General features: G+C 40.5%; 1 protein-coding gene across 3 annotated transcripts; it reads left to right on the forward strand.

The window, feature by feature from the left end:
- The first annotated feature begins 24,645 nt into the window (after window positions 1-24,645).
- Window positions 24,646-57,599, forward strand: NREP (neuronal regeneration related protein). 3 transcript variants are annotated; one of them, XM_070796819.1, is made up of 5 exons: window positions 24,646-24,754; window positions 25,125-25,166; window positions 26,459-26,527; window positions 50,818-50,895; window positions 55,849-57,599. In XM_070796819.1, the coding sequence occupies exons 3-5, from the start codon at window positions 26,525-26,527 to the stop codon at window positions 55,972-55,974; spliced, it is 207 nt and encodes a 68-aa protein (XP_070652920.1). In that variant the 5' UTR covers window positions 24,646-24,754; window positions 25,125-25,166; window positions 26,459-26,524; the 3' UTR covers window positions 55,975-57,599. The 3 variants fall into 3 exon arrangements, with proteins under 3 accessions (XP_070652920.1, XP_070652919.1, XP_019823577.1); XM_070796818.1 differs by lacking the exon at window positions 24,646-24,754 and adding an exon at window positions 24,785-24,929; XM_019968018.2 differs by lacking the exon at window positions 24,646-24,754 and having other exon boundaries at window positions 25,045-25,166.
- Window positions 57,600-72,089: the final 14,490 nt, after the last annotated feature.

The following is a 72,089-nucleotide window of genomic DNA, read 5'->3' on the forward strand; positions in this document are numbered from 1 at the left end:
GAAATAACATCCAAAAAAGATGTTCTTTTCATTATAGGGGACTGGAATGCAAAAGTAGGAAGTCAAGAGATACCTGGAGTAACAGGCAAATTTGGCCTTGGAGTACAGAATGAAGCAGGGCAAAGGCTAACAGAGTTTTGCCAAGAGAACACACTGGTCATAGCAAACACCCTCTTCTAAGAACACAAGAGACGACTCTACACATGGACATCACCAGATGGTCAACACTGAAATCAGATTGACTATATTCTTTGCAGCCAAAGATGGAGAAGTTCTATACAGTCAGCAAAAACAAGACTGGGAGCTGACTGTGGCTCAGACCTTGAATTCCTTATTGCCAAATTCAGATTGAAATTGAATAAAGTAGGGAAAACCACTAGACCATTCAGGTATGACCTAAATCAAATCCCTTATACAGTGGAAGTGACAAATAGATTTAAGGGATAAGATCTGATAGAGTGACTGAAGAACTATGGACAGAAGTTTGTGACATTGAGCAGGAGGCAGAGATCAAGACCATCCCCGAGAAAAAGAAATGCAAAAAGGCAAAATAGTGTCTGAAGAGACCTTACAAATAGCTGAGAAAAGAAGAGAAACTAAAGGCAAAGGAGAAAAGGAAAGACACACCCATCTGAATGCAGAGTTCCAAAGAATAGCAAGGAAAGATAAGATAGCCTTCCTCAGCGATCAATACAAAGAAATAATGGAAAACAATAGAATGGGAAAGTCTAGAGATATCTTCAAGAAAATTAGAGATACCAAGGAAACATTTCATGCAAAGATGGACTCAATAAAGGACAGAAATAGTAGGGACATAACAGAAGCAGAAGATATTAAGAAGAGGTGGCAAGAATATACAGAAGATCTATACAAAAAAGATCTTCATGACCCAGATAACCACAACGGTGTGATCACTCACCTAGAGCTGCACAGCCTGGAATGCGAAGTCAAGTGGGCCTTAGGAAGCATCACTATGGACAAAGCTAGCGGAGGTGACGGAAATCCCGTTGAGCTATTTCAAATCCTGAAAGATGCTGCTGTGAAAGTGCTGCACTCAATATGCCAGCAAATTTGGAAAACTCAGCTGTGGCCACAAGACTGGAAAAGGTCAATTTTCATTCCAACCCCAAAGAAAGGCAATGCCAAAGAATGTTCATACTACTGCACAACTGCACTCATCTCACACGCTAGCATAGTAATTCTCAAAATTCTTCAAGCCAGACTTCAACAGTATGTGAACTGTGAACTTCCAGATGTTCAAGCTGGATTTAGAAAAGGCATAGGAACCACAGATCAAAGTGCCAACATCTGCTGGATCATCGAAAAAGCAAGAGAGTTCCAGAAAAGCATCTGTTTCTGCTTTATTGACTATGCCAAAGCCTTTGACTGTGTGGATCACAACAAGCTGTGTAAAATTCTTGAAGAGATTGGAATACCAGACCACCTGACTTGCCTCCTGAGAAATCTGTATGCAGGTAAAGAAGCAACAGTTAGAACCGGACATGGAACAACAGACTGGTTCCAAATAGGGAAAGGAATACGTCAAGGCTGTATATTGTCACCCTGCTTATTTAACTTATATGCAGAGTACATCATGTGAAATGCCAGGCTGGATGAAGCACAAGCTGGAATCAAGATTGCCAGGAGAAATATCAATAACCTCAGATATGCAGATAACACCACCCTTATGACAGAAAGAGAAGAAGAACTAAAGAGCCTCTTGATGAAAGTGAAAGAGGAGAATGAAAAAGTTGACTTAAAACTCAACATTCAGAAAACTAAGATCATGGCATCGGGTCCCATCCCTTCATGGCAAATAGATGGGGAAACAATGGAAACAGTGACAGACTTTATTTTCTTGGGCTCCGAAATCACTGCAGATGGTGATTGCAGCCATGAAATTAAAAGATGCTTGCTCCTTGGAAGGAAAGTTATGACCAACCTAGATAGCATATTAAAAAGCAGAGATATTACTTTGCCAACAAAGGTCCATCTAGTCAAAGCTATAGTTTGTCCAGTAGTCATGTATGGATGTGAGAGTTGGACTATAAAGAAAGCTGAGCATAGAAGAATTGATGCTTTTGAACTGTGGTGTTGGAGAAGACTCTTGAGAGTCTCTTGGACTAAGAAGATCCAACCAGTCAATCCTAAAGGAGATCAGTCCTGAGTGTTCATTGAAAGGACTGATATTGAAGCTGAAACTCCACTACTTTAGCCACCTAATGTTAAAAACTGACACATTGGAAAAGACCCTGATGCTGGGAAGGATTGAAGGTGGGAGGAGAAGGAATGAAATGGTTGGATGGCATCACCGGCTCTATGGACATGAATTTGAGTAAGGTCCAGGAGTTGCTGATGGACAGGGAAGCCTGGTGTACTTCAGTCCGTGGGTTTGCAAAGAGTCGGACATGAATGAGCGACTGAAGTGAACTGAACTGACCCTTTAAATTTCCCAGCAAAGTAATCATATTTCTGGACCTCCCTTAATTTGTCTCAGTCATCAAACTATTTCATGTCAGACATTACACAGGGAATCAGGTGTCAGTTGGACTAGATGGAAAAAAGTGACCCAACCAGATGGCAGAATATTTTTGGAGACTTGCCATACTTTAACTATGCCCCTGAAAGTTTTGGAACTTTGACAGTCTTAAAATCACACAGCTTGCCCTCAGTATGTTTACTTTTTCTTTTTTTAGATTAGTCAGAGCAATACAATCAGCATTTGAACTTAAAAACTGAGCCCAAAACATTTTTTGTTGCTAAATACCACTAACATACGTATCTCGGTTAACATGCAACTATAGTGAAGCATCGTTGCATTTACTCCCGAGTGTCCCCACCTCTCTTACATTTCTACTGTCCCCTTTAAAGAGAAATGTGTGTGTTGACATGATATAGTATACAATTCAAATTGTACAACAGGTCATAAAATTAAAAGTGGGCTGCCCACCTCCCTCTCAGAGATAATCAGTTAGTTTCTTGTGTAAAATATACACTTAAACACACAAGATAGCATACATAAATATTCTCAGCCAAATTTCCTGGAGAGAATTAACCTCTCTAAGGCATCAGCTGTGTGTAATAAATTAACTTTTCTCCTAGGCATCAGGAAGGGTATTATGTACCATCCTTGGGAGAATTGAAGAAATAATTACAAATAATTTCTGTGTGCTGTATTTCAGATAAGGAACTCTAGCTGAGAAATGCTTTAACAATCTAGTTTGCAGATTATATACATGGATACAATAGAGCTGCTGTCTTCCTCCTACCCATTCTCATCCATTTCCACACTCTTCCTCTTGTACTTTCTTCATTTTGTACTGAGTTATAAGCTGTATACAGTGCACCTATCTTAAGTATACAGCATGAAGAGTCTTGTATTTGTGTATACCAGGTAACCACCATTCAGAGGATGATATAGAGCATTTTTATCATCTTCACACCCTCAGAGTCAGCCTCTGGCTCTGTCACTACAATTCATCCTGCCTGTTTTGAAACTTTATATAAACAAGACCATATTTATATTTTCCTTCTTTCCCTCAACATATCAGGGAGATTTTCCATGTTGCTGAGCATATCAGTGATTGTTTTTATTGCTGAGTATTATTTCATTATGTTAATGGATTCACCTGTTGATGGACATTTGGATTGTTTCCAATGTGCAGCTATTTCGAATAAAGCTGCTAGGAACAGATTTCCACGTGTCTTTTGATGGTTATGGGGGAAACACCTGGGAGCAGACTGGATCATAAATAGGCCTGTGTCTAGCATTAGTGAACTTTACCCAACAGTTTTCCTAAATGGTTGTTCCAACTTTGTTTATTCTTTTTAACAGAAGAATAGTTCTTGCCTGGAGAATCCCATGGACGGAGAAGCCTGGTAGGCTGCACTCCATGGGGTCGCACAGAGTGGGACACAAATGAAGTGACTTAGCAGCAGCAGTATTATATGATTTTTCCATGATTTCTTTAAACTACCCCACTTTTAGTAGAAATATAAGTTGTTTCCAAACATTTGCTATTACAGCATGTTTCAGATATTGTCCTTTTACATAAATCATTTTCACATATACAAGTTTAACTATAGGAAAAATTATAAGAAGAATATTTGCTGGATCCAAGGATATATGCATTTTTAATTTTAGTAAATATGAACTAATTGTCCCTAAAGTGTTTCAACTAGTCAACTGGCAATATTGCACATTGTCTCACCTCACACTCACAGATATAGTATATTATAAACTGTTTTGAACTTCTCTGTCCAATGCGTATAAATTATAAATTATTTGTGCCTTTCATTTTAGTGTTCCTTATGATAAGTGGTATTGAGTGCACTTGTATAAGTTTAGAAAGCATTAGTAGTTCCTTTTCTGTGACTTCTTTTAAAATATACTAATTATTCTTTTGAGTTGCTGGTCTTTTATTGATTTAGGGGAACTCTTTTTATACATTAAAGAGTCTTTTCTCTGTGATGTGCATTACAAACATCTCCCCTCAGGTTGTTGCTTGTCTGCCATCACGGTTAATAACTGAAAGAGCATTTGAAATAGCCTTTATATCAGTTTCCAAAGCATATTACAAAACTTAAGCCTACCCTTTCTTTCACCTCCCACAAGACGGGTCTTGATATTATTAGTGAATAAAAAGTTTATTCTCATCTATGCTTTCAGTGCATTCTATGGATTTTTAAAAATAATCATTCCCTAATGCATACTCCAGAGAACTGAAAGGAAGCCTGTATACAAAAAAGCAATTAGCAGACACATAGAACATGAGCATGGCTGCTATCTTAACAATTTTAGGACAAGTTGCAATCTAGAAAGATTCTGTGTTAGGGTTACTTGTTCAGCTTTGAAAACTGTTTATATGTGGCAATCAGATGCCTTATGCTTCCTTTGCTATGCTATGCTAAGTCGCTTCAGTCGTGTCCAACTCTGTGTGACCCCATAGACGGCAGCCCACCAGGCTCTACCGTCCCTGGGATTCTCCAGGCAAAAATACTGGAGTGGGTTGCCATTTCCTTCTCCAATGCATGAAAGAGAAAAGTGAAAGTGAAGTCGCTCAGTCGTGTCCGACTTAGCGACCCCATGGACTGCAGCCCACCAGGCTCCTCTGTCCATGGATTTTCCAGGCAAGAGTACTGGAGTGGGGTGCCATTGCCTTCTCCGTATGCTTCCTTTAGAGCAGCCCAAAGTAAGAGAGAAACTGATGGTCACAGCACACTGCTCCCAAATCCTTGGTCAATTTAGAGTATCTCATAAAATGCCCTCAAAATAAGGCATTATTCTCAATAGTTGTATCAGTGAGATGCTTCAGAACGATTAGTCTCATTCCTCAGGATGATTTCTCATCCCCCACTGACCTCTTCCATTAAAATCAAAGCATCGTAAGCTTACAGTGCACTCACTTTCTTCTCCATTAGCTTCTTTGTGGCCAAGTACCATTTATTATTTGTATCAGTTTCCTATTGCTGCCATAACAAATTGCCACAGATTTAGCAGTTAAAAAAATACCCATTTTTAAAAAAAAATCCTATAGTCCTGCAGGCTAAAAGTCCAGGTCACCATAGTTTGGCTGATTTCTCTGCTTTAAGTATTGTAAGAGAGAAATCAGGGTGCAGCAGGGCTATGATTTTTCTGGAGCCTTTGGAGGTGAATCAGTTTCCAAGCTCATTCAGGTGGCTGGCAGAATTCAGTTCCTAGAGAGTGCAGAGGTTGCTGTTTCCTCTCTGGCTATCAGTGAGGAGCTCCTCGCAATTCCTTCAGGCCACCTGCTTTCCTGTTTGATTGCCACCCCCCATCTTCAGACCCACAGCAGGGACTGACTCCTCATATTTTGAATCTCTCTGAGTTTCCCCTTCTGTGATACCTTGTTGCAGCTAAAAGAGGTTCTCTGCTTTTAAAGGCCTATGTGATTAGGTGGACACAACTGGATAATATAAAATCATCTTCCCTTTTAAAGTCTGTAACTCTAATTATGCCTGCAAAATCCCTTTTGCCATGTAAGGTCACATATTCAGAGGTTGTAGGGAGAGGACACAGACATCTTTGAGGGACCATTAATATGCTTACCTTACATATTGTGCTTTTTCCTCCTCTCTCCCTCCTCCCCTTTATTTCTCTCTTTCCTTCTCTTTATTTTCTATTCACAGCATCTAGCACAATGCTGGGTTCATAATGTAAGAAAGTGAATATTGACTAGTTGACTGATCTTTTTAGAATTCTTCATCTTGAGGCTTTAGTCTAAATTCTCAGAATATATATTGAATCCAGAATTTGTCAGCTGGTTTATAAACTGCAAGAATATCAGAGTAGAAAAAACACAAGGGGCTTCTCATTATCTTTCTCCTGCAACCAGGGATGGAGGCCTGCCTGATCCAGGAGGGTGGCTTTGTGTTTCTTGATCTAAGCAAACACTTAGGGTTGTCTGTGCTATGTGGGGTTCTGGGGACAGAATAGATAGAACTCTGCAATAACACAAGCCAAATTTGGACTCACCAGGGTTTTTAGAAAAACAGAGAAGAATATTAGGCACTCGATAGAAAGCACTTTATTTTGGAACAAAGAAATACAGTGGCAGAGGGAAAACTTTAGGTCATTGTTACCTTATCTTTGGTTATGGGGTCTTCTTGGCAGAGAGCAGAGATATCTTTGCATGAGAATTTGATCACAATCTACTCAGAGGCAACTGAGAAAGACAAATTCTCACCGTTCCCCAGCAAATTTCAGTAAAGATAAATCCTTATGGTTAAATATTCTCAGTGAAATAAATAAGCATCTCCAAATTTCTTGAGCAAAGTGATTTTGACTAATACTTTAGCTCCCACTTCTTGGTTGGTATAAAGTAAAAGCATTATATCATTATTGCTTTTTTTTTTTTTTTCAATGGTAAAAGACTAATTTCAGTTCAGTTCAGTTCAGTTGCTCAGTCGTGTCCAACTCTTTGCAACCCTGTGGACTGCAGCATGCCAGGCTTCCCTGCCCATCACCGACTCCCGGAGCTTACTCAGACTCATATCCATTGAATCAGTGATGCCATCCAACCATCTCATCCTCTGTCGTCCCCTTCTCCTTCTGTCTTCAATCTTTCCCAGCAACAGGGTCTTTTCCAATGAGTCAGTTCTTCACATCAGGTAGCCAAGGTATTGGAGCTTCAGCTTCAGCATCAGTCCTTCCAATGAATATTCAGGACTGGATTGACTTGTTTGATCTCCTTGTAGCCCTTTAGTTACCTTAAAATACTATTTATATTTATTTTAGAGAATTAGATATTTACTAGAGTTTTTATGTATGTTTACAACACAGTCTTCCCCTGGGCTGCACCTTCCTTGAGCAAAGGATTCATCTTTAACCCAAGAATATAGTACAGTATTGGGCATATAATAGTTTCTTTTTTTTTTTTAAATAAAGGCTCAGAGAGTCAACTGAAAGTTATTTGCGCTGTAACTTGCACACACTACTGTCTGTTGGGTCCCATAACCAGAGACATATGGATGATGTATAAACATAAATGATAGTTGAAAGAAAATGTGCTTCTGTGTGGTAAAATTCTGGAATTATCAACACTATGTTGACTTTAGTTGAATACAGATAAACATGGAACCTAAAACAGATCATCTGAATATCATTTCTCTGCTATTGATGAGAAAATAAGCAGCAGTAACCATTAGTAACAAGGTAACATTACCTAATCCAAAACTGCTATGTAATGAAACTCAACATCATTGTGTCCTACCTCGATGATTAATATCAGGAAATGGCAACCGACTCCAGTATTCTTGCCTAGAGAATCCCAGGGATGGGGGCCTGGTGGGCTTCCGTCTGTGGGGTCGCACAGAGTCGGACACGACTGAAGCAACTTGGCAGCAGTAGCAGCAGCAAGAAAGATTCATGAAAAGGGACATTTTAGGAAAGTAACATCTTTCAAGTTCTGAGTCAAAAGTTATTCCAGTTAGGGTCTTCTTGGGAATCATAGCAACCCCCTGCTCAGAGGGTGTGATTATAATTTCCATTAAGAACCAGGGGCATCCATGTCAGTGTTTAGTGAGAAACTGTATGAGGTGACTTGGTTTTGCAGCTCTCTGTGTGGGACCAGACTAAGTATGCTCACCAAGTACATAAAGAAGTTCTCCCAAACCGAATGATGATTTGCTTATGGCCGCTGAACTTCCAGACTTTCAGAACTAAGAATATTTCTTAAGCAGAGATTGTCCTTTTAAATAAAGCTTTGCATATTAATGATGGGGCATCTCAGAATCATTTCTAAAATTCAGTGAAACAAGCACTGACAAAAATGACAAAGGAATAGTATTTGAAACTACTGAAAAATTAAAAAATAAAAAACCCTCCATCCTGTTATCTCTGGTTGCTTATCAGGAGTGCAGAAGTGAGGAAATGACCAAATAGTGTGATTGAGATAATAATTTTACAAATCATCACAGTTAGAAGGCAAAAAAAGTATTTCATTTAAACAGAAGACTCCACTTATAGATTTTCTTGTAATAATTACAGTCTAAGCTTTAAAGCCCAAGGACCTTAGAGTGTTGGAACTAGAAGGGATTTGGAGTACTTTCCAGTCCAAATCCCTTGTGTTATAGGTCATGGAATTCCTGAAGTGAAGTGAAAGTTGCTCAGTCTTCTCTGACTCTTTGTGACCCCATGGAATTCTCCAGGCCAGAATACTGGAGTGGGCAGCCTATCCCTTCTCCAGGGAATCTTCCTGACCCAGGAATCGAACCAGGGTCTCCTGCATTGCAGGCAGATTCTTTACCAACTGAGCTGTCAGGCCTCTAAAACTTTTTATAATGACAGTATTTTATAGTGGCATTTATAACAACATATAAATTAAACTATTTTAACAGCTGATAATTTATTTTTAAATTATTCTGTAATCATGATTCTTTTGCTTTAATTTTTTAGCTAAAACTGGTCATGAAGAATGTTTTTAGATATTTTGACATAATTTTGATTCATATAAGAAGGATAGGGAAATACTAAATATTGATGGCACAGTAAAATCCTGCCTCTAACATGTCCAACTGCTTTAAATATGTATGTATTACATATACACGTAAAAGAGTATGAAGCCTCCAGTCAGACAGTCCTGCTTTCAAATGCTGTCATGTAGTAACTGTGTGATCCCAGCAAATTATTTACTCAGTAATCCCACATCTGTTAAAATGAGTTAAAAATGCCTGACTCAAAGAATTTTGTGAAGTTTAAGGGGAATTATGCAGGAGAATGGACCTAGCACAGTACCTCTCAAAACACATAGCTGAATAGCTGCTTCTTTCATTCCTTCCCTCCACAATCATTTATCTGTCTTTACCTACTATTTAAGTACATTCTGCATCATTTTGTGATTTCTAAATGGATTAGTCCTATTCTCCTAATAGCTATGCCTTCTAACAGTCATGTCTGACTCTTTGCAACCCCATGGACTGTAGCCTTCCAGGCGCCTCTGTCCGTGGAATTCTCCAGGCCAGAATACTGGAGTGGGTAGCCATTCCCTTCTCCAGGGGATCTTCCCAACCCAGGGATCAAACCCAGGTATTCTGCATTGCAGGTGGATTCTTTACCATCTGAGCTGCAAGGGAAGTTCCCTAATAGCTATAGGAAACACATTTTTTTTTTTAACATTTGTCAGACTTTATTTTTTTGGGCTCCAAAATCACTGCAAATGGTGACTGCAGCCATGAAATTAAAAGACGCTTACTCCTTGGAAGGAAAGTTATGACCAACCTAGATAGCATATTCAAAAGCAGAGACATTACTTTGCCAACAAAGGTCCGTCTAGTCAAGGCTATGGCTTTTCCTGTGGTCATGTATGGATGTGAGTGTTGGACTGTGAAGAAAGCTGAGCACCAAATTGATGCTTTTGAACTGTGGTGTTGGAGAAGACTCTTGAGAGTCCCTTGGACTGCAAAGAGATCCTACCAGTCCATTCTGAAGGAGATCAGCCCTGGGATTTCTTTGGAAGGAATGATGCTAAAGCTGAAACTCCAGTACTTTGTCCACCTCATGCGAAGAGTTGACTCATTGGAAAAGACTCTGATGCTGGGAGGGATTGGGGGCAGGAGGAGAAGGGGACGACAGAGGATGAGATGGCTGGATGGCATCACTGACTCGATGGACGTGAGTCTGAGTGAACTCCAGGAGTTGGTGATGGACAGGGAGGCCTGACGTGCTGCGATTCATGGGGTCGCAAAGAGTCGGACACGACTGAGCGACTGAACTGAATTGAACTGGATAAGAAAAATAAATTTAAATACTTTTGTTCTTTAGGTGAAAACAGATTTTTCTATATTAAATATTTCTTTCCTGGCAGAAGAAAAAGTTGCCATGTATGAGTTTTGGAGAATACTTTGAAAGTAGTCATTCAAGTCACGTTATAGGACTTTTTTCTGTTGCTTTCCCAGGGAGAGGGGATAATTGCGAATAATTCATTATTTTTCCTTCCTGAAGTCTAGGCAAATTAACATCAACTTCATTTCAACTTTGGCACTAAATCAAACTTGAGCTTGCTATGGTTAAGGAGTAAGAAAAATAATTTTAACACCTCAAATGAATTATAAAGCTAACAGCTGCCTTTAGAGCCTAAAGAAAGAAACTAGTTTGCGTTTATAACTCTCCACAGGTTCTGTGCATATTTGAAGTTGAATATTGGTAATTTATTAAACATTTAGTAAAACTTCATTCTCTTGAACCAGTTGACCACTTAAAACTCTATTTTTGAAGAAAACGTGTGCTATTTTGTATTTATACATTAAGCAGATATTTTACCTTCTTTTTATGGTTTTATGTCAGACATCAGGGATCCAAAAATCAAAAGTAATAACCCTCAGTCTGGTGATAAGACAAGCAGACATGGTGGTCTTACAATACAACATAGCATGTACTAAATTAGAACAATCCTGCCGTTCTGGTCTCATCTTTATTACTCTTTCCTCTACCTCACTACCCTCTAGTTATCTCAATCACACTTTTCCTCTCCTTGAACACACCCACTGATCTATGCCTCAGTACTTTTGCACTTGCCTCCCACCCCCCATAGGGATGTGTATTCTCCATGTCTTTCACTTGCTGGCTCTATTTCATTATTCAGGTCTTAGCTCAAGTGTCAACTTTGTCCCCAATCTTTACCACATCGTTTTTTAAGTCTTTATCTAAAAATGCCTTGCTTACTAATTTTTTATTTATATCTTGAATATGTCATTGTAATTGTAGAATTAAATTCCATAAGACAGTTCCTGGTCTATCTTGTTCATGGCTCTATCTCCAGTGCCTAGCCCTCTGCCTTGCTCATAGTAAGCAGATACTCAATAAATATTTATTGAATCAAATGAAGGGTGCCATGAGGAGTAACTGGGGCCATCAGGCAAACTTCACAGAGAGGGTAATGCTTGAGGCTTGAAAGACCATATTTAAAATATGGGATTAACACCAAAATTGGGGATTGTTTAGAAGAGGGATTTCTGGAAGTGTGACCATTTGCATAAACAGAACAGAAGATGGTCCCATACTTCCAAGATAATAACTTCAGTTTTGGATAAGGTGAGTTTATGATGCCTATGAGTCATTCAGGTAGGGATGTGCCGTGGACACTTAGACAAAGGAGAAAAGATCTGTCTTGGAGACAGAGGTTTCTGCTACTTTTTTACCTTGTAAAGCTACTCAGGACAGTTGCCAGTGAACTACTCCTAAGCATAAATCTTTCAGGGACTGCTTTAATAATTTTTCTATAATTAGCAGCACATTTTGTGAAAATTACTGAAAATAGGGTGAAGCCAAACTGAAATATAAAGCTAGAGTTTTAAAAGCTTAGCTTTTGTTTATCTCATTAACTTGTCTTATAAGAATATATTCATATATTTTTAGCCTAACTAAAGTTTATTAGTATATTTTCATTTATTTTGTATTCATATATTTTAAGCCTAACTCAGGTTGAAGCATCAAAATTCCTGACTGCATTCCATTTAAACATAATCAATTTAGACTTTGTTCACGTGTGTCCTTGAATCCCTGGGGGTAGGGGAGAAGTTTAAAGTATATTGAAACTTATGAAAATTTGACAAAAAGAATTCAGGACATTTTAAACTACAAAACTATAAAAAGTAAATTTGTTGACAGAAGGAACAAAGAAGTTTCTGAACTTAGCAACCAATGAAGAATTACCATTTGTATGATTTGTGACAGAAAGAAATTTTCTTCCCTTGTCCAGCTCTTTGAAGGAAAAAGCCCTTCCCCACCCATTTTCTGGACCTTCAGCTCTTCTCTCCCACCCGGAAGGACGCCTGACTCCTTGGAGGAGAAGTCAGTAGACTGCTCATCTGAACTTGAGGTTGTGAAGAGGGAGCACCAGAACTCCAAGGGGGATGAGAGGAGGAGGAGCAAGAGAGGCCAAGAGTTTAGAGTGCCTCCTAGACGAGGGAAGCAGGGGAGACCCAAGCAGAGAGGCTTTCAGATGTCCGTCGAGGTGGATTCGTGTGTAGGAGGCAACTGAAGATACACAGCAGAGAACCACCTTGCGCAACCCTCTGCACTTGTGATCTTGATTATCTAAACCTAAGAATTCTCTCTCTGAAATTGAAAGTGAAGTCGCTCAGTTGTGTTCGACTCTTTGCGACCCCATGGGCAGTAGCCTGCACCAGGATCCTCCGTCCATAGGATTTTCTAGGCAAGAGTACTGGAGTGGGTTGCCATTTCCTTCTCCAGGGAATCTTCTCGACCCAGGAATCGAGCTGAGGTCTCCCGCATTGTAGACAGACGCTTTACCATCTGAGCCACCAGGGAAGTCCCTGGTGAGTGTTTAATTGAGTGTTTAACACTTTCAGCCCTTCAGGGCATAGTTAAGGGATTACAGCTGGATGCTTTAAGGCTCTGATCTTTTGGTGCAAAATGAGGCAAGGATGCAAATGAAGACCTGGCAGTTTTTCTTGAACTCTTCATATTTCAGCTTCCTAATATGCACATGCTCAGAAGTCTCAGGAAAGTCTCACAGGACTTCCCAATCACATAGTCAAATTTTCACTGTTTTATTATGATGCCTTCCAGAATCAGCAAAAATAAAACTTTACACTTTTAAAAAATGATTAGAACATATTTTTAAACTCTAACAAGGTGTTTAATTTAGAATGAAAGAACAAAAACACATACTGCCAAAACCAAGATGAACCCGAGGTTATGAAATCTGTGTACTTTTACAACAATAGGCATGTAAATGAGTATATGTGTGTGGTATGGGTGGAGAGCTGGGGAAGAGAACCTTAGTTTTTCAGTTCTGTTTTCTGACAATATGTTATTACCAGTATTTGGTGGAGTAACTGGTACATGATGTCATTCAAAACCATTTGCAAAATAAGTTAATCATTTCAGAGAATCTCACACTGTTTTAGGGCCAGTTTACATGTCTTTTTTACAAGTTGTTCTGCCTGTAGAACCATGTCATTTCTGTAAATTGCCAGAATTTACAGGATAGAAGAAAGAAGATGAGTTGGTGTAAAGATCAAAAGAAGCCAGAAAGTTGGGCTAAGAAATTAAGGGGAGTCAAGAAGTGAAGGACTAACCGGTGTCTGTTGAGTCTGGAAATTTCTAGGCCTCTGTGCCCAGCAGAGGAAGTACAAGAGCATGATGATTAAGAGACAGAACTCTAGAGTCAGACTTCTTGAGTTCAAATCCCAGCTCTACTCTTTACAGTACGTTAAGTAGTTGGCTGACTTTCTCTCCACCTCAGGTTTTCATCTGTGAAGTGAGGATACTGTTGCTCCAGCACTCACACAAGGTCTCTGTAAGCTGACTCCCTGCCCGTGGGGAATGCTTGCTTCCAAGTGCTGGTCTCTGAGTAATGGAGGGTTTTTGGTGAAAAGTAACGCAGTCCAGTCATGATTTAGATAGTCCAGTGCTACTAAGGGACTTCTTTCAATATTTTTGCCTTCTTTCTCATGTTAAATAGGAATAACACAATCTGTTTCTTGAACCTTATAGGATATATTTTGGAAGATTTTCACAAGATGATAAAGAACAGCAAAACATGTGACAGTGTTATTTTTAAGTTCAAACACTTTCATCATGCTCTGCCTGTGTATTCCCATGTATTCCAGGGCACCACAGCATCTGATGCCTGAAAATTGTGGCAAGAGTTTACCTTCTTGAGTATCTCCACAAGGAGAGGAAGTAAATCACTCCAATTTTTTAAAAAGAAGAACCTCATACTAAAGACAAAAAGCCTTTGGGCTTCCAGTCAGCTGTTTCTCTCTTTGGTCAGCCTCGTCCTTCCATCTCCACTCTCCGTGACTGGTCAGGTGAGAAGGGCGATGAGGCGAGGAAGGTGCCCCAAACTACAACCCTGGGCATCTCAGGTGCGGTTGAATCCTGAGGTCTGAGGGTGACCACCCACCATGAGATGACAGAGCTTGGTTTAGCTATCAAGGCATTTAATTTCAAAACTAGATTTAGTATGTATGGAATTTGGTTTTAACCATGGCACAATAGCAAGGGATATTTAAGTCTGGAGACCTTTTCTTGTTACTCCATGTCTTAAATAAGGTGAGTGCTACCTTCATATGGTAGTATATGTTCTGTCAGCTTTTTAGAGCAGATTTCTGCATTTTCCCAGTGTTAGAGAGAGTATCCATTGATAAATCAATGTTAAAATTCACAATTTCCCATGGGAAAAAAAAAAAACAAAAACCATTCTTCTTTGTTAAGGTTAATTAGCTAACATACACACATGCTCACTGGGATCTTTAAAATAAATTCCCTATACTTGTTTTGGAACAGCATTTACCACTCATATTATTTTTAAGGTTTTACACCACCATTCAGATAAGTTTGAAGGCAAGCAGAAGGCTAATTTTAAAATATGTTTTATATGGGTCTGTTTTGCATAGCAGGATAATCTGAATAAATCTTCCTTTGAGACATTCCTTCCATTTATCTCTCTTGTTTCTACAACAGCCAGCTTGTTCTTCACCTACAGGAGGGATAACAGCATTTCCAGATGTTGGACAAAATACAAGATTGAGAGAACCATGGTCTTCAAAAGTTATTCATCTCTTACATTTGTCTTTTATCTCTCAAATGCTATGTTCATCATTATGTTTGATAGAGTGATGTAAATTAGAAGTTATCCTATATCCACTTTACATTCAGATTTCACATCTTCCTAAATGTAAATCTATTTTTCTTCCTTTCATTGCCAATGTCCCCAACATCGATCGCTCGGTTCTTATCTTGTGTTCCTTCCTGAGACTTACTGAGTTCTCAAATGTGAAGGCACTTTTCTGAACTTACTTTCAGTGTAGGTTTGTCGGTGGTGGAGTGAAGGATCCTCATCTGTGCTGCCTTCAGCAGCTGTGTAAATACAGCTGCAAACTTGCAAGTGGACAGTGTTGATTGTAAGTTGGCTTCCTTACGTGTTTTGGAATGCTGCTCTGAGAACCACGAACCCTCGATTTCAGAGGAGCCTTCACGGCTGCAACTTTCATATACATATTTAGTGTAACTTTCTGGGTTTGGACAAACCCTTGCCCTTAGTAGACATGTTATTCATTAGGCCTAGGCTTCTTCTTGGATTTTCTATTGATATTTTACAATATCCTGAAACTGATAACAAATAGAAATCTTACAAATCCTTTACTATCCTGGATGCTTAGTATCATGTGGGTGTATTAATCTGTTAGGGCTGCAATAACAAAATACCACAGACGGGGTGGCTTAAACAACAGCAGTTTATTTTCTCACAAATCTGGCGATCAAGGTGTCAGCAGAGTTGGTTTCTTTCAAGATGATCTCCTTGACTCATAGATGGAGCACCTTCTCCCAGCATCTGTACACGGTCTTTATTTTGTGTGTGCACCTGGGTCTGAGGGCTTCCCTGGTGGCTCAGACAGTAAAGCGTCCGCCTGTAATGCGGGAAACCTAGGTTCAATCCCTGGGTCGGGAAGATCCCCAGGAGAAGAAAATGGCAACCCATTCTAGTACTCTTGCCTGGGAAATTCCATGGACGGAAGAGCCTGATAGGCCACAGTCCATGGGGTCGCAAAGAGTCGGACACGACTGAGCTAGTTCACTGGTTCACTGGTTCACAGGTCTTAATTTCCTTCTTATAAGGACGCAAGTCACACTGGATTAGGGCCTACTCTTGTGAGAGGTATTTTATCATACATGCTCAGGCACTAAGTCATGACCGACTTTTTGCAACCCCATGGACTGTAGTCCACCAGGATCCTCTGTCCATGGGATTTCCCAGGCAAGAATACTGGAGTGGGTTGCCATTTCCTTCTCCAGGGGATCTTCCCGATCCAGGAATTGAAGCCATATCTCCTGTGTCTCATGCATTGGCAGGCAGATTCTATACCAGTGAGCCACCAGGGAAGCCCCATTTCACCTTAATCATCTCTTTAAAGACCCTGTCACCAAATATAGTACCATTATGAGACACCAGGGGTCAGGACTTCAATGTCTGAATTTTGGAGGGGACACAATCATAGGACATAGCACGTCATAGGAGGGATGCATGAGGGAAAGGGAGGTTGTGGTAGGAAAATTATTCAAAGCTTGCTGTTGGGCTACTGAATGTATGAGTTCTATGCTCAACAGGTACAAAGATGAGCTCATTTCACTTCCTTCTCTTCCCAGATCCACTTTTCTTGTATTTCCTATTTCAGGAGGAACCATCATCATCTAAGCAGTCATAGAGCTAGAAACCTGGAATCATCTTGGATTCTTTTCTCCAGCTAATCCCCATTACTCTGTTAAACCCCTCATGAATTGTGTGATTCTGCCTTGGAGAAGGCAATGGCACCCCACTCCAGTACTCTTGCCTGGAAAATCCCATGGATGGAGGAGCCTGGTAGGCTACAGTCCATGGGGTCGATAAGAGTCAGACACGACTGAGCGACTTCACTTTCACTTTTCACTTTCATGCATTGGAGAAGGAAATGGCAACCCACTCCAGTGTTCTTGCCTGGAGAATCCCAGGGATGGGGGAGCCTGGTGGGCTGCCGTCTAATAGGGTCGCACAGAGTCGGACACGACTGAAGTGACTTAGCAGCAGCAGCAGCCTTGGAATGTAATTTGACTTCCACCCTCAACTCCTTTCCCATGGTCTCTATCTTAATTGGGGATATTTATAATTAGTCACCTGGAATACTAAATCCCCTCATTTATCTTATTTCCCCAATTCTGCCCTTTCTCCCTACTAAAATTTATCCTCCAAACTGCTCTAATACTTTAACCAACAAAGGTCCATATAGTCAAAGCTATGGATGTGAGAGTTGGCCCATAAAGAAAGCTGAGCACTGAAAAATTGATGCTTTTGAACTGTGGTGTTGGAAAAGACTCTTGAGAGTCCATTGGACTACAAGGAGATCCAAGCCTAAAGGAAATCGGTCCTGAATATTCATTGGAAGGCTGATGCTGAAGCTGAAGCTCCAATACTTTGGCCACCATATGCAAGAACTGACTTATTGGAAGAGACCTTGGTGCTGGAAAAGATTGAAGACAGGAGGAGAAGGGGACAACAGAGGATGAGATGGTTGGATGGCATCACCAACTCGATGGACATGAGTCTGAGCAAACTCTGGGAGTTGGTAATGGACAGGGAAGACTGGTGTGCTGCAGTCCATGGGGTCACAAAGAGTTGGACACTTCTGAACTGAATTGAACTAAGGGAAAAAATCTGGTCATGTCAATTTTAGATTAAATTTCATCAATAGTTCTATATTGCCTTAAGCATGGAATTCAAATTTCTTAGTTCTAACATGCAATATAATTACTTCCCTTCAGTCTGTTGGTCACATGCTCACATCTGGGTGAGCATTATTATATCCAGGCAATTCAATACACCGATTGGCTAAAATAATTAGTATCTACTCTTTAGGGTCACCTTCCCTGGAATCTGAGCGACTGAACTCCCTGGAATCATGGGCTGTATGGGAGAAGAATGGGGACCATGACAAAATCAGGGTTTCATTAAGAATGTGGAAAAGGAAAGAGACAATGGTGTCAGGCAGGTAATCAAAAATGTCTTTAGTCTGTCCCTTCATAGAATTTGCAGCCTAGTGGTGAAGACAGAAAAATAAAGTAAAAGTTACAGGGCAGTATGATAAGAACATTTATAGAGTTTTGTACAGGGTGCATATTGAGCAGGAAGGTTCCTTTCTAAATTAAACCAGGGCTTCAGAGAAGATTTCCTAAAGGAGGAGATACACAACCCAAATTTGTGAAAAATGAGCAGGAGTTAACACACTAAAGAAGAGGGAAGAGGCACTGTGGCAGCAGGAGCCACAAATGAAAAGACTAGAGTCATGCAGGACTCACTGGGGAGCACCATTTGGGTGGACCAGAGAGGAACTAGAGATGAGGCCAGAAGCAAAGGTGGGACAAGCCACCATATGTCATGTAAGTTTTACTCTATAAAGTTCCCTGGAGTACTTCTATTATAGCCTATGAAGCTACTGTGTATGTAATGCTAACTAAATGCTAAACATGGTATGCAGTTCTACCTAATACAGCACACTGGGTTTAGAATGTAAACCCCAACTTAAAGATGAAGAAACTCAGACTAAAGGGTTAAACAATTTATCCAGGGTCATATTGCTTGGCTGGAACTGCGTTTATACACAACTTTTCACTTAGAATTCAAACTCACCTAACTTATTACATAAAGCAATGAGGGGCTTAAAAATAGTTTTCTTGCAGGAATATATATTTGAATATATGAAGATACATTCAATAACTATATATCTAAGAGAGATTGAAGGAAAACCTATATATAAAGCACATCTTCTCCTTTGACCAAGTCCTCTGATGGGCTCTTCTTTTGCGTACATGTTAGAAATACAATACAGCAATCAGGTTCTTATGCACGATTCTTCTGTCAGTGACTGTCAACAGTCATTGATCAAATATTGTAGAGAGCAATATTGAACAGGCACCCGGAATGTTATGTCCATGAATCAAGGCAAACTGGAAGTGGTCAAACAGGAGGTGGCAAGTGTGAATACTGACATTTTAGGAATCAGTGAACTAAAATGGACTGGAATGGGTGAATTTAACTCAGATGACCATTATATCTACTACTGTGGGCAAGAATCCCTTAGAAGACACAGAGTAGCCATCATGGTCAACAATAGAGTCTGAAATGCAGTACTTGGATGCAATCTCAAAAACGACAGAATGATCTCTGTTCATTTCCAAGGCAAACCATTCAATATCACGGTAATCCAAGTCTATGCCCCAACAAGTAAAACTGAAGAAGCTGAAGTTGAACAGTTCTATGAAGACCTACAAGAACTTCTAGAACTAACATCCAAAAAAGATGTCCTTTATATTACAAGGGACTGGAATGCAAAAGGAGTAAGTCAAGAGATACCTGGAGTAACAGGCAAATTTGGTCTTGGAGTATGAAACAAAACAAGCCGAAGGTTAACAGAGTTTTTCTAAGAGAATGCACTGGTCATAGCAAACACCCTCTTCCAACAACACAACAGAAGACTCTACACATGGACATCACCAGATGGTCAACACCAAAATCAGATTGATTATATTCTTTGCAGCCAAAGATGGAGAAGCTCTATACAGTCAGCAAAAACAAGACTGGGAGCTGACTGTGGCTCAGACCATGAACTCCTTATTGCCAAATTCAGACTTAAATTGAAGAAAGTAGGGAAAACCACTAAACCATTCAGTTATGACCTAAATCAAATCCCTTATGATTATACAGTGGAAGTGACAGATAGAGTCAAGGGATTAGATCTGATAGAGTGCCTGAAGAACTATGGATGGAGGTTTGTGACGTTATACAGGAGGCAGGGATCAAGACCATCGCCAAGAAAAAGAAATGAAAAAAGGCAAAACGGTGTCTGAGGAGGCCTTACAAATAGAGAAGAGAAACTAAAGGCAAAGGAGAAAAGAAAAGATATACCCATCTGAATGCAGAGTTCCAAAGAATAGCAAGGAGAGATAAGAAAGCCTTCCTCAGCGATCAATGCAAAGAAATAGAGGAAAACAGTAGAATGGGAAAGACTAGAGATCTCTTCAAGAAAATTAGAGATACCAAGGAAACATTTCATGCAAAGATGGGCACAATAAAGGACAGAAATGTTATGGACCTAACAGAAGCAGAAGATATTAAGAAGAGGTAGCAAGAATATACAGAAGAACTATACAAAAAAGATCTTCATGACCCAGATAACCATGATGGTGTAATCACTCACCTAGAGCCAGACCTCCTGGAATGCGAAGTCAAGTGGGCTTTAGGAAGCATCACTATGAACAGAGCTAATGGAGGTGATGGAAATCCCATTGAGCTATTTCAAATCCTGAAAGATAATGCTGTGAAAGTGCTGCACTCAATATGCCAGCAAATTTGGAAAACTCAGCCGTGGCCACAGGACTGGAAAAGGTCAATTTTCATTCCAACCCCAAAGAAAGGCAATGCCAAAGAATGTTCAAACTACTGCACAACTGCACGCATCTCACACGCTAGCATAGTAATTCTCAAAATTCTTCAAGCCAGGCTTCCACAGTATGTGACCTGTGAACTTCCAGATTTCAAGCTGGATTTAGAAAAGGCATAGGAACCAGAGATCAAAGTGCCAACATCTGCTGGATCATCGAAAAAGCAAGAGAGTTCCAGAAAAGCATCTACTTCTGCTTTATAGACTATGCCAAAGCCTTTGACTGTGTGGATCACAACAAACTGTGTAAAATTCTTGAAGAGATTGGAATACCAGATCACTTGACCTGCCTCCTGAGAAATCTGTATGCAGGTAAAGAAGCAACAGTTAGAACCGGACATGGAAAAACAGACTGGTTCCAAATAGGAAAAGGAGTACATCAAGGCTGTATATTGTCACTCTGCTTATTTAACTTCTATGCAGAGTACATCATGCAAAATGCTGGGCTGGATGAAGCACAAGCTGGAATCAAGACTGCTGGGAGAAATATCAATAACCTCAGATACACAGATGACACCATCCTTATGGCAGAAAGCAAAGAAGAATTAAAGAACCTCTTGATGAAAGTGAAAGAGGAGAGTGAAAAAGTTGGCTTAAACCTCCACATTCAGAAAACCAAGATCATGGCATTTGGTCCAATCACTTCATGGGAAATATATGTGGAAATAATGGAAACAGTGACAGATTTTATTTTGGGGAGCTCCAAAATCACTGCAGATGGTGACTGCAGCTGTGAAATTAAAAGACACTTGCTCCTTTGAAGAAAAGCTATGACCAACCTAGACAGCATATTAAAAAGCAGAGATATTACTTTGCCCAGTCAGCCTAGTCAAAGCTATGGTTTTTCCAGTAGTCATGTGTGGATGCGAGAGTTGGACTATAAAGAAAGCTGAGCACTGAAGTATTGATTCTTTTGAACTGTGGTGTTGGAGAAGACTCATGAGAGTCCCTTGGACTTCAAAGAGATCCATCCAGTCCATCCTAAAGGAAATCAGTCCTGAATATTCATTGAAAGGACTGATGCTGAAGCTGAAACTCCAAAATTTGATGACCTAATAGGAAGAAGTGACTCATTGGAAAAGACCCTGATCCTGGGAAAGATTGAAGGCGGGAGGAAAAGGGGATGACAGAAGATAAGATGGTTGGATGGCATCACCGACTCAATGGACATGAGTTTCAGTAAGTTCCAGGAGTTGGTGAATGGACAGGGAAGCCTGGCATGCTGCAGTCCATGGGGGTACAGAGTCAGACACAACTGAGGAGCTGAACTGAACTGAACTGATAGATCAAATGTTTTAGTTCATGCTCTCTTCCCAGTGAACTGTATGGCCTGCTATATCTTCCTCATTGGTTCCCTTGGCCCCATCGAAGAGTCATCTGACCCCAGATGTCAGAATATCCCTGAAATTGAGGCATTTCGGTTTGTCAGTGTTTGTATGAGTTTGTTTCCTAACTGTTAGTGGTGGCGGGATGAATATATGCCCTAAGTAATGAACCATACAGAAGCAAAGGACATAAACCATGATTGGGAAAGAGGTGGGGTGATAAAACTAGAATGTTAGATTGCAGTCACGTTGTGGCAAGTTTTAAGTAGAAGAATAAGTATGTATGGGCTTTGTACTATAATGGAGCAGGGATTAAAAAGTATTTCAGGAGAGCAGATCTACCATGTCACCCACAGGATAGATGGGAGCGGTACTGAGCATGATAGCCAGGAGCAAGTGAAACAGCTGTTGCTACATTTCTTGGGTGAGGTGACATGGTGGGTGCCCCTATGCATGTCCCTAGTGGCTAGTGTAGTCTCCTACACTCAGAGGACTCAAGAATGTTTCCTATAGTTGGTTTGCAATGGTTTTCTGGAGCACAGTAAGTAGATTATGATTCTGACCCATTGTTCTTATTTCTTGAAAAAATCCGTGTCACCTAGATGTCTGTGATTAGACATGAAGAAAAATTAGCATATTATAATTTCCAAGTTTCCCTGTGTTTTGAAAGAATGTCATCTTAGGTAAATTTTGCATAAACACTAAAGTCAATGTGTGTCCGAGGAAACCAGAATTGAAAGAGACACGTGTACCCCAATGTTCATTGCACCTCTGTTTACAATAGCCAGGACATGGAAGCAACCTAGATGTCCATCGGCAGACGAATGTTTAAGAAAGCTGTGGTACATATACACAATGGAATATTACTCAGCTATTAAAAAGAATGCATTTGAATCAGCTTTAATGAGGTGTATGAAACTGGAGCCTATTATACAGAGCGAAGTAAGTCAGAAAGAAAAACACCAATACAGTATATTAATGCATATATATGGAATTTAGAAAGATGGTAACAATGATCCTACATGCAAGACAGCAAGAGACACAAATGTAAAGAACAGACTTTTGGACTCTGTGGGAGAAGGCGAGGGTGGGATGATCTGAGAGAATAGCACTGAAACATGTATATTATCATATGTGAAACAGATCGCCAGTCCAGGTTCTATGCATGAGACAGGGTGCTCAGGGCTGGTGCGCTGGGATGACCCTGAGGGATGGGATGGGGAGGGAGGTGGGAGTGGGGTTCAGCATGGGGAACACATGTACCCCTTTGGCTGATTCATGTCAATGTATGGCAAAAACCACCACAATATTGTAAAGTAATTAGCCTCCAATTTAAATAAATTTAAAAAAATAAAGTCAATGTGTGTGTGGGTATGTTTGTAGAAATGCTTTCTTGTAGACATAACTTTTGAACATATTTTCCTGGGATAGATTTTTGGTCCATGTGGCAGTGCCCTCTTGGGTTTCAAATCTGATTCTGAGGTTACCTACGATCTCAGTGTTGGGGTGCCCTTTCAGACCTACAGAGGCAGCCCCCAGGCTTCTGCCCTATGCCACTGCTCCATTTACTCCCCAGACCTGCCTTCCATCATTTTCCGGGCGGGTGAACCCTGACCCTGAAGGCATTAGGGACATTCACTGAGACTTGTTTTTTCCCTTTGTTCCTAGTTATGGTTCCAAAGTAAGTTTTCTTGTTGTCCTTAGGAAAATATCTGTGATGTTTTAGATTGATTCAGGGAAGCTCCAAGTGGGCCCCTTCAACTTTACACCCGCTAGCAGTCTAATCAGTATTTGCTGCTACTTTTGTAGTGAAATGTTTAAGAACTTAGTTTTTGTAAGTCCATCCGCCCTTTCTTTTGATTGTTATAATGGAAAACATTGCTTTCAGTGATCAGAAGTAAAAATGTTGATGGCAAATTTAAAAGACATTATGATCCTTCATATCTTTTTTTCTTGGCAAAGCAATTTAATTAGGAAATAGCCCTGCCCTCTAACATCTGACAATTACCATAAAATTATATCCTGTTTGGTTGGCAACAAAATCAGCTTGTTCTAATTTGTAGCAAAATTTTGAGCTTTTAAATTACTGTAAAAAAGACAGTCGTATTTTAAGCAAGAAAGATGAGGTTTTTAAAAAATCAGAAATGCAAAGAACCTCTTTTAAAATGCAATCTCGTTTTCAAAAGTACGATTTCAGTGGGGCTGAGAGTGGGAACCTACTAAATCTTGGGGAGGTTGTCTTGTGCTGATCATACCAGATCTCAGCCTCTTGCTGTCTGTGCACGTGCGTGTGTGTGTGTGTGTGTGTGTGTGTGTGTGTGTGTGTGTGTGTACGCGCGCGCGCGCGCGCGCGCGCAGCCACAGGGCCCCGGGGGTGCTCGGGCTGCGGGCTTCTTCGCTGCCGGGAGCGGGGCGCGCGTACCCGGCGGGGCCGACCCGGGCCGTGTGCAAACGCGGGCAAGGCCGGCTCTTTGTGTGTCAGTGCGGCTCCGCGCCGCCGCGGGCACCATTTTCTGCTCCGCTCCGGACAGGCACATAAAAGGGAAGGCGGCTGCCGCCGGTCGCCGTCCTCTTTCCCTCAGATGCCCTCTGCTGCAGGTTTATTATTACAGTACGGGCCGCGCCGCCTCTCCCCGGGGCCCTGGCCAGCCGCCGGGCTGTGCAGCGCCCTGGCCGCCTTCACGCCTGGCGCGCCCCCAAACCGCCTCCTCCGCCTCCTTATTTGTCTGAAAAGCAACCGCACGTCGAGGCGGAGAAGCCCGCCAAGGGGGAGAGGCCGGGCCGGGTGTGTGCGCGCCGCGCTCCGGGGGCGGGGCCGGGGCGGCGCGCGGAGCCGCGGGCCCCTTTGTCCCCGGGCCCGGCAGGCGCAGGGGGGCGGCGCGGCGCTCGGGGTTCCCGGGTGCGGGGGGCCGGGGCGCGCGCGCGTTGGCCGCTCGCCGACCGGGCCCCGAGTCGCCGATTCCTGCCGAGTAAGCAGTCTGGCTCCGCCGCGGCCGCACAGTGGCAGCGAGGCTGGGGTGCTGGCGTGGCGCCAGCCCATCAGAATTAGCTCATTGTTCACTAGCACACTAGCAGCAGAGAGGGAGAGAGAGAGAAACTGACTCTTAGAGAAAGAGACACACACTCTTGGAGAGAGAGCGCGAGGCAGGGAGACCTTCCCCCTCCTTTTTCCAAGGCTGCACTTCTTGGAAGTGAAGCCGGTTTGGGTTTTGTTTCCCTTCCCCCTCCTCCCTCCTTTTCCTCCACCCCTTTTCCCTCCCCCCGCCCCCTCCCCCCACCCCCCCTTCCCCAGCTGTCTTTCTAGCATGATACCCTTTTTCATCCACATTTGTGTTTCAGGTGTAGAGAGGAGAGAGTGAACAGGGAACGGGGCTTTTGTCTGTAAGTATATGCCATTCCCATCCCCGGCCGGGAGCGCTGCTTTCTCTTTTGTGTCGATTTCTTGCCGTTGCTCTTTGCTGGACTCCAACCCTGCAGAGTTCATGCTTCTTCCCTCTAAATTTTAAAGAACGGAAGCCTGTACTTAGAGAAATTCTGGCATTTTGGTCCCGCTGCATTAAGGCTGGAATTTGACTTGGGTGTTTTTTTTTTCCTAATGCACAAGTTCAGAGGGAGAAATCTGTTGGGAAGGGGTGGGGTTTTTCGCTTGTTGGTGTGATTTTTGTTCTTCTTGCTAATAAAGCATTGTTAGGAACTGTTTTGTTTCTTTGCATTAAATGCACTTCGGTGCATGGACACCCCCCCCCCTCCCCTTTTATAAAGTGGATTTGTGTTCCTCCATCCTTAGTCTTTATTACTCTTTCAAAGCTGCTGCGCCTCCAAGGGTCTTTTCAGGCATTCGATCTTGCAACACTTTCCCCCTGCATTTTCTTATAAAGCAGCTGAACTTTGGGGGAGGGATGGCTTAAAAATAAGTGACTGCTTTTTGCTTGATGATGATAATAATCTGATTTGCATTTCTGTGTGTCTGTAATGCCATTATAGGAAAACTCGAAGAGCTTATAATACCCTGTTAGAGAACTTTGTTTCTCCATTCATCTTAATTTTTGTCATAACTTATGTTAACAAAAGAACTGTATTCTGACACAAAGGTTGAGAGGAAAATCACCGCAGCACGTATATTAATGTTTATTTGGTTTAGGGAGAAGGGCATAATGGTGTATATTCCTGACTTTTCCCCCTTAGTGTAGTGTTTTTTTTTTTTTTTTAAACACGGAAGGTTATGTAATGCAGTGCCATTTCCAAAAATATCCACTCTGAGGCATTACACTACACGGTGCAAGGCTGATTCGTATTCTGCTGTCTTGATTGCAAATATACTGCCAGTAGTATGTCTGGGAACAAAGAGCGGCCAGAAAACAATCTATTTTTATCACTTGATTCTACTTTTAAGTTATTAAGCCTTTTAAACTCCTGCAATTTAAAGATGAACCCAACACTAAGAATAGCCCAGGACTCTGCAAAGCCAGGTACCAGGGATTCCTTTGTCCCCTATTTAAGCCTGCAGACTGTTTGAAAAGCTCTTTCAGAAGCTCCAGTGGTTACAATAATTTGCATGTAACTGAGCTTAACCACAGAAAATGATTATTTGTCTGTAACCTCTAAACAAGCATTTCTCATTTGCTGACCTATGGTGAGGCAATTTGTCTACTGTATTTAAACATATTTTGCAGGTTGGTTGGTCTCCTTGGACTGAAGAGAGGGAGGGTGCAAGGCCAAGACTGTTAAGGATTCTCAAAATGGTAAGAATTGGTCATCAGAGGAGATTCTCAATTGCTTCTTACCAGTCTTTATTCCATATAAATATCAACCACCCACCTTCATCTCCTCTGAACCCTTCATTGTTTCTACCCTATATGACCTTTCAGAGGTTCCTATCCAGCCTGGCAAGCTTCTGCAGTACAGCAATTTATATTAATTGGATGTGATGAATTAGGAATAAGATCTTTTGATTTTCAATCACTTTGAGTAGAAAACTGAAATTCCTTTCAGAAGTGAAAAATTTTTAACTTGAACAACAGAAACTGTTCTGTTCTTTAAGAAGAGTGATAAATTGTGACATGCGTGGAAGAGGTGGCAAGCAATGGGGCTCAAACAAAGCAATGGGTCTTTTAGTAGAGAGAGCCAGAACTTATCCCAAAAGTAGGAGTCTGTGTCCAGCTAATCCAACAGCTATAGTATATGCTAAAGCGGTATATATGTAGAGCATGGACTTTTATGGTAATACACTCTATTGTCTCCCAAATACTGTTTTATTGTTGTCGTTGATTTATAACTTCATTTATGAGAGACATCTGCTCAGTTTTAGAAGATAAGCGTGTTATCCTCTAAATGAAGGTGTAACTATTTCTGACAAGCATTATGATTCACAGAGGAGGCAGCTTAGTGTTCGATGATGGATTAAAGAAATAGATGAAATACACATTAAAAACAGTTGAATACATGTATTACTCTTTTTTGAAAAATTTCCTCTATGGAAATGAACTGAAAAAAAGAACAGAAATGTCATGAAACTTTTTAGTTAAGTACAGCATGTCCTACTGCAGATGTTTATGCTCTTTAAAACACCTCTTTGCCACTTAAGAGTGTGTGGTTTCCAAATTTAGTTTTCGTTTTTTCTTTTAAACGAGGGAGGAATTTAATGAATCAAAATTGAATCCGATATACTTGATGTTTTCTTTGAGAGCAATCCAAGTATAAGCTTCCAAGGAGAAAAGTGAGTCAGAAGCAGTTAAATGAATTCTGTTTGAATTCTGTTAATAAGTAAGCTGTTTATTTTTTGTGTATGCCTCACTTATCATTTCAACAGGTGGGTGTCAAAGCATCAAATAAAATAGATTTTGCTTGGGCATAGGTTGATAATGACCAAATTAAGTAACTTAAGGTAGAAGGCAAAAGGGATAAACAGGAAATTAATCAGTAGGTTTTGTGCAAATGGTTCCTAAATGGATATTAAATTCCTGACTAGCCATTGTCATAGGGTTCTAGGATGGTAATAAAATAACCTACTGCAAAGTGTTTTTGTTTATTTTGTTACCTTTTACTGTGATTGGCCACGCCACCTTGTCCTGTAGCTCTTTATCCCAGAACCTTACCCTGGAATAAAGAGGGTGTGAAGAGTCATGTGTGTTTTAATGTCAGGTGACCAGTTTGGTTAAACATCAGTCTGACCACTGATTCTGCCAAAATTAGTCCTATAGATCAAGCTCAAAGAATAAATATCGTGTTTCCATAGCAGTGAGTGGAGTAAGTTTTGTGGAAGTAAAGCATGTGTGCCAAAGCCCAGAATGAAAGTTGGAACAGTTCGAGTGCAGAAGAGCAAATTCAAATTATTGTTACATGTTGTCAATTTCTTACAGTTGTCGTCTATTTATGGTGGCAGAATGAGAAATCAGTTTGTTGCTCTTGGAAGGATTTTTAGTCATGGAAAAATTCTCACAACTTTTTGGTGATCCTTTCATCAAGATGTCAGTCCCTTTTGGCACAAGCCCATTGCCTGAAATGAAACCACCGACAGTTATTGTCTGTGGGTGATTCCAAGTAACTTTCTAGCAATTTTCTTATTCCGGGAGGTCTGAGCTCTTCAAAGTCTTTTCACATACTAATGTAAAAAAAAATAAATTTTGATTGTCTTTTTTTTTTTTTAACTGAAATTAGAGGTGTCTTATACCTCCTTTTCTCCTTTTTGGAAAAATGAAGTTATTTTCTTTCCTTGATTAAAACAGGAATTACTTTGCTGATCTTTAAGTCTTTACTTAAAGACTTATCTCTTATATGATAGAAACTAGCTCTGGGGAAGCAGTGCACTTAACACCTAGTCACCTTTAGAACATATATAAACTTTTATATATTTTCTGTGAGACATATCTTTCCATTTATATAGAAACATGGATTTCCATATTTCAAAACACTAAAAAGGGTCTAATTTCAGTGTTTTTGACCTGTTTAGTAAAGGGCTTATTCCAAATACAAATTTATAATCAACTCATTCCAGAGTAAGAAATTAACTAGTAGACTCTAGGATCCAAAACAGAATGGTTCAATATTTAGGCATTCGACATACCCTAAAATGATGTTTCACAATGATAACTTTTTGCATTATGAAAAAATACAACTGCGTTGTTAATCTATGAGGCGCTAATCACATTGTGTTCCATATACGGGACCCTTTGGGCACAACCCCAGGGGGCATTATTTACATAGGCTACAGTGCATCTGGGGTTGTGCATTTTAGGAGTACTGTTACAAGTTTTAATTTTGAGTGTGGTTTGCCTTTTCTTCATTTTCTAGAATGTTCTTTTTAATAACATCCCCCAGTTTTTTTGGTTTTCTAGTAAGCATAACCTTTTCCTAGCACCCCACCCCCGACATGTCTTTGCAATTAACAAGATATTGTGAGTCTGCAGAAATCCTCAGCATTTCTTTAATTTATATTTGGCTTTTTGTTAAATTTAATTTCTAAGATTATATTTAATATTGGTCCTTGGGATTTACTTAGTTGTTTTATTTTAAAGGCATTTGCTTTGGATACATCACTGAGAAGAAAATATTTCAAAAATAAGCAGATGGTCTTAGTGAATAGTTTGAAAAAATAAATTATTTCATTCAGTGTCAAAGTTAAGTCCTGATTTTCAACATGACTTCCCTTTGTGCTGTAAACTTACCTCCTGGTACGAATGTGCCATGGATTCACAGTGGAAAAGCTTGGGCTCATTATGTTTTAACAGAGACCTAGGAATTGGAACAATTTTAGATTCTCTCTAAGTCTGATGCTGAGCTTTTCAAAATGATGAGTTGACTCCATTGTACTGCTCATAGAGCTTTGCTTTCTGTACAGTCTGTGAAGTGGCATTCATGAACTTACAAGGAGACTCTTTCAATAATCTCTCCAGTAACATAAGGTTTTCTTGTTTAAAGAAAAAGAGAAAGATTGCAAAGGGATGAGGTACTGTTGGTAGCTGTGCCGTTGGGTTTTGGAATGTAAATTTACAAGTTACTCAGTGATTTTTTGATTGTGGGGATGCTGAAAAGTACCTAGGAGAGTAATTTTAGATGGTACTGTCTTCTCTTTTACCAGTGCTTCTAGCTCATTGTGAGGGGAGAATTGGGAATTGTTTGGGGAATTAGGACAGTAGGGATGGTCTATCTGGGTTTAGCCCCAGTCCCTCTTCCTCTTGAGCTAAATAGATAGGTCAGGCAGAAGAAGGTATTTGAGCAGAAATCTTGGAATAAACAGGTATTTAAAATATCATTCTATTTTTTTTATTTGTTCTGTTTTAAACTGATGCAATTCTTAAAACTGGCATGTAAATCAGGTCATCATAAATACACTGAAAGAATTCTCTTTATTTTAAACCCTAAGATGAATGGTTTTCCCGCGTGGTGCAGTGGTAAAGAATCTGCCTGCCAATGCAGGAGATGCAGGAGACACGGGTTCAATCCTTGGGTCAGGAAGATCCCCTGAAGTAGGATATGGCAACCCACTCCAGTATTCTTGCCTGGAAAATTCCATGGATAGAGGAACCTGGCTGTCTAGAGTCCATGGGATTGCAAAGAGTCAGACATGACTGAGCACACACACAGTCTAAGATGAATACTTTAAAATAGGAAAATATACTTCTGAAATGTGAACACTTTACTAATCCAAATGAATAACCTCCAGATGATGAGTTTTATACATTGTGCTCACTTACACTAGACTGACCAGGAGCCTTAGAGTGAGGTACTGTGGCTTCCCTGCTCTTGCACATATGTTTTTAAATGCTGTTTTTGGCTGGTAAGTCTTTTAGGACCTTATCCTCACAACCAAAGTGAAATGGACGGTTGAGATAATTATCTGAATAATTATGCTTAACACAAAATAACTTGATTTTGTCTGATTCATCTTGCTTTATTCAAAATGTTGCTGGAGTGAGGCAGGAGTGGAAGGGATTTGCCTGAATTATCTGAATAATTCCTTTGTTATATGGGAAAAAGACTAGCAATAAGGAAATCTTACCAGTGAATCCAATTTGAATGTACCAGAAGAAAATGTAATGGATGTAGCTGGATTGTATCATCTTAGTTGATCAAGATATATTTTAAAAATTCTGGCTTTAAACCACTCCTTTGCTTTATATTGGAAAATTAACCATAAGTCTCATTCCACATCTGTAGAAATTATGGTTCCTAAAAATCCTATTTCTTGGATCTAAATCTATCTGAAACGAGTACTTCTGGACATGTTTTGCACCTATGGACAGCTTCAAGAATCTCTCATCTCAGTAGTTTAAAAAACAGCAGTGATCCTGAAATTGATCTGTTAGTGCATGACAGTATTAGCAGCTCTAATGGTTTGGGATTTAAACATTAGCATGGCTCTCAACTAAATTCTAAATATCAATTCAGTTATTAGTAGCAATGACATGGTATTAACCTGGTGTAACACTAGATTATACTCTCCTGCATTATTTCTTAGTTGGATCACATGCATTTCTTTCACTGACCAGCTAGATTATAGACTTCCAGAAAGTTTAAAAACTTCATATGCAGTGTTTAATGAAATATTAAATATATGTTAGAAGCTCAGTAAATATTTGGTGCATACATGCTAATACCTGTTAAGTTGGACTTTTAAAAATTCATCCTTAGTGACTTAATCTTGTTTAGTTTTCATGGACTAGAAGTAATTTTTATCCTTCCATTCTTCTAAAGAGCTAGGAAGTTGAAGTGAATGTAATGTTGGCTTCCACAGCAAATTATTTTCCATTATTTATTAGCAGAAGAAAAAAATTATGATTAAGCCATAAAGCCACTTGTCAAACAAGTGTCTTGCAGTTGCTCACCTTTATCAACATTTAGAGCCATCCTCTGAACAACCTGATGTGATTCTAGCCCTCTAGGTTTGATCCAGCTGTGGTACTCAAAACTGACAGCAACTTTTCACTATAGTCCTAAAAATCCCCTCTGGGATCCAGGAGAAACTTTGCTCCCAGTACTGGAACTTTAAAGCCTTTACTTATTTCCAGTATGATCTCATTCTGTGATACCATGTAAATGATCCCAAGAAAACAAAGTTGCCATGTATGGAAGCACTGAAGAAAATGAGAAGAGTTAGCAGTAGGATTGTGCATCTATTCCTATGTCAGCTGAACAAGCCTTTTTTTCTTTTTTAGTATTTTCTTTGTGCTAAGTTTGTTGCATTATGGAATGTAGATTTATATTTTACTTGTGGCAGGAAGACTAATATGCGTGATGAACTTAATGTCTTACAATATAATCTAGTGCTAAATTGTAAGATGCAGAGGAGTGGTATCACTAGAGACTGGGAATTGGAGGTGAATTCTTTCTTTTAAGGAGGTTAAGCCATACCCAGAGATGACAGATACATGGTTTGTGTGCCATCTCTGCCTCCTCCTCCACTTGTGGCAGACATTGCGAATCAGTGTCTTAACACACGTTATTATTATTATTCATCCTGAATATGATTTCCAAATCTTCACTCTCTTGTTACTTTAACAACTGATTGGAGTCGGCACAAAATTTGAAACCTAGAAGGTCCTTGAGAGCAGGTACTGTGCCTTCTTGATGTTTTCAGGGCTTAGCATCTATCTTTAGTAAATATTGAGTGAGTGAAGAATGGGTAGATTTAGATGAGAGAAAAGCATATTTCTGATAAATACATTTATTGGAAAGGTATGCTTACAGGAGAGAGCATAATACATGTTTACCGCATTAGTGAATGTCCTCTCCCTATTTCAGGCCTCTCTGCTCTCAAAGGCGGACCTCACACACTAGACCTAGAAGGCAAGGACTCCACTTGCTGAGCTAGAGGCAGCCACTGCGCAGGCATCTTGGAGATGGCCCCAGGCTCCCACTCAGGTTCCAGCCTGTCTCAGGCTCTTTGCATTTTGACTGTGCCCAACAGAAAAAGCACACATGTTCATTCACATACACCTTATTTATTGCTGCCTCTTACTGTCCTTGGGCCATGATAGAGTGATAAGAAGGAAGGTCCCTAGTTGGAAGGAATAGGGAAGGGAGCACACTTAACCTCTTTCTTGGGAGAAAGTGGCTGCACTTCCCCTGATAAATGCCAGAGGATTCCTTAGTTCCACTTGGCCAGAGAGGGTGTTGTTGCTGTGCCAGCTGTGAAAGCAGACCCCATTCTTCCCTTCTTTGCGGCTAGCCATGTGCTAATCAGTCGCAACCACACAAACCCAGCTGGTTCTCTCTACTTCTTCCTGATTAGCCAGACGTACATATTCAGAATTCAAGCCAACGCTTACATCATCATAATAAAATTGTTTACAATTTGAGGCCTATGGACCGTTAATAATTTAGACAATAGTCTAGTGACCATCATAAGGGAATCTCATCACATGTTACCCAAAAGTTGGGGAAAGCCAAGACCAAGAAGGATTTTTCTGGAATCTCTTCTGGAAACAGGACAGACTCAGAAGGCATCAGCTGCAAGATTTTCAATATGAAATGAGTTTACCAGTTCTTCTGGACCCTTCAGGTGTGGTTGGACTCATCCCCTAGACAGTAAGTGACATACATAAGCGCTGTTTCCTTAAATTCCTTATGCCTACTCCCACATCATACTTTTAAATATTTTTTTCAACTTCTGTGTTTTAAACCTTCATAAACTGAATCTCTGTGGCTGAGCAGCCATTCCAGTAACTATGTGAACTCGTGTTTTATTTCTAGCTACTATAGCATTTATTTTCTTAGAAGGACCAGGCTACTTGTTATTCTGAACATGCCCCAGGAGGCCCTCCCCTCTGTGCCTTTGCTTACTCAGTCCTAGAAAGAATGCTCCTCTGGACAAATAAAGCTCTTCTTCCAGACTGAATTTAAATGACAACACCTCCATGAAACTCTCCCCAGGACATCTAGCAGGAATGATCTGCTCCCTTGTATACTAAACGCACACACAATATTCTACTTGTGGCTGGCTTCTTTCTGCATGCCTTTCTACCCTCCAAGAATAAACCTGAAGCACACTGACCACTAGTGAGTGAACATCGGACCTCTTCTTATGGTGCAGTTGAAGCTGTGATGCCTCTTTTTCCCCTTTTCCTGTATCAGGATGGTGAGTTCAGTTGTGGAACAGTTGAGAGGGAACTCTAGAACAACTAGTGAAATTGACTGGCATTCTTTTCCTACGAAGTGAAAGGAACCCCTAACCTTCATGGACCTTGAAATAGATTACACCTCCATGAGCCAGTCTGACCACTGCTCCAATACCTGTGTGGGAACTGGCACATCCTTAGTTTGCTGAGTTGCTCAGTCGTGTCTGACTGTTTGCGACCCCATGGACTGTAGCCCACCAGGCTCCTCCGTCCATGGGATTTTCCAGGCAAGAAAATCCTGGAGTGGGTTGCCATTTCCTCCTCTGGAGGATCTTCCCAACTCAGGGACCGAACCCGGGTCTCCCACGTTGTAGGCTAGACGCTTTAGCCCCTGAGCCACCGGGGAAGTCTAGTAACACATAATCTTTCTAAAAATCCTTCAGTCTTAATGCATTTGCCTAGAATTGCACAAGTGCAATTTAACATTGATATCAAAAACACTTGCAGCGAATTCCTAAGCAGAAGCAATTCCTCTTATTGGTTACTAAGGCACATCCTTAGTAACCAATAAATGTCTGTGGAATAAATGAATGAGTGAGAGCTCAGGAATACATGGAGATCTGTTATTTCTGGGCAGAGCCAGGTGTCTCACCTTGAGATTTACAACTCGTAGTAGCCCAACACTTTGCTGGGGCGTGACAGTTCTGATTATAAAATGTAGGACCCAGGAAATTAAGTCACTACACACAGGTGATGAATTTGTTGCTGAAAACCATCTCTCACTGAATAAAGAAGGCTCAGTGTTAGGGAGGTAAGAGCGGAGAGTTAAGTGAAATGTAAACACGATACAAAACCAGCTCCTCAGTTCTGCGCTGCCTTCTGCACTCTTTAGACAGAAGAAGCCCTCAGAGTGTCCAGAAATTTAGTTTGATGTGGTCTGCTGGAAGAGGACTGTCAGCTTTAGGGAGGAGTCACATGTCCATCCGGCTGGGAGATGTCACTGTGCTTCAGGTCATCAATGTTGTATTGCCAGCGGTCCACAGTGCCTCTCAGCAATCTGACTGAGTCAGTCATGACAGTAGAGCATCATCTGCTCTGGTTTCACAAGGTAATGAATTCTTTACAAATAAAATAATTGCCTGTTGTTACCTCGGAATGGTTTCCGATCTAAGCCTTGTGCCTAAGAAGTCGCTCAGTTCATGTCCAGCTCTTTGCCACCCCATGGACTGTAACCTGTCAGGCTTCCCTGTCCACGGAATACTCCAGGCGAGAATAGTGGAGTGGGTTGCCATGCCTTTCTCTGGGAGATCTTCCCAACCCAGGGATCAAACCCAGGTCTCCTGCATTGTAGGCAGATTGTTTACTGTCTGAGCCACCAGGGAAGCCCTAGATTTATGTAGCTGGAGGTATTTTTAAGCCCTGGATTTTAACTGTGCTTGTTCAGTATTCATCCTAACTCTCATAGACTAAAATACAAGCATCACGCCTGTTTGAAAAGAAGGGAAAGATATTTAAGAGAATGCGGTCAGTGAAAGGAAGGTCTGTTTGCCCCTTTTATGCTGAAATTGGGAATCAGAGCCATTGATTGGAAAGAAAGGGAGAATAGCTGAATAGTTGTTGCCAGTGAAAATATGAGCCAGAGACCTGTACCAATACGTAATTAAAACAAGAGGGAGGTTGATACTGTGCACAAAGTTTTGGTGTGGTTGCCCAGTTCTAGCTCTTGTCCCTTCTCCACTCCAGCCCGTACTCAGATCACCATCACACACCGCCGTCCTTTGATTACTAGGGCAGGTAGCAGCCTTCCTGTCTGAATTGTGTTTGATACAATTCCAGCTGGGAAAAGTACTGCAGGCCACTGACCGAACAGGGGGAATTTACAAAAGTTGTGTTTAAAATGGATCCAGGCATTTTGTGGTCTCTTTGAATAAAGCCATTGTCAGATACAGCAGAAATTAGGAGAAGATACTGTGTGTTTGGCAGCCAACATTCGAAACTGTCAAGGAAAAACTGGATTCTGTGGTTAGATGGATAAAACTTATTGACTAAGATACTTAAAAACATGACCTAAGTAAGGGATTGTTATTAAGTACTTTTCCAAGAAGGACTATTTCTTGCCCTTCGTTTAAGGCATCATAGTGAAAGTTACCAAAAGGCTTATTGAGACCGTGCTGGGAAAGCCTGCCGTTGTGCACGTTTGCCAGGCAGTTGCCGAGCCTCTGCCGTGGTGCCATGTGGGTTTGGCAGCACGTGTTTGAACGTTTAGCCTAGTGCCTGCTGCGTTGTGGGGACTCAGTTAACACTGGCTGAAAGAAGGAATACTGGGCAGAGAATGGACCTACTATTCGAAACATGCAATCTCACGGACTTTCTGAGGTAGCATGGTTATGAGAATTAGAAATTGAAGAGATGAAGTTGTTAATTAACCCTCACCTTTCCTGAATAGATATCCCAAGATTTGGTGGCTTAGCTCTAAAGAAACCTTTTTTTTTTTTTTTTTTAATGTGTTTTCTTTGCTAGTTTAGCACTTGCAACCCAAACTAATGGGGACTTGTCTTTCCTAAGATGTTCATTCTCTGGAGTTGAAAGCTACCTACCAAAATTCAATACTTCATAGAAAATAAGTATTTAGTAAATATTTCTTGACTTATTGATTGGATAATTAATATATATATACTCAACCAATTTAGGTAATACAGCATCAAAAATTCTGCCCACATCTTGGAGCCCTTCTCATCTTTGTAATTTTGATCTTTTATTACCTGGATTTGATTGTTTCCAAAGCCTGAATGCTCTGGACCCTATAAAAAAGCTGTATAACTGAAGCTCCATTTCACGGTGCCCTGTGGAAACTTGGGTCTAATTCGACATCGTGGAATGCCTCTGGCCCTTGTATGTTTTGCTCGCTTCTTGATAATAGAATCTTAAATTATTCTGATCTTGTTATCAAGGTCTGGGAGTCAAATCTCTACATCTTTTCATTTCATCTTCATTAAGCCTATTCCTTTTTCTTTTTTTTTTCATGAGGACTGCTTTTTAAACTTTAATTTTATTATACAGGATTAACTGTCTACACTGTCACAATCAATTCAATCAGAAATTCCATTAAATTTGGTTTTTGGCATCATAGAAACCATTCATCTGATAATTAATGTGAATTTTTCCCCAATTGATCAATGTTCTTATGTTGTTTAGACAAAACCAGAGGTTCGTCATGTCTTTGACTGAATGAATACAGTACTCTACATGTGGTTTGAGGATCACAGACCACTTTTCTTGTTACATGCTATTTGTTACCTTCATGATAGTAATAACTAATGGTTGGCTTGTTCCCTCGTCTCTGTGTTTCCATTTTTGTCATTAGAACTGATTGCATTTCTTAGACTATATTAATTAAAAGTTCCCAACTGGAATCAGGTTAGATTTGTTTTTCTTTCTGAATTACCATTCTTAATTGTTTATACATGCCTCTCTATCCTAATAAGTATTTATTTTCTTCCCCTTCAACTAGGATCACTTTATACTTATATGTTGTGTATGGTTTGCATAGCTGTGTATTATTGATCAAGAGTTTAATTCTCCTTTGACTAAACAGTTTGTTTTGAAATTGAAATTTTGAAAAGTAAAGTTAGAGTGAACATGAGTTCTAATGGTATTTGTTGAAAGATATTCTGAATTAGATTGTCCATTGCCTGGTCATCAAAGAAGTTGTTTGAGAGTTTATTTAGGGGTCATATTAAAACAATTTGGCTTCTCAGCAAATACCCTTCGTAATTAGCTGCAGTGTTTGCTAGATATTTGTATTGTGCTGAACATTTCCTTCCAGGGAAAACTGAAAAAAGACAAAACCGTGGTGATCAGTGTTGCTTGGCTTTAATTAGACCCACCGTCTTAAGGTAGCCAAGTGAGAGCTGCCGCTCTAAATGTTGTCCTTCCCCAGTGACTGTAGCGACAAATGGACACTGGTGAGCACGCCCTGTGTGCCCTCCAACAGTGCTGAGTGTTTTAGGCAAGTTATTTTTTAAAATTATTTTAATTGAAGGCTAATTACTTTACACTATTATGGTGGCTTTTGCCACACATTCACATGAATCAGCCACGGGTGTACATGTGTCCCCATCCTGAGCCCCCCTCCCACCTCCCTCCCCATCCCATCCCTCAGGGTCATCCCAGTGCACCAGCCCTGAGCACCCTGCCTCATGCATCGAACCTGGACTGGCGATCTGTTTCACATATGATAATATACATGTTTCAATGCTATTCTCTCAAATCATCCCACCCTCGCCCTCTCCCACAGAGTCCAAAAGACTGTTCTATACCTCTGTGTCTCTTTTGCTGTCTCGCATATAGGGTCATCGTTACCATCTTTCTAAATTCCATATTTATGCCTAGGTATACTGTACTGGTGTTTTTCTTTCTGGCTTACTTCACTCTGTTATTTTTGAAGGGGAGCTATTTATCAGAAAACACACACACACACACACACACACACACACACACACAAAAGAAAATACAGCTAGCAGAGAAACAAATATTTCTGAGAAAACTACTCTTGATGGTAGGTGTCAACAATCCACTGAGTAGAGACGCTCAGCACCTACCGAGGGATTGAAAGCAAGCCCACTCTCAGGGCCTCGTGGCGCCACTGCAGCTGGCTCCGGGGAAACAGCAGACAAGACTGCTATGGACAGGCCGTGTTCTCTGAGAAGAGAGGCTGGGTGTGCATCCCGTCTTCTCCATTTCTCAGCTATGTGACCTTGGGCACGCTCCCTGACTGCGGAGCGTCCTCCTCTGTCAGACGGTGAGGCTGATGGTGTGACAGCTGACCCCGGCCCACTTGGTCCATCTGTGCTGACCCTGTTGCCGTGGCCTTACAGGTACTGATGCATTCAGCGGCACCCTGAGGATTAAAGGGGTGTGCCTAGAAAATGTGCCTAAAATTTAAAAACAAAAAATTAGAATGAACTCCAGTGTGCAATTCCCACAGAAAACTGTGGCTCTCCAAACTTAAATATTCTGCCAGTGTGGGTTCCAACCACTCTCATGTCTTGCTCACAGTTCTCTTCCTTTGGAGAAGTATAGTTTTGCTGATTGGTTTACCATGGAAGAAGAACCAAAGGGAAAAGCCCCAAAGATGTCAATATCAGTGTCTTGTCTCAGAATGCAGTCAGGATTTAGAATGAAGTTCTGAGTTTCCAATGCTGTCTTTTTCATGCCAATTAGAATATAACTGATCCCTTTCCCAGAGAATTTAGCCTCCTAATTTGGCATTCCTTTTGCTGTCATCTTCATGACTCTCCAGGTATGATGACTCCTGGTCCCGAAACACCGCGTCCATTTGGGTCGATGGCCACTGCCTTTGGTCGTCTCTGCTTCCTGTGGCACTGCCGGACTGGCCTTTATCAGGGAGAAGCTGCCTTCTGAGTCAGACCCCACTCAGTGGGCCTGAGAGTCCAGGGGGTGCACAGGGGCACATCTGTCCTGACCTGCTCCTCTGTGCTCTCAGTTTTTTGCAGTTTCCATATAGGACAGTTCCCCAGAAGCCGCGCAGTGCCCCAGCACTTAGGAGGTGCAGATACAGGTCTGGCTGTGTTCCCCTCTTTAAAGCCAAACTTCTTAAAAGATAATCAACTAGCGTCTGATTTAAACCAAGTTTAATTACATCCTCTCCATAATAGAAACCACTTTCCCTCCAAATTTGGTGATCTGTTGCAATGCTGTTTGCTGTTGAAGAGTTATCTAGACTTCAAATGACCAAAACAGTACACGACAAGCTCTGAACTGTGAGATGACTTTTGCTAAATGCTGATCAGTTTGCACCTGCCAGCAGAAGAGGGTGCATTGATGGAAAGAGTGAATAAATTCTTTTGGAATGATCACTTTGGGCGAAAATGCAAACTTTCTGGAAAAGTCAGTCTTGCATATGTCAGCAATAGGAATGCTTTGAAATTGTTCATAAGCTCATCAAAAGCAACTGGCTATCTCATTATTCACCCAGATCAAGAAAAACCCCAAATCCATATGTCCAGATAAATATTTATTTCACTAGCTTTTAATTTAGGGCTTTAGGAAAAAAGACCCTGAGTTTCAAGGACTTTTTCTTTCACGTTGTTGGTGAAAACTTTCATAGATTTTAGTGAATAGCACAGTAACTTTAGAACAAGAAAGAAAAATTAGCATTCTTGGTGAGTAGAAATCAGACTTCTTATAGTTACATGAAGGTGAAATTCAGTATACCTAAAATTACTCAAACTGGCTAATAAAAGCAAGTCTAGATGTTTCCTATTAACCTTGGAATGTGCTTGGAAAAGGTCCTGCTAATTCCAGATGTCTAGTATTGGAAAGGGTATCAGCAGCATGACTCATTTGTGGCAGAGAATACCGTTCAAAAATTCGCAAGTGCAGTTTGGTGCACTCAGGCCCAATATGGTTTTCTTTTCTTCCTTAGGGTGTTCATTCTGTCCTTCAGTCTTTTGCTCTCTTTCTTTCTGCCTCCCTCTTTCTTTCTTCCTCTCTTCCCTCCCTTCCTTCCCTTTCATCCTTCCTTCCTTCTCCTACCATAAGTGTAGGAGAAACATTGCAAAATGTGGTGTTTCTAATTTCTTGGTTGCAAATGAAAACCAATTTATATAAGGGAATAAGGTGGTCCAGACTTAGAACTCAGATGTGTTAAGTAAATATTTACTCTGGTTCCACTCCAGGGAGGTAAAAGATTTTATTAACATATTTGTTGAGGTCATGGGGCAAGGAAAAGCTTATGCTGTGCTTAAATGCCTGAGGGGCCTTTTCTTTTTTTTTTTTTTTTCCTTGCGAGTTAACAAAGGCCAGTGTTTTTTATCCTGCTGGAAAGAGCAAATGTCTTATTTTTGTGGCCTGTACTTTCTTATTGTTCACTCACAAACTGCTTAATCTCAAACCAGAGTTTTAAAAAGCTGCTTTATTTTTTCCCTTTGTTCAGAAAATCTCTTCTTAGATATCCTTTATGAGATTTGTTTCCAAGCTTTCTTCTTGTGCTTTTTCTCCTGGTTTACTTTGGGCTGTTATCAGCTGTTTGTACTTTGTTTTGTCTTCATCACTGAAAAGAAAAATCGCCCATTAAAAGTCTAGATTTGAAGTGTTGAACTTAATTCCTTGAGTCCAGTCCACAATTTGGCTCTGCTTAGCATACCAGGCTGACCTCCAGCACAGGGGAGGGTGCCTTGGCAGAAATCTGAGAATTCCTCGATCAGTAACTCCCTTTTTTGGATTTATGGAGCCTTTAGGTGGATTGCTTTGTGCTAAGCATTTTCCTATTGGAAAGGAATGAGGCTGGGATGAGAGGGGTTTGCACAGCACAAAATGTTTGCAACTGACCTCCGGTTCAGCGTGATGGGTTCACCAGCTGCTGCTGCACCCTGCCTTGAAGCACACGCCATCCAAAGCCCCAAACTCACATCATGAATGGTTTCAAAGAGCAGTGACAAAGCAAAGTTGGGTAATGGTAACCTTTTGTGGCTTGCTTCTGACTTGATTCCTTGCTCCTCTTTAAGTCTTTGTTTTTATTCTTAGAAATCAAATTTTAAAAGACTCAGCAGCCAAACAGGCAGAATATTATACTGTGGTACAGAGTGACTGTGAAAGCTCTTTGTGCTGACGATTAATTTCACTTGTAAACACTTTCATTTTGTTGCCAGCGAGGAGACTTCCTTTTCCTTTCTCTGCCTAGTTGAAATCTAGAAATGAAATTCCACAGCTGTCAGGCTCCCACATATTCATCAGCGGCCTCTCAAGATGGCTTCACAACAGGCAGAGTGAATCTAGAGGATTCTACTGTTAAACTCTGAACACCGCTTGTTTCAAACACCCCAGCTCACAAAGGAAAGAAATGAATCCTTTGCCTGCCTGACATGTCATCATGGGCAGTAACATAATCTGCTGCATAATATGAGTAAAATGTGGACATTTTCTGAGCCCATAGTAAACATCTGCACCCAAAGCAAAGTTAATTCAATGGGCTTAATCAGCTTGTGTGCTGGGAACCACATTTGTCTCCCCCACCCCCATTTCTACAGGTTAAGAACTTCAGTTCAGTTTAGTCACTCAGTTGTGTCCGACTCTTTGCGACCCCGTGAATTGCTCTGGAGTTATTTCTCCACTGATCTCCAGTAGCATATTGGGCACCTACTGACCTGTGGAGTTCCTCTTTCAGTATCTTATCATTTTGCCTCTTCATACTGTTCATGACTTATCAGGCCATAAAAAACCAAGAGTGTCAGTAGGTATTGTAGTGCAGCAGTGTCCCAAAAGACCATCCCTTCCTTTCTAGCAGGAGGGCATTTGTGGTTGAGTGCAATAGTCAAGTGTTTGTAATGCTTTCTCTGCGATTATCCATTGGTTACCACAGCCAGCTTGTGTGTGTGTGTGTGTGTGTGCATGCATGCACGCACACTTAAATTAGATCCCTGCACGTTTCACTTAGTTCTCAAACCAGAATGTTTGCCAACTTAGGGACCAACTAGCACATTTATTTTACTTTCTAGAATGTGCAGAGATGACGTCCGGTATGGGAATGACCCGACGTTTTTCTTTTTGCCTTCTAGTTGCAGTGCCTTTGCCGCACTGTGTATGCCATCTCCAAGCAGCATTCTCAGGGTTAGGCAGAGCTCTAAGACTTGGTCTCTAGAGAGACAGCTCAGCGCATCATCTTTTGGCACCATCTAATCCTCGATGTAATACTGTTCAGAGAAAATGATCCTTGTAACTCATTTATAGTTTCACTTTACATTCTGCCCTCTCACATGACCAGTCACACCTGGGAGCAGACCAGCTTTTGAGGGAGATTCTTAATAGGGCCACTTCAAAGGGTATTTGCAGAAATGAAGTGCATGTGCGTGCACATAAATTCTGTCTTACAGTACTGGGTTTCATAACCTCCCAGCCAATTAGGCAGAATAGAAGATGTACACACACATGCACGTACACACACACACACACACACACACACACACACACACTCACACACAGAGTAATTGGCAGAGAGATTATAAAATATACTCCTTTGCTGCTCAAAGAATTAATTATGTAGGTTGGACATCTGCTGCTCTGGTTCACTCTTCTAATTACAGGGGGTGGGCACCTATCTTTGATAAATCATAAAAGGGCCATTGTTTAAGCACACGGAACCCCACAAAGGCTAGAAAATAATGTTATAATTATGGTTGTTAACAACCAAGCCATGCAGCATCTTCATCAGTTTTCTGAGAATGTACGTTCACTGGTAAAGTAAGCAACATATATATATATATACATTTAGGCTCCAAATAAAGCCATGGTCCTGCCTTTGAAGATTGTTCTCATCTAACAGTCTCCCCAAAGAAATACTGATAAAGATGGTAAGTGAGTAAAGGGAAATATGGATTTAGAAACAGGTAATAAATAGATGTAATTCAAAATTTTCATGCAGTATGGTAGAAGTGATAGGAATCATGCCAATTAGATTGATTCTGAATATGGACTATGTTGTTATTCTTTAGTTGCTAAGTTGTCTCTAACTCTTTTCTACCCCATGGACTGTAGCTCACCAAGCTCCTCTGTCCATGGGATTTCTGAGACAAGAATCCTGGAGTGGGTTTCCATTTCCTTCTCCAGGGGATCTTCCTGACCCAGGAATTGAACCCACATCTCCTGCATTGGCAGGTGGATTCTTTACCACTGAGCCACCAGGGAAGCCCTAAACTTTGGTTTATTTCTTACAAGATATCCCCATGTGCTTGCATTTCTGAGATGCTCACACCACCACCACCAAGAGAGAATTTGGTGAAGCTTAAAAAAGGAAGTTGGTTTAATAAGTGTTTATGAAGAACACAAACTTGAATCCAGAAAACTGAATATATGGGAAACAATTTAAGCCATGTGTCCACTTACAGAGCATCATTTGACATATGCCAAGAAGAACGAGCAGCTTTGGCGTCCAGCAAGAACAGGTGACCTCCAAAAAGATAGATCAGCTTATCCTTTTTTCTGACCTACTTGTTATCAGCACTTGAAAGCCCCTCAACCTTCTATCTTCCTTGGCTTGCATCTGGCAGCCTTTACATACCCTTGCAGATCTGCTCCCTGCCACCCTCATTTCCTCTGTTGACAGCACTACTGGATGTCTTGCTAATTGTTGGTTTTGTTTGTTTTTTAAATCTATTGATAGATATTCTGAGAACTATTACATTTGACATAACCTATACTTAAAAAAAAATTGCACCTAAAGCACACTATTCATTTCTAGTCAAAGCTGTGGTTTTTCCAGTAGTTGAGTATGGATGTGAGAGTTGGACCATTAAGAGAGCTGAGTGCTGAAGAATTGATGCTGTTGAACTGTGGTGTTGGAGAAGACTCTTGAAAGTCCCTTGCACTGTAAGGAGATCAGGCCAGTCAGTCCTAAAGGAAATCAGCCTGGAATATTCATTGGAAGGACTGATGCTGAAGCTGAAGCTCCAATACTTTGGCCACCTAATGCAAAGAACTGACTCACTGGAAGAGAGTCAGTCTTTCTGCTGGGAAAGATTGAAGGCAGAAGGAGAAGGGGACGGCAGAGGATGAGATGGTTGGATGGCATCGCCGACTTGATGGACTTGAGTTTGAGCAATCTCCGGGAGTTGGTGATGGACAGGGAGGCCTGGCGTGCTGCAGTCCATGGGGTCACAAAGAGTCGGACACCACTGAGCGACTGAACTGAACTGACTCATTTCCTAGGGCTGTCAAAACAGAGTACCAGAGACTAGATGGCTTAAACAACAGAAGTTTATCTTCCACAGTTCTTGAATCTTGAAGTCTGCAGTCCGCCTTGGTTTCTCCTGAGTCCTCTCTCCTTGGCTTGTAGATGGCCACCTATCTCCCAGTGTCCTCGTGTGTCTTCTGTGTGCGCATGTGTGTACAATTTCCTCTGCTTATAACTAACCAGTCATATGGATTAGGGTCCACCCATATGACCTTAGTTTAACTTAATTACCTCTTTATATACCCTATCTCTATACACAGGATTGGGGTAAGGATTTCACATATGGGCATTAGGGGGAGCACAACTCAGCCCATACCACATTTAAATGATCTTTTAGATCTTTAAGTGATCTTTAAAATGATCTTTTAGAGGATCTGTCACCCCACTGTCTCCCTCCCCTGCCACTTGATTTGAGCCCCTAGGTGACAGGAGCTCTGTCTCTCTTCTGGTGGTATCCAGAGTCTAACTGTCCAGCACACTGCAAGTATTTCAAAAACTCTTGGTGAATGCCGGCATGGACAGAGGTATTCTGAGTTATTTGATAGTAAAGATAATGATTATCATTGATATTTTTTCCCTTAAGTCATTCATATTCAGCTCAGTTCAGTTGAGTCCTTAGTCGTGTCCGACTCTTTGCGACCCCATGGACTGCAGCACCCCAGGCCTCCCCATACATCACCAACTTCCAGAGTTTTCCCAAATGTCCATTGAGTCAGTGATGCCATCCAACCATCTCATCCTCTGTCGTCCCCTTCTCCTCCTGCCCTCAATCTTTCCCAGCATCAGGGTCTTTTCAAAAGAGTCAGCTCTTTGCATTAGGTGGCCAAAGTATTGGAGTTTCAGCTTCAGCATCAGTCCTTCCAATGAACATCCAGGACTGATCTCCTTTAGAATGGACTGGTTGGATCTCCTTGTAGTTCAAGGGACTCTCGAGAGTCTTCTCCAACACAACTCAAAAGCATCAGTTCTTCAGTGCTCAGCTTTCTTTATAGTCCAACTCTCACATCCATACATAACTATTGGAAAAACCATAGCCTTGACTAGACGGACCTTTGTTGACAAAGTAATGTCTCTGCTTTTTAATATGCTGTCTAGGTTGGTCATAACTTTCCTTCCAAGAAGTAAGCGTCTTTTAATTTCACGGCTACAGTCACCATCTGCAGTGATTTTGGAGCCCCCCCCCCCCCAATAAACTCTGTCACTGTTTCCACTGTTTCCCCATCTATTTGCCATGAAGTGATGGGACCAGATGCCATGATCTTCGTTTTCTGAATGTTGAGCTTTAAGCCAACTTTTTCACTCTCCTCTTTCACTTTCATCAAGAGGCTCTTTCTTCTTCACTTTCTGCCATAAGGGTGGTGTCATCTGCATATCTGAGGTTATTGATATTTCTCCTGGCAATGATTCCAGCTTGTGCTTCATCCAGTCCAGCATTTCTTATGATGTACTCTGCATATAAGTTAAATAAGTAGGGTGACAATATACAGCCTTGACATACTCCTTTTCTGATTTGGAACCAGTCTGTTGTTCCATGTCCAGTTCTAACTGTTGCTTCCTGACCTGCATACAGGTTTCTCAAGAGGCAGGTCAGGTGGTCTGGTATTCCCATCTCTTGAAGAGTTTTCCATGGTTTATTGTGATCCACACAGTCAAAGGCTTTGGCATAGTCAATAAAGCAGAAATAGATGTTTTTCTGGAACTCTTGCTTTTTTGATGATCCACCGGATGTTGGCAATTTGATCTCTGGTTCCTCTGCCTTTTCTAAAACCAGCTTGAACATCTGGAAGTTCACAGTTCACATATTTCTGAAGCCTGGTTTGGAGAATTTTGAGCATTACCTTACTAGCATGTGAGATGAGTACAATTGTGCGATAGTTTGAGCATTCTTTGGCATTTCCGTTCTTTGGGATTGGAATGATATTGGCGATAGAATATTGGAATAATTGGAATTATTGGTGATAGAGGCAAGGTCCAATGCTGTAAAGAGCAATATTGCATAGGAACCTGAATGTTAGGTCCATGAATCAAGGCAAATTGGAAGTGGTCAAACAGGAGATGGCAAGAGTGAATGTCGACATTCTAGGAATCAGTGAACTAAAATGGACTGTAATGGGTGAATTTAATTCAGATGACCATTATATCTACTACTGTGGGCAGAAATCCTTTAGAAGAAATGCAGTAGCCATCATAGTCAACAAAAGAGTTCGAAATGCAGTACTTAGATACAATCTCAAAAATGACAGAATGATCTCTGTTTGTTTCCAAGGCAAACCATTGAATATCACAGTAATCTAAGTCTATGCCCCGACCAGTAATGCTGAAGAAACTGAAGTTGAATGGTTCTATGAAGACCTACAAGACCTTCTAGAACTAACACCCCCCAAAGATGTCCTTTTCATTATAGGGGACTGAAATGCAAAAGTAGAAGTCTAGAAACACCTGGAGTAACAGGCAAATTTGGCTTTGGAGTACAGAATGAAGCAGGGCAAAGGCTAATAAGAGTTCTGCCAAGAGAATGCACTGGTCATAGCAAACACCCTCTTCCAACAACACAAGAGAAGACTCTACACATGGACATCACCAGATGGTCAACACCGAAATCAGATTGATTATATTCTTTGTAGCCAAAGATGGAGAAGCTCTATATAGTCAGCAAAAATAAGACCAGGAGTGGACTGTGGCTCAGATCATAAACTCCTTATTGCCAAATTCAGACTTAAGTTGAAGAAAGTGGGGAAAACCATTAAACCATTCAGGTATGACCTAAATCAAATCCCTTATAATTATACAATGGAAGTGGGAAATAGATTTAAGGGGCTAGATCTGATAGACAGAGTGCCTGATGAACTATGGACGGAGGTTCGTGACATTGTACATGAGACAGGGATCAAGACCATCCCCAAGAAAAAGAAATGCAAAAAAGCAAAATGGCTGTCTGAGGAGGCCTTATAAATAGCTGTGAAAAGAAGAGAAGCGAAGAGCAAAGGAGAAAAGGAAAGATATATGCATTTGAATGCAGAGGTCCATAGAATAGCAAGAAGAGATAAGAAAGCCTTCCTCAGTGATTAATGCAAATAAATAAAGCGAAATAAAAGAATGGGAAAGACTAGAGATCTCTAAGAAAATTAGAGATACCAAGGGAACATTTCATGCAAAGATGGGCTCAATAATGAACAAAAATTGTATGGAGCTGACAGAAGCAGAAGATATTACGAAGAGGTGGCAAGAATAAACAGAAGAACTATACAAAAAAGATCTCGACCCAGATAATCACGATGGTATGATCACTCACCTAGAGCCAGACATCCTGGAATGTGAAGTCAAGTGGGCCTTAGGAAGCATCACTATGAACAAAGCTAGTTGAGGTGATGGAATACCAGTTGAGCTATTTCAAATCCTGAAAGATGATGCTGTGAAAGTGCTGCACTCAATATGTCAGCAAATTTGGAAAACTCAGCAGTGGCCACAGGACTGGATAAGGTCAGGTTTCATTGCAATCCCAGAAAGGAAATGCCAAAGAATGCTCAAAAAAGTCATTCATATTAAAGTCTTCAAAATACCACAGGTATAGGAAAGAATGAAGCTGTTATGTAGGTAGCATGGATTTCCAATAATCTACCACCCTTTCCCAAAACCAAAAAATAAACGTTTATTCCCCTTTAGGTTTCTGTGTCCAGGAATTTGCTGAGTTCTTTAGAGACCAGCCAGGCAGGTGTTAATAATGTAAATGAGATTCTTCTGTCTCTGCCATTTTGGGGTTAAAATTCTGACTCTGAAGAAGACTATATGAATTTATCACAAAGCCAAAATTACATTTGTCTTTCCTAACACCTACGATGATTACTTTATGATTCACGCACTAAAAAAAAAGCCTAATTAGAAATGCCTTTGGTCACTTTATAGCTAAATTGATATGTTGCACAAGAGCAAATTTGAGGTATGGAAGGAAGTTTGCTTACTCATGAGTTGCTAACAGATACTCATGTTCCTGAGTTCATTGGCAAATATCATTGGCTGTTTTGCTTTTAAAAAAGAAAGTTCTTAGAAAAAATTATAATAAGTATTGTGACTAAGTATAAGAATTTCTGAGAGGCAAGCTATTTTTCCCTACAGGTCCAGCCTGGGTTGCTTTAGTATTGATGCTTTGGACCTAGAAGTTAAATGCTAATGTAGTGTCATTTTGTTAAAATAGTATATCACAGAAAAGCAGAAGAACACATATATAACATTTAATTGATTTTGCTTTTCATTGCATCCATATGCCTACTGAGCTTATATATATATTTCTATCAATATTTTTGGTTTACAGTGAAATACTTTTTCTTGCTAATACCAATCATGTTTTTAATTATACTTAAAGCATGCCTTTAAAAGCAGTAATATAGAGATGTCATCATCTTTTATCTGTTTATATTAAGTGAACTTACAGTGGATCCCAATCTGAGATCTCCTAAAATTTCCTAGAGTGGGATTTTGTGTACTGTGACTTTCTTTTAAGACTCAAAGCAAAGCGTGTGTATCGAAGATTGCGGTTTTGTTTTCTTCACCCATTCCTGGTTAAAGAGAATGTCGTGGTGGCTGTTTGTCCCAAATGAGGCAGATGGTGGAATTTTACTAGAAGAAGCTGAGCAAGAGGAAGGAGTTTGAGATTGGCGGAACCACATGGCCCAGAAAGCAGGCCCAGTCCAAAGTCAGCAAACAAGCCCAGTTCTTGCAGGAGGAGCTTTCCAATATTTAAGACCTAAATGTGTATGGTGGCTGTGGGCTGGTATAATTTTGAAAGAGAGGTTGTAGGCAGTTTGCATTCTGGAATAATTTGAGGGCATCCAATAACTGAAATCCCGCTTTAGAACTGGGAATCTGGCTTGAGTTTGAGCCTTATCCTGTACACTGTGTGACCGTTCTGAGTTGCAGTTTCCTTTTCTCTGTAATGATAAGACCTATTCACAACTTAAAATCAGGATAAATTAGGTAATGTACACAAAATTGCTTTGTTCAGTGGCATGTGCCGTAAATGCTACTGGAGTTGAGCAAAGATAGTTTCTGTTAGACTGTCCCACAGAACCTGCACAGCCATTCACATTTCATGCCTCAGACCAGATGGACTGACATTGGGACATTGATATCGTTGCAGTGAGCCCAATGATTAGGCTACCACATCTAATGCTTTCAAAAACAAACCAAAAAAAGATGCATAAGTATTTGATAACTGATTAATGAAGTGAGATTCTTAATGTTATTTATTAAATGTAAAGCTTATTTACAGCATTTATAGAATCAGATCTGCAGGGGATCTCATCTAATTTTCTCCCTCCCTTCAAGAAGGGCTGTATCAAATGTAAATTGGGCCTGGCAGATGGTGATTGGATTCAGTTTCTAAATTTCTTAAGGAAGATTTCACAGTTTTCCTCTCTAAATTCTTTCAGTAATTTAACAATTCTTACGCCAAGTTCTTCCTTACAGCTGACCTAAATCTGTACTTGTAAAAGTCCTTCCTTATCCCCCTCCTCCTGTTTTTACCAGAGATAGAGAACAGCTGGCCAGCAGCCTTCTTATGATAATAACCCTTTTCAGTATTGAAAGAAGAGTTACTCAGTTGGACTCAATCGTTCCATCTCGTCCACCCCTGCACCACCACCCCATTCATCGTCTATTCTCTGAATCATTCATGATGATGACGCCGTCCCTCACCCTGTCCCTGTCTCAGACCCTTGATACTTTCAAGCAGCTGGGCAGACCTGTGACTCTGGGGAGGAGGCAGGCTGCTGCTTCCTCTCCTCCCTATGCTTTATGCATCATTGAGCCTTCTAACAAATGAATCAGGATAACCCTTAACAGTGTTGGGCGAGTACATGACACATTTATCTCATAAACATGGAGTTCTGCAAGGATACTAATCACAGGTTGCTTTGAAAATTGGGCCTCCCCAGTGCCTTAGTTTGCTTAGCCAGTCAGGCCATGACGCTACCGCTTTGCGTGCTAAAGATAACACTGATTGATATCTCTGCTGTCTTGAACTTAGTCTTGGAAGACACTGAGCTAAAACTCTCCTGAGTGTAGAATATGTACACTGACTGAAAGAGAGAATGGGCTTCCCCAGCTTTCTAAGTTACAATTTGAAAATAAGTGACCATTGAGGACAATTGAGCTCATTAAGCTGATCCCAAGAGGTTTCAGAGTGGCTCCTCTTTTTAATCTGAATATGTATGCTTTTATGTCTCTCTAGGTTTATTACCCAGAGCTTTCTGTCTGGGTCTGTCAAGAACCATTTCCAGACAAGGAAATGGAGGGAAGGCTTCCTAAGGTAAGATCTCCAGCTGACATTTTGTTATGGTGTTTGTTTGTTTGTTTTTTAAATATAGAAACAAACAACAACACCTATTCCTCATTTTAATACTCATTACTGTCTACTATAATAATCCATTAACCTGATACCATAATCCATAACCTGTTATCATCTTGGAAATAACATGTAGTACAAAAAAGAAAAAGAATATCCTGATATCCCGTGATTCTTACAGTTCATATTATCTTTCTTTCTTGATGCCCGAAGTCCAAAGCAAATTTTCATTTAAGAACAGTGGAACCCATTTGTCATATATACATTTTACAGGTTTTTTAATTTGTTTGTTCCATTCCGATGTAGATAAAGCCAAATATGAATATATCTAACTAAAAGTTCTCTTAAAAGTATATAGATGATGATAATTTTTTTGGTAATAACACCTGACTATCTGATAAAATTACCCATGAAACAAAACAGAAAGATATTAAAAAGCTGCTAAAAAAAAAAAAAAAAAAGCTCCTATATTTTTTCTTCTAAGTTTTAGGCCCAAAAATATTTTCTATAAACATGCTTTCATTGCTCAGACATTTTCAGAGTGACAGTTCTCTGCCATAAGAAAATTTGTAAAATTTACATTTTAGATTTCAGCAGCATTTCAAAACAACAACAGCAAAAACATTTACCAGTTTTTACTGTAGATACCTTTGAACTTTGCTTGTTAGGGTAAATTTGAATTTGACCTTAAGCAAGGAGGATTGTATTTTTTACCACTGACCTGTTGATTCTGCAATTAAAAAAATAGAGACCATTGAAAATACAATTTCCATTTAAAAATTTCTTAAGTGTAATTGACCAATGGAGAGGACTCCCCAACTATTACTGTCATTTCAACTCTGGTAAACTGTCTTACTTGTCCTTAGTGGTTTCAGCAATTCCCCACCTTTTACTGACAGGCAGACATTAGTTAAAGAGATTATGTTGACTGGCAGTTTGCACTGAAAGAAAACAGTCCTAAATCACTTTTAATCTTTCAGAGAATTTCTGAAGGTCAAGGTCGAAATCATTGGCAAGAAAGCACGTGAACTAAATGATTTGGTCCCTGCCTGAGCTAGACTTTTTCTGATTGGAGTGGAAGTGAGCAAAAATACAGCTTTATTTAAAACACACTCACACCCAAGCACTGCACCACCAGGGTTGCAGTGGTCTAAACATTCTTTGCTGGGCCACCTCAGGGCATAATTCCCCTGAGTAGCTGAGGTTAAGATGTGATCATGGAAGGGAAGAGGAGGAGTATAGCTTCTTCATTAGTTCCTGCCCCATTCAGGAGTCCAGAGTTCTTGTCTTTGATACTGGTAGCATCAACCAGACAAGCAAGACTGGACAAATTCCTCAGTGAGGTCAACATGCCTCCTTTTCCTCTTGAAAGGCCATCTGAGTCTTAGGCCTTGTCTGCATTGAGGTATGCTCCAGGGGGCTGGTGGATCCTGGAATTCAGGTCTTCTGTTATTTTGAGTTCTTTCCTCTCTAAATATATGAATAGTATTTTAAGCATAATATATTTGTCCTTTTTCTAGCTGTTGCCTTCTGGAAAAGTACATCTTTGCATAATCATAAGAAAAACAATCCTGGCTTACTTGGCCCAAAACACATTCTTGAGTAACTGGGGGCCTCATGTACTAACAGTCGTCGGCAGGGAGAGCCACCCAGGAGCACAGTCTCGGGGGCCCCCAGACACGTATCTGTATCTCCTCCTCCAGCCTTTTGGTTTATTCAAGTTCCTCAGTCCTATAGGGACCATTATATGAGGATGATGGAGGAAAATAGGACAATTTTTGCATAAAATTCTTCCAAGGTCTAACCTGTGGAAATAAGACATCTTCCTGTCTCCTCTTTGAAATACCTCCTTCTCTTGTTGCAGAAGCTTAAAATTCCTTCAATGGGGGCAAAGATATCTTTTTTTCTTTCTTTCTCTCTCTTTTTTTAATGAATAGGAGGTAGGGATTGAAATCTAGTGAATCCCAGCCTCCCAAGGAAGGGCGCACAGAACATTAGCTCCCAGAAGCTCCCAGGGTGTCTGATATCAGAACTCCCTGCAAGGCTTGTCACCACCGCTCTGCTGTCCTCCAGTTACTTGGGTGGCTCCCATATAGCATGTTAATTGTGGGGCAGGCTGGAGGGACTGCTTTTGTCTTTCTTGCCTTAAAATCTAATAGACTGTTCAGTCCAAAGTAGGCATGCAGAATGTGAATAGTGAAGGAAGGACACATCTGAATATTTGGGGGTCTTGAAAGAGAGAAAAAAAATAGTAAAAATGGTAAATTCAAATCTGAAATAATCTCCTTCGAATTTTGTTTTCCTGGAAGAACTTCTTTCTGAATTACCCATATCCCACCCAGCTCCCACCCATCTCCCATACATTTTTTTTTTTCATGGACATATGAGGGTAGTGAGACTGACACATATAAAGACTAACTGATGTTCTGTACATTCACTTAGGAGTAGGTCTGAAGTAGGCAGATTTAAGGCCAGCCATGATGGTAAGTGAAGTGTGTTATGAACTTATGATTTCCTTTTCTAAGCCTATGACAGTTAGCATTGAATTCTTCATCTGCCTAAAACTTGTTTGTCATACCCTGAACCGTGACGCTAACTGGTTGATACAAGAAGAGAAACAAACATTATTTTAAAAACATCGGGTTTCAATGGATTTCTTTTTTAAATACTGGGATTGCATGCCAAATTTCAAAATTGAAATTATTTTCACAAAAGAAAGGAATTGTTCGATATAATGCTTTTGGATATTTTTCTGGATCCCTTAGGGCATGTAAATGATGAATAAAATTTTAATTTTCTGGTTTGGCCGTTTTGGCATTTAATGATACCAAAACAACCTCTAAATCACAGACTAAGACTGGAGCATTAAAGTACATACTGAGGGGATTTTATATACATTCTGAAAATGTTACATGCTCTAAAAGTCTGAGATTTTTTTTAAAAAATTTAGATAAAACAGATGTTTAATATGAGAACTCTGTATGGTAAATAAAACTTCTTAAAGCTGAATTCTCTGTTACATTTAGTTCACTCTGGGGTTGCTGAGTGAACTGAACAATTTGGTTTCAAGTTGTTTGGATGTCTCTGATTTCTGAATTCTTCAGTTCATTTCAGTCGCTCAGTCATGTCCAACTCTTTGCAACCGCAGGCACTGTACCTTGCCAGGCTTCCCTGTTCATCACCAACTCCTGGAGCTTTCTCAGACTCATTGAGTTGGTGATACCATCCAACCGTCTCATCCTCTGTCGTCGCCTTCTTCTCTTGCCTTCAGTCTTTCTCAGCATCAGGGTCTTTTCCAATGAGTCAGTTCTTCACATCAGGTGGCCAAAGTATTGGAGCTTCAGCTTCAGAATCAGTCCTTCCAATGAATATTCAGTACTGATATCCTTTAGGATTGACTGGTTTGATCTCCTTGCAGTCCAAAGGACTCTCAAGAGTCTTTTCCAACACCACAGTTCAAAGGCATCAATTCTTTGGCGCTCAGCTTTCTTTATGGTCCAACTCTCACATCCATACATGACTACTGAAAAAACCATAGCTTTGATTAGATGGACTTTTGTTGGCAAAGTAATGTCTCTGCTTTTTAATATGCTGTCTAGATTGGTCATAGCTTTTCTTCCAAAGAGCAAGTGTCTTTTAATGTCATGGCTGCAGTCACCATCTGCAGTGATTTTGGAGCCCAAGAAAATAAATTCTGTCACTGTTTCTATTGTTTCCCCATCTATTTGCCATGAAGGGATGGGACCGAATGCCATGGTCTTAGTTTTTTGAATGTTGAGTTTCTTAAAAAGATTAAAATATGGTAATTTGTAGATTACAAAGCATGATTATCACTTTAACCCAAGTACCTATGTCCAGTCAAATTGGCTTATTATAACTATCGTTTTAGAACATGTGGCCTTAAGAAAAAGAGAACAACAACAACAAATCCCAACAGATCTTTTAAAACCATAATGGATTTTTTTTTCCCCTAGAAAATTCCTGTACTTAATGGTTAGGCTAAAAGAGACTCTTGTCATATGTTCACTGTTTTCATTCCTGAGTGGGGCATAACATCTGGTTTTGATAAGACCTTTATTTTGTGGCATCGCTTGGGCAGATGGGCCTCCTTGTCCTGTCCTCCTGCTGTTTGGCTGTGGTGGGGATCTCCTCCCTATGGGCGCTCAGTGGGTCCTCAGTCACAGTGTATTTGGATTCTCCTAGTCAGATACACAAATCCTCACTCATCAGGGTTGTGAGGATAGACTGGAAGACTGCAGTCAGTCCCAACTAGCTGAGTCTCCCGCTCTCTGGGCCTGGTTTCCCTCTCGTCGCCTCTTCTGCAGCTGCTGCCTCCCCAGCCCCGGCCCACGTGATTTACCCCCCAAACACTCCCCTGTCTTTAGTGCCCACTTTTGGTCCTCACTGTAAGGCCTGTAGGGCCTGGGCCACTTGCTTCTAGGATAAAGTGTTGATAAATTATATTTGTCACAGTTGTGATATGCTTTAAATATTTTTACTATGTATTATAAAACAATTATCCCTTTCCACCACAGCCATTCAACTCTTAAAAAAAAAAACCCAAAGCGTTAACAGTCTAGGAACTCCTTTCACCCAGCCTTCTGTCAGGCCATATTTGATCCCAGAAACTGTCTTTAGAAACCTGACTGTGGGGAATGCTGCCTCCCACATGGCTGGGCTCAGCCCTTAGAGAAGCCCTTGATTCTACTGCAGCCAAGGCAGCTAGTGTTTAATTACTTCATGCCCTCACAGACCTAATATTTACATTCAGGTGAACTGTGTTTAATATGTAAACTCTGCAAAATGTTGGGAGTTCAAGGATAAAAGTTGGGAGGAAGAAGCAAAAATGTTCAAATGGTTTTCAAAGCATGACTCAGTGTGATTCTTTCTGTGTGTGTCTGTCTGTGTGCTCTTCAGGGAAGACTTCCTGTCCCCAAGGAAGTGAACCGCAAGAAGGATGGCGGGATCGGGGCTGCCTCCCTGACTCCACTTGGCAGCAATGAACTCCACTCCCCAGGAACCAGTTACCTCCACTCTTTTTAATCACCTCCATTTGTATTCCATATGGTGTATGGGTATTGATGAGGTCATGGTATCATATATGGGATTTTTTTCTGTGTAAATCATCAAGTATAAGAAGAAACTATGGGACTCTGAGCCTTGCTTTAGAGATGTACAGTGGACAAATAGGTATCATCAAACCAGTTTTTAATCATTCTGACTCAAGTGAAAACGCTCAGAATTTCACACTGTGAATCCACGTTTACAACCCTTACAGGTGGGCCTTCAGGCCTGGTTTGCTACGACGATGTCTTCCACAACTCAAACCCCCTCTGCTCTCACACAACCGGTCCACTTCTGCCTTTTCACTCACACAGCTCCTGACTGCTTCTTGCAGAGGCTGAGAGTCCCCTTTTTTTTTTTTTTTTTTTCATTTAGATGTAACAAGCTTAGTAGTTTATGTTCATCAATTGTCTGTATATCTCTATATTTTATCCATGTACTCTTTTGATGTATAGAAGTAGTTTGAAACTCATTGTTTCCTTGTGGTAAGTGACCGAGATGCTGCCACAGGACCTGAGACACTGATGAATGGTGCTATTTTGGACTTTCAACATGCTCCTTGGCGAGGTAGCTCTGATGGAGTTATTTTTTATTTTCATGTTCTAAGAAGGTGTTGGTACTCTGTTTCCCTGAATGTCGTTCTCTAGACTGGATTGACTTGTTCTCCTTGTGTCTTCAGTGTGGCTTTCTTCTTCAGCATTGTAGGTTGAGCGAGTGCCACCGCAGAGCAGGAGACTCCCGTCCCACGGGCTGGCACTCCTGGACACGCAGTCACTGTAGCGGGAGCAATCACAAAACTGTAATTTCCTTACCAAATCTCTTCCTTTCAGTAGCCTCGCCTGCCTAACTTAGTGAACGAAAAGCAATAATTTGACAGGCGTTTTTAGGTGTCTCTTTTGGTTCTTTCATTTGAAAAAATATTCAGGGGGAAAGGGGCAAACTTTTATTTTTTTTCTTTTTATAAATGCCCTCTGGGGGGAAAAAATTAGCATCTCAGTAGGAACATGAAAGTTACACCTTTCCCAAAAATTAGGTTGAAGAAACTGTCTTTACCCCCCCCCCAAATTTTTTTTAAAAGGCAGAGCACTCTTTCAACAGTCCTGATAAGCAAGGTGTAGATTTTACATTTTTGTCCTTGCTCCCAATGAAATGGATAAACAAAAATACAATCAGACAATACCATCTACTCATGGAATGTTGTTGTGTTAGCCAGTCTGAAAGCCCACCTTGATTTTTATATAACTGTCTTTTAGCTCTTCCTTTGACAGGGCAGGCTTTGTTCTGAACTGTTCCGCTTCTGACTGTTACACATCGACTGACGCATGCGCTGCACTTCTTCGTTCTTTTCTCGCTCCCCATTGGCCTGAGTTTCCTGTGCATTTCCCCCCACCTCCTTTGTTAGAGTAGGTATATCCGCTGTGTAAATAGAGCAAGAAAACAGTATTCTGCATCTGTGGCATTTATGTAGAGTTGCAGTTGTGTACTGCTGAATATGCAGGCTTTTGTAACAATGTGATCTTTACTGATGCACTCACGACAAGTACCCAATGTATTTTAGCTATTTTAGTAGTATTTGTTCAATAAATATGCAAGCTGTATGGTAACTGGCTTGGCTCATCATTGGAAAGGCCTACTTTTGAATACTTACACTGTCTCGTGTTAATTCATATGCTCTCAGAGACCCAAAAGTAGATCCAAGGGCAAATATCAATAGAGATAGAATCAGCTCTGCCTTTCAGCATTTTCCCTTCTGAGGGTTTTATGAGATAAGGGCCTAGGCAAGGGCTCATTGGGATGGTATTTGTAGAGCTGCCTATGGCTACAAAGGAGAATTAAACCAAGCCCGTTTTATTTCTGTACTTTTGTTTTTCTCTTTCCATGCACTCCCTCACACCTCAAAACATTCTTTTTTGCCCTTGCCATAAAGACTTACTCTGTGGTGTTTTTTACCTGTACCAAAAGATACTTGCTTCTTCATGGAATATTTGCACATACACACAAAAATGTATAAATGTATAAAAAAAGTCTTGTAAGTGGGTAGAATTTTGAGATAGAATTTTAAGTCGTGAATTCACATGTACCCAGCTACCTGTTACCTAGATCTTATCTAGATCTAGATAAGCATCACCAGAACCTTCTGGACGTGTCCTGGAATGCTGAAACCCAACGATTCAGGGAATTTATTCTCTCCCTGTGTATGAGAAATGCCAGCTGGTCTCTCCTCATCTATTATCTGTGAAACTTCATTTGGGTTTACATATTAATACAAGTTGTTAAATTGACTGGTAGGGTTTAGCTATTTGTTCTGTTTCACCAGAACAGGGGCTAAGGAGCAGACCTCTAAGAGCCAGAGAGAGATAGGAGAGGAGCCAAAGTAGCACTGCCCCAAGCTGGGAGTTCAGGCTTTGGAGAAAGGGGATCAGATGCTATCTGGGGAATCTTGGTTCTTGATACCTCTGTTTGTGTCAGGGGGGACTTTTAAATTGGGAGTTGCTTTTGAAATTAATGCATATCTCAGATTTTGGTTAAGATTCTTATTTTATCTTAATGTTTAATCTTATTAAGAGAAAGGAGCTTTAGGGCAGAATTGCCTACCAGAAAAAATCTCAACTGCCTACCAGATAATCAGAATTTGCTCAACTTGGAAGAAAAATTTTAAATAGGGCTACACTGTTTTGATCCAACCAGTCCATTCTGAAGGAGATCAGCCCTGGTATTTCTTTGGAAGGAATGATGCTAAAGCTGAAACGCCAGTCCTTTGGCCACCTCATGCGAAGAGTTGACTCATTGGAAAAGACTCTGATGCTGGGAGGGATTGGGGGCAGGAGGAGAAGGGAACGACAGAGGATGAGATGGCTGGATGGCATCACTGACTTGATGGACATGAGTCTGAGTGAACTCCGGGAGTTGGTGATGGACAGGGAGGCCTGGCGTGCTGCGATTCATGGGGTCGTAAAGAGTCGGACACGACTGAGCGACTGATCTGATCTGACACTGTTTTGGTAATCCCACCCGAGGTTGGTACTTCTAAATGTAAGAGAAGTGCTCTTCAAATACAATTACCTTTCATCTTATAATGTTACCATTTTCCTCACTCAGGAGGCTCCCATCACGTGTATGTGTTATCACAGCTGTGAGGGGTTACATCTTGCCTTCTTGCTCTTGTTAAACTCAGAAAACATGATGAGGCCAGGCCAGGGGGATGGTAGTCTGGGTTGCTTGATGCCCCTGTATATTAATCTTTTGCCACCTAACTTAACAACTGCACTTGACACCTTGGAACAACAGAAGTTTGTTGTCTCCTGAATTCCGTTGGTCAGGGGTCAGGAGCAGCTGAGCTAGTGGCTATGGCACAGCATTTCTTCTGGGTTTGGAGTCAAGAGGTCAGCAGGCTGCAATTATCTGAAGGCTTAACCAGGGCTGGAAAGTCAGCTCCCAGTGTCACTCGCTCACATGGTTGTTGGCAGGAGAATTCAGTTCTCCCACGCAAGGGCTTCTCCACAGGGCCACTCAAGTGTGCTCATGACCTCTGGCTTTCCCCACAGTGAGTAATTTAAGAGAGAGCTGGGAGCAAGCCATAATGCCTGTGACCTGTTGTCAGAAGTCACCATCATCCATCATACTCTATTCATTAGAAGCGAGTCACTAAGTATAGCTCACAGTCATGGAGAGGGAATTAAGCTCTATCTCCTGAAGGGAGGAGTATCAAAAAATTTGTGGACACGTTTGAAAACCAGCACACCATCTGAAGTTAAAGCCTCAGGGTAATCGTAGGCCGGGGGCTGAAGACTCATAGTTATTTCTTTGATTGAAGAAGTTTTGCAATCCTTGGAGCTCCAGAGACTGAAGGCAGAAGAGGAGAGCATCCAGGAACTATAATACTGTTTCTTAACCTAAGTGCTATTGACTTTCAAAAGAATATTTAGAAACTGTTATTGGAAGCTATCAAAACAGGGATGCTAGAATAAATGATGTTTAAAGTTCCATCCAACTCAATGGCTTGGGTTTGATGATGACAACTCCCTCGTTCCCTATGAAGCTTGAAACACTAGATAATTGACCATGCATTTCAATGTAAATTTGTAGGATCCATGTTGTGAAAATCAGCTACAACTTGTTCAGGGTTAATAAAGCTATGGTTTTTCCATATGGTTTCCACATCATGTATGGATGTGAGAGTTGGACTATAAAGAAAGCTGAGCACTGAAGAATTGATGTTTTTGAACTGTGGTGTTGGAGAAGACTCTTGAGAGTCCCTTGGACTGCAAGGAGATCCAACCAGTCCATCCTAAAAGAAATCAGTCCTGAATATTCATTGGAAGGACTGATGCTGAAACTGAAACTCCAATACTTTGGCCACCTGATGCGAAGAACTGACTCATTGAAAGAGACCCTCATGCTGGGAAAGATTGAAGACAGGAGAAGTAGGGGATGACAGAGGATGAGATGGCTGGATGGCATCACTGACTCGATGGACATGAATTTCAGTAAGCTCCAGGAGTTGGTGATGGACAGGGAAGCCTGGGGTGCTGCAGTCCATGGGGTCCCAAAGAGTCAGACATGACTGAGTGTCTGAACCGAACTGAATAAACTGCTGAAGTGGAGCTAAGAAACTGGAGCACTAGCCAGAGTCAGAGCAGGAGGCCCAACCTGATTAAAGACTGTGCTTTGTTCTCTCTCTAGAGGTAAAAATATTACCCTGTGGACTTTGGGCAGAGATTGCTAATCAAAAACCATGGACTAGATATAACCTGCAGACTTGTTTTGCCTGCAAAATGTGTTTTATAAAATTGTTGATTTAATTTCCACCATTTACAAATTGGAAGATTTCACATGAAAATTCAGGTTTGGGGCTCCCCTTGAAAAATGAGAGCTGAGTAGCAGCCTCCATCTCTGATGAGGCATGGCCCCTCACACATCCAGTCCTCATCCTGCTTATCTTCTCGTACCCTGTCTGCTTTGTTCATTTACCTCCCCTGCCTCACTCTGTTGGCACGTGAGTTTGCAACAGGAATCTTCTAATTTCAGAGATGCTGATGTGCGTATTTACACCCACAAATGGTCAAAGGACCTTCTAAGATCTTTGTTTGATAGTTGTGAAGGCCAGACTGGAAACAGAGGCTTCTTGTTACTGGTCCCCAGACAGAGCTGCTGCAGTTCCCTCTGCATCTCCAGGCCCTTCTCAACTTTTGAGTTACCCTCCCCCATTGACTGAGCGTTCCAGGCTAAAACACCTCGGACTGGGTCAGGTTAGGCTACATATAGATCTGAAAAATGCATGGTCCTCAAACCAGGGTATGTGTACCTCAGGGCATGTGAAGTCTTTCCCAGGAGTCTATGCTCATAGATAGTTTTAAGGAAACTCATTTCTAGATCCTCTATGCATACTGGACTCCTTCCTGAGATTGTTCTGCTGAGAATGAGCCTATGTTTATAATAGTCCTCTCCACATTATTTTAAAAAAGATATAGGTCTCACGCATACCAATTCTTAATATAAGACATTGTCCTTAATATGACACAAAAACCGTAGATGTGGCAAAGAGGAAGGTTCCTTTAATGATTAATCATAAATCCATTATGCTTTGGGCTTTCCTTTCTTATACACATTCAAAGTGATAGATTAGAAAACAGAAATGAGGTGTTTGGATTCACGGGATTTCAGAATTCAGATAATTGGTAAAATGCAGTGATGGAAATAATGACAATTTTTATTTAATGCTTTCTCCTCCTGATTCTTGTCAAAAAATGCCTCACCCTTAAGGGAGAGTCCTAAGAGGCGGAAGCAAAGAGAAAATCAATAGGAAACACTGAATACCCAAAATGGCTTGTTCATGTGATTTTAAGCACTTTTTCCCCACTGGTCTCCATACTTATCCCTAGGATATTTCTTACCTGGGAAGAAAGTACCTAGAACAGCGACAGCAGTATAAGTTTGCATTGCTGATTATTTTAAATGTAATCAGGATGCCTTTTGAAAATACTCAATTTTTACAAAATAAAAATGAGTAAAATTCAAGGATTAAAAAATTTTCATATGGTCTCTTTCAGACTTGATGTGCATTAGTTAATAAAACTGTCAAAACCTGTGGTATCAAACCATAGCATAAAATACTTGTTTCAATTATAGTCAAGTCAATTCTCATCATATCCTATCTTATAAAATGTTTAATATGTTTTTCATAACATCATCAAAAATATTAGTGTGCTGCTAGACTGATTAGAAGCCTAAAACCCTTCTATTATTTGTGGCGCTTCCCGTTTTTTCACAAGTTCTTATTTATCCTCCAAAGTCAGTCAGCAGCATTCAATAGCCTCATTCAGTTTTACTAGAGACATGTCATGCCTTTCATCATTCTTACTTGACTGAAGAAAGTGTAAGGATAATTTTGTTTTTATAACTTATTTAAACATGGAATAATTAATTATATTAGGTTCATATCATTTTAATTATGATTGGTTTCAGTGGTCAGTTTCACAATGTAGACTTTTAATGCTCATTCATTTTTTATAATAATCCTCAACATAACTATCTGAATTGAAAAATGAATTCAAAGTTTTGTTCTACAGAGAATGTATCTGATTTGACTAATAGGTTTGACAGTGAAGACTGGCTCTGCCAATGATGTTTGTGATGGACAAGTTCTGTTAATGGGCTAAATCTGCAACTCTAAGGTAATGATAATATGGTTAAGGCAAGAAATGTGATAAAAATATTTTATCAAAAAGCATTGTTTTGGCAAAAGTGTAATGAAATTAATATCTATCTATTATTCCTTTCATTTCTGAAGACATGGGATTTTAAAAGGTGGGTTTAGGTGAAAGTATTACAACATAATTAACAATCATTTGATAAATCATTTGATAAATTAGCAAAGATCTTTCTTCCCAGAATTTGATAAATTTGATAAATCATTTGATAAATTAGCAAAGATCTTTCTTCCCAGAAATTGAGAAAGTGAATTAGATTTTAATGATGAGAACAAATCCCTTTGCAAGTCAGGGTGCTTTCCAATTCATTGCTTATTTAAAAAAATGCAGAAGCACCTAATCAAGTTGTCAGGTGAAAGAAGATTAAAAATATGTTTTGATAGTAGATCATCATATGAATTTTGGCATATAACATGGAAGGAGTTCAAAGAGTTATATTACATTACTATCATAAAACATTTTCAGTTCCTACAGTTTATAGCTTAAAAACATACAATAGAAATAGAATTGATGAGAACCTGTGTCTCATTTTAGCATTAATATTCATCTACAGATGCTTGAACTAATTGAAAAAATTTATCATCTTATTAAGGTGTATTTTCATTCTAATTTAAACTTTTGTGTTTAATAATAAATATAATATATTAATATAGTTTTAGTTAGTAGTGAATTGCTAATAACGCTAATTCATACAACCAGCTTGTTTTAATGCTTACAGTTTTATGATCACAGAACATAAAAGTTTTTTAATTTAGATACATTTTTTACTGCAGATAAATGTGATAGGGTAATCAATAAAGTCTTATAAAAGTATTATTAATTACAACTCTTGGAACTGGAATAAAAATTTAAGTTCATGAAAAAAACATCAAATTTCTGCAAGTTAAAAAATTGTTTTTAAAAATGAAATTATGGCTTATCAGTTGCCACGGTGTTTAGACTTGATTGCATACATTCATGAAAGAAATTCAACTTTTATGTTAGAAGTGTTTCAAATTATAACCTTTGAAAGTATTTAAACTTAGGATGAAAAACTTTACTGTTAGCTTAGAAATTGCATGATGGAAATACTCTATTAAGATTCTCTTTTCCAAATTTTTAATGTTAATTTTTTTGCATTTTGGCCACCCTGCACAGCATGTGGGATGGTTCCCTGACCAGGGATTGAACTCAGGCCTCCCCAGCGAAAGCACCAGTTCCTAACAAGTAGGCCACCAGGGAACTCCCAAGAGTCTCTCTTTTTTTAGAACAAAAATATTTTAATATCTCTGAACTAGATAACCACCTCTATCCTGGGCTTCGAGGAACTCACTTTTGGCCAGAAGTACTTCTCCCCCAGCCACAATGCCTGAATTCTCCCTTTATTCTGCACGGAGAAGCTTTGACGTTTGCTGGCCATGAACTTAGTGCGCTTCAGGGAACAAGGCTCCCAGGGAACATGGGGAAAGGAAAGAAAAACGGAGACTACCTGGTTCCCCAAGCCCCTGACTGCAAAGGGAAATAGGAGGAAGGTCTCAGGGATGGGTCTACCTGGGCTGCAAATTCATTAAGTCGGTAATTATTCTTAGAGCCTTTACTTCTTTCATTTGATTTTCAAGGGCAAATCTCTTTAGTGATAATCCTTTTCTTCCAGAGTCTTTTAAACACTCCGGTATATCTCTGTCCAGCCGCATCAGTGGTCACAGGAGAGGGGGACCCGGATCGGTGAGAAGTGGGATTGTACAGCAGGCTTCTAACCCTCGAGTCCTTGGGACCCCAGCAGCCCTGGAGAAAAGCCCTTAGAACATTAGAGTAGAAAATAGGGTCTTTTTTTCTTTTATCATGAATGTGTCCATTAGGCTTACCTCTGAGCATAGCTACATAGAGGCAATACACAATTAATCTATTCCCTCTCACAGCACACAGTGCCATTAATAGACAGCTTAGCTATTTCACTGAGAGACCCATGTGGCTATGTGAAAGCCTCATGGAATAGAGCATTTTAAGAATGCATTAATTTGTGATTCCTTCAAGTTGGGCAGCTTTAATTACTAGTTGGAACCTTTTTGAGCCCAACACTTTTACTTTCCACCCACCCTTTGGTCCTAGCTGAGTTCTCAGCACTACAGAAACTAAGTGGGCTCTTTGCTTCCACACAACAGCCTTTCATGTCCTGTTCCTCTGCCTTTCACTCTTCCAGGCAGAACTGCCTCCATTCCTTTAGCCAGTTTTCTCGGGATCTGTTTTCTGGAGCTTTCACCACCCCTATTGCCCTCTTAGAAGAACCCTTGTTTGTGGCTGATCCTGGTAGCCGCGGTGTGGGAAGGCTCAAGGGCGGAAGCTTCCGTCAGGAGCACACTGTGTGCGTGCTGGCCATCAGGGTGGCCTGTGACGTGGCTCAGCCGAGGCACTGGGGGCCCCACTGCTGGCCCGGTAGCTGCTGCAGGGCCCCATGTGCCCTGCACCCAAGTCTGCTTAGGCTCCACACCAGTGCCTTTCTCGGGGCCACGAGAAGACAGGAGACAATCACGTCTTTTCTCAGAGGCCGTAGACCTCCTCCCAATCCCTCCTCTCCCTGGGCTGTTTGTGCCTAAGATTCTGGATATCTGGGAGAGGGGAGCAAGCAAGGGTACTTCCTCAGGCCTCTGCGGAAACCACCTCCCCAGCTCACTCCTCCAAATCCCAAAGCCATCTTCCGAAAAACTAGTGTTCCCTGCAGAGCTGAGGGGCACCACTTTCTTGGAGAGAAGGGTAACTGGTATGCTCTAATTTGTCATTAACAGCTAGGATCTGCTTTGTCAGATGTGATAATGAGAGCGCATTTGATGTGCGTTCTTGTGGAGGAGGACTAGCTCCGAGGGACATTTAAAAAGTGTGGTAGCAGCTCCTGGGAAGAGTGTGAAAAATAGCCACTTGCTCATTGTCTGTGTAGGACTCTTGAGTGACTGTCACTTATATCTCTTCACATGTGGCTCCGCGGCAATGATGCGATGCGAGGTCAGAGTCATTAGCTCGGCTCAGGGACAATTAGTTGCCCACAATGAAATAGCTTGTCTGAGATGGCAGAGCCTCTTCCTTAATCTTTGTATTTCCTACATGCTCATAAGTGGCTGTTGGGAATGTAACACAGTGTTAAATATAGAACCTGCATGCTACTCCTCAATCCTACACCTAGGTGTATAGCCAAAGAACTGAAAATATGTGTACACAGAACAAATGTACATGGCAGCATTATTCATGTTCACCAAAAAGTGGAAATGACTTAAATGTCCATAAGTTGATGACTAGCCAAGCAAAATGTGATATATCCATACAGTTTAGTATTGTACAGCAATAAAAAAGCAATGAAACACTGATACCTCTACAATGTGGATGAACCTTGAACACCTTATACCCAAATCAGTCCCATAAAGTTATATATTATATGATTTTATTTATATTAAATATCCCAAATAGGCAAATGCAGAAAAATAGAAAGTAGATTAGAAGTTGCCAGGGTCGAGGAAGGAGAGAATGGAAAGTGATTGCTAATAAATATGGGTGATTACCATATTCTGGAATTATATAAAGTGTCATGGTTATACAATCTTCTGAATATACTTAAAACTACTAAATTGTACATCTTAAAAGGATGAGTTTTATGATATATTACTTATATCTCAGTTTTACAAAATACGATAGTAAAAAACCAAGCTATCCAAATAGAAAATGGCAAAACGCATGAAAAGAATTTCAACATAGAGAATATACAGATGGCAAATAAGATTTGAAGATTATTCAACATCATTAGCCACTAGAGAAATGCAAATGAAAACCACAATGGGATACCACTATACAGCTATCGGAATAACTAAAATAAGAATGGTACCAACACCAAATGCTGGTGGGGGTGAGGAAAAACCTCAGCACTCTTACATTGCTGGAGGGGGAAAAGGTTCAGTCCTTGGGGAAAAGCTTCTCAGTTTCCTAAAAAATTAAACATGCAACTAACGTATGACCCAGCAACTGCACATCTCTTGAGAAATGCAGAGCTCTGTTCATATAAACACACCTAAGCCTGAATGTTTACGGCAGCTTGATTCATCATTCCCTCAAAGTGAAAGCAACCCAGATGCCTTTCAAAGGGCTGGCTAAACAAACTGTGTATACCCATATCATGGAATACTACTCTTGGAATAAAAAGAAATGAATTATTGATAAATGCAACAACCTGGATGAATCTCCAGAGAATTAGGCTGAGTGAAAAAAAGCCAATCCTAAAAACTTACGTACCGTATGATTCTATTTATATAACTTCTTTGAAATGGCAAAAAGTGGACAAATAGATAACAGATAAGGGGCTAAAAAGAGGCCGTGGGAATGATCAAGTGATTAAAAGCATGACATGAAGGATCCTTATAGTGATGGAAACCTTCTGCATTTTAACTGTCTCAACATCAGCATTCTGATCGTGATACTGTGCTACAGTTTTGCAAGATATTATCACTGGGAAAACTGGGTAAAGAGTACATAAAATCCCTCTGCATTAGTTCTTACAACTGCATGTGAGAGTACAATGATCTCAAAATAAAAAGTTTAATTTAAAAAGTATAGGAATAAAGAAGATTGAATGGCTGCAAAATATTCAGTTATGGTGAACTTTCTTATCAATTACCTTATTTTTCACACTCTGAATAATGCTGTGATGAACCTCTTTGCCCCCAAAAATATATATGGTCATGTTTCCTTATTATATTTTGCCAAACTGCTTTCTCAAAAGCTGGTATCAAGTTACACTCTTATCAACAGGGTAGACACAGGTGCCTGTCCTAGGGTGTACTCACCAGATTTGCAGTATTTGCCTGGTTTCCTACCAACTCATTTTGTAAGAGTAAAATAGTACTTCATTGCCTCTACCGGCCTTTTTTTCCTATTAGGGAGGATGAACATTTTTAAATGTTTATAAATCATTTGTATTATTTTATGATTAGTCTACTCATCAAGAATCAAGGGATTCCTCTAACTCTTCATGCATGAAGCAATGGGCACAGGAAACATGAGCTGGTTAAAAATTGATTGTAAATTTTTAAAACATGGAGTAAAAGTAACAGATTTGGGTGTTAGGGGAATTCTGAGGTGAAATGTAAATTCCGAGTTAGTGATGGACAGGGAGGCCTGGCGTGCTGCAGTCCATGGGGTCGCAAAGAGTCGGACACGACTGAGCAACTGAACTGATAACCAAGAAATGGGGAGAATGAGCACACATAACCAGGCAAGGTCAGAGATAAGGACCATTCATGATTTAAGCCTGGGAGAAGTCAGAAAGTGATATCTGTACAGATAGAGGCATTACAGCAGGAACTTCCTAAATCAAGGGCTAGTTGTAGTCTTTCTCAGAGGAGAGAAGGGGCCCAGGGGTGGGTAAATATACAAAAATCATGCAAGAATCAAATGGCTTAGAAATACAAATGGCAGAAAGCTAGAGAAGTAGCCCAGGGCACTACTTTAATCCCAGAAACAAGGTCCTATTGTATCTTTTCAAACAAGTAGAGAATGAGGGTTGTTTGAGGGTGTGTGTGACTACAGCTGCAAAGTGGAGAACGGGGGATGTCAGACTGGTGGACGTTTGGTTCACCTGAGAGAAACATGAAAGCAGGAAATCACACTGCTTGTAACAGGAATAAGGGTGCAGCAAAAGAACACTGCACCATTTTTCTTAAAAAGGAGAGTTAGACATGAAGAAAAAGTGATTTCTCCAGACCAACCTTCTCGGTCTGTAAAACTGCAAGGCTAGAGAACCCTTCTGTGACCACCCGTGGATAATCACATCTCAATTACACTTACAAGAAAAGAAAAGGGGCCCATATTACAGAATCTGTGTGCTGGAGAGAAGGACAGAGACCTCTGTATATCTAATCTTCCACCCTCAGCAGGAATCTCCTCTGAAACCTTAGATAAACCTCTGATAAGTCCACAGACAGTTTCATCTTGAATACTGACCTTGACAGGAATTTATTTCAGCAAAAGATAGCTTCATCTATTTTTGTAATACTATAATTGCCAGAAAATTCTTTTTCTGAATTGATTATTTTCTTATTTCTCATTCTTACCCGTAAACTCTAGTTCTCTCTCTGTAATTACACAGAACAATGACAATCATAGTTTATATTTAATATATATATGTTTATATTTAATGAGTGCTGCCTGTTTGACACTGTGTATATTATATGCATTATTGCCTTTAGTTCCCACAGCAACCTTAAAAATAGGTAGTTTTTTTTTTTTTTTTCAATTATCCCTGCCTTATAGATGAAGAAATGGAAGGCAGAGAGATTATGTAAAATTCCCAAGTTGGTGAATGGGGACAGCCAATATTTGAGCCCAGGCTTTTTTTAGTTTCTGCTAAGCTGCCTCACGGGTCTGAGCCCATGCCTTCATAAGAGCCCTGCCAGTGTTGGAAGCCAGCTCCTCCATAAGAAGCACAGACTTCTGCCACTAGAATATTGTTGAATCTGCCTCTAGAAACTTTTCCTTGAAAAGTATGGTCAGATGACATAAAAGGATAGATTGTATGAACTGTTTTGTGCTTATTTACTGATAGATGTTTGCTTATTAGACGTCTGATAGACATGTGGAAGAATTTGTTTGGAGACCTGCTTTCATTATGACTTAGTAGTGACTTTGTGGGGAGACAACTAATCTCACCCGTTTCTATTATCTGCTAGAACATCTGCATTATCTACAAAAACAAACTAAAAAGAACCTCAGTGAATGATCAAACAGCTCAGGACAGCCAGCAACAAGTGGTTCTAGAGATAGGTTTACAAGAGTGAGGAGGACACACCAAGGGACCTGACCCGTGTGGAGTGGAGGGAAGTGATGGGCTCCCTCTCTGAACACGGACCTCTCTGCTCAGTCCCAAGACTGCAGCTGCTCTCAGCACACTCAGCGTCCTGAGACCAGTGGAGCTTCAAGGACTCAGCCTCCAGCCCTCATCATTTTCACACTTGCTGCTGGGCCATCCCAACTTTGGACAAGCTGATGTGAGATTTTGGTTCACTCAAGGCTAGCTTGTCTATGTATAAAAGACTATTCAGGTGTTGATTTTGTTTTCAAAGATTGATATTCACTTTATTAAAGTCACTACTTTTTAATAACCTCATTCTTCCTCAGGTTCTAGATTCAGTTTATAAATCCTGTTATTCAAGTTGTGCCTAGCAGTTTTAGCAGTTACTCTAATGGCCTTTGAACAATATTTGATGCATTTAAAACTAGTTAATTAAATACTTTCACATATTTTACATTGCATATATAAATTTAATATATTTTATTTCCATTTAATTTGATTGCCTGATTGGCAGACTTTCCAAGTACTGAGTATTTCATATAAATCTAATAAATTGAGTTTATAAATATCATGAACCATGAGTTAAATGTTGAAATATTGTATTATATAGTTAGTAAGAATTCCACTGCAAACCAGACATCTGAATCGATTACTTCAGACAATTTACATTGAAGTTACAAAGCTGTCAGTCAAAGGTAATTCCCAAACATAAGTATGTAAAATATTGTATTTTAACTTTTCTTGATGCAGAAATATTAGTATTATTGGGTTTTAATTTTCTATGATATTTCTCTACTCAGTTTTCAATTCTGAGACTGTAAGATGCTTACCTTTTAAGGAGGGCAAGTACCATCCTAGTTAACTAATAACCAGAGTGTTTAATCAGGACCTTGATGAGATGCAGTACACCTTTTTAATACTTGATTCCATAACTTTAAGAGTGGTGTGCCATGTATCTACATTTTTGGATTCAAGGCACACACATTATGTCTTTTTCCCTGAGTCTGCTCATAGAAATCTGTTAACTCCCCATTCATGTGCCAAATTGACCACATGATTGATTCTCTGTCTCCCAACGTCTATCTATACATAATCATCTTCCTGCCCAGGCTGAAAGACCTCTGACCAGGCCAGATCCCTGCATTATTTTTCATTGACTTTCTAAAATTACAAATAATAAAATGAATTTTGGAGGTCTCTCCTGTGACTTGAAGTTGTAGGTGATGTGAAAATTTCACTGACAATCTTATTTTAACCTAATCTTAGGTTTTTATCTTGTCAAACTTAGGCTGAAATCATTTGGGATGCTAACTCTGCCATCTTGTCCAGTTTCATGTTATCCTCGAATGTGATCAACTTCTCATTCTTATCTGAGATATTGATGAGAGTGTTGACTGGAATGGAGCATGCATGGAACCTTGGGACATCTCTCTTCAGGTTGCCTTTGGTCTGTCAGTCAGCTTCCTTCAGAGATGTCATCCCTGTCTGCTCATGGGCGTCATCTGGGGAGCTTACCAAAACCTGACCTCCGGAATCCACTCCAGGATCTAAAGGGCCGTGGCACAGGCATCTCAGACCTTTAACAGCTTCCTAGGCTGCTCTTAAGCAACTGTTTCAGCACTAGTCTAAGGATTAGCTTTTGCCACTGCTGCTTCTGTTTCCCTGACTTGATTATGAGGACAGAACTTGGACTTTGTCAAGTGCCTTGCTTAAGTCTGGCCTCACTAGGTCTAAAGCACCCCCATCTACCTGTAGGGTAATCATAGCCGTAAAAGGAAACCGTATCTTGGCATGACTTTTCCTTATGACACAGACTGGCTTTAAATGTTTGCCTCCTGCTTCATCATGTACTCAGAAAAATCCCCTGAGAAAGACGTTAAATGGACTAGTCTTCAGCATTTACCATAGTCTCCCTTCTAAGCACTTAGGTCCTTCCCTCCCTCTGCATTGCCCCTCCCCCACTGAATCCTCCAGCTCTGTCCTTGGTCTCCGAGGTTAGTTTCTCAATAATTATCTGTGATGAATCACTGACCTTATCGTCAGCTTTCTTTTATCCACGAATATAAATTTTCCAGATCTGAAAAAACAAGCATAAACAAAATAGGTATATATTTTTAAAAATAAAACCATACCAAAATGAATTCCAGCATCAAGATGTGAAAAATAGGCCCTGGATCAATGACTCTAGTTGTCTTGAATACTTAAAAATAATTTGCCCACTTTTTGTCTGAATTGTACTCTGGCAAAACGATCTTTCTGTATTTAAGTTGTTAATAACTCTGCTGCTTCTACCATTCTCTTTGTGTTCTTACTTTCTGGTATTCCCAAAAGCCTGACCCTTTCCCCCAGCTGCTACCTACCCCTCTCCACACCCAAGCCCTGCCCTGCCTCTGTCTGCACTCACTATCCATTCTTTCTGGTTTAGAACAATACTTATAATAGAAATGCATTTTATCTTATGGAAAACCCTGTCATAGAACATGATCTCCTTTCCAAATCCCCAGTTTGTACGGGCATCTGTCTGAGATGTGTGACTCTAAATCTCCCTGGCTAACCACCTATCTTGAAAATCTCTTCTT

The sequence above is a fragment of the Bos indicus genome, chromosome 10, assembly GCF_029378745.1.
Source record: "Bos indicus isolate NIAB-ARS_2022 breed Sahiwal x Tharparkar chromosome 10, NIAB-ARS_B.indTharparkar_mat_pri_1.0, whole genome shotgun sequence".
Lineage (NCBI taxonomy): Eukaryota > Metazoa > Chordata > Mammalia > Artiodactyla > Bovidae > Bos > Bos indicus.

Coding starts and splice junctions, on each gene's coding strand:
- NREP (XM_070796819.1), top strand. Junction 50,896..55,848: donor TGGAGGGAAGGCTTCCTAAG/GTAAGATCTCCA, acceptor TGTGCTCTTCAG/GGAAGACTTCCTGTCCCCAA.